This window comes from Condylostylus longicornis, unplaced genomic scaffold (genome assembly GCF_029603195.1).
Source record: "Condylostylus longicornis isolate FDR11 unplaced genomic scaffold, ASM2960319v2 ptg000028l, whole genome shotgun sequence".
In the NCBI taxonomy this organism is placed as follows: Eukaryota; Metazoa; Arthropoda; class Insecta; order Diptera; family Dolichopodidae; genus Condylostylus; species Condylostylus longicornis.
In genome coordinates this window covers 5822641-5894729 of record NW_026577997.1, presented here as the reverse complement: position 1 = coordinate 5894729, position 72089 = coordinate 5822641, and the positions used below count along the sequence as shown (strand labels likewise).

The 72089-nt window shown below is 22.7% G+C and overlaps 4 protein-coding genes across 4 annotated transcripts; 3 read left to right on the top strand and 1 right to left on the bottom strand.

Moving 5' to 3' along the window:
• Positions 1-10764: 10764 nt before the first annotated feature.
• On the bottom strand, positions 10765-15027 carry LOC129607787 (poly [ADP-ribose] polymerase-like). Its single transcript, XM_055518963.1, has 4 exons — positions 14581-15027; positions 11803-12259; positions 11446-11730; positions 10765-11327 (listed from the first exon to the last, which is right to left on the bottom strand). The coding sequence occupies exons 1-4, from the start codon at positions 15025-15027 to the stop codon at positions 10918-10920; spliced, it is 1599 nt and encodes a 532-aa protein (XP_055374938.1). The 3' UTR covers positions 10765-10917.
• A 2180-nt stretch (positions 15028-17207) lies between these two features.
• LOC129607786 (poly [ADP-ribose] polymerase 1-like) lies at positions 17208-19911 on the top strand. Its single transcript, XM_055518962.1, has 5 exons — positions 17208-17222; positions 17614-18025; positions 18092-18370; positions 19090-19438; positions 19902-19911. Exons 1-5 carry the CDS (start codon positions 17208-17210, stop codon positions 19909-19911), a joined length of 1065 nt encoding a protein of 354 aa, XP_055374937.1.
• A 677-nt stretch (positions 19912-20588) lies between these two features.
• Positions 20589-23322, top strand: LOC129607692 (tRNA (cytosine(34)-C(5))-methyltransferase). Its single transcript, XM_055518851.1, has 7 exons — positions 20589-20729; positions 20788-21208; positions 21283-21548; positions 21610-21752; positions 21830-22806; positions 22869-23018; positions 23092-23322. Exons 1-7 carry the CDS (start codon positions 20673-20675, stop codon positions 23211-23213), a joined length of 2136 nt encoding a protein of 711 aa, XP_055374826.1. The 5' UTR covers positions 20589-20672; the 3' UTR covers positions 23214-23322.
• Positions 23323-24821: 1499 nt separating this feature from the next.
• LOC129607707 (phospholipase A2 phaiodactylipin) lies at positions 24822-54260 on the top strand. The gene is made up of 6 exons (XM_055518868.1): positions 24822-24923; positions 43516-43685; positions 43768-43946; positions 50361-50555; positions 50621-50708; positions 53871-54260. The coding sequence occupies exons 2-6, from the start codon at positions 43516-43518 to the stop codon at positions 53980-53982; spliced, it is 744 nt and encodes a 247-aa protein (XP_055374843.1). The 5' UTR covers positions 24822-24923; the 3' UTR covers positions 53983-54260.
• The last annotated feature ends 17829 nt before the right edge of the window (positions 54261-72089 follow it).

The window sequence follows — 72089 nt, the reverse complement described above, 5'->3', positions numbered from 1 at the left end:
ATTAATTCAGACATAGGGCAGTATGGCACAGCTGATCAAGAATAAAATATGTAAACAGAGAATTATTTATTTATTTATTTAATACTTACATTTTTTTTTTAATAAAGTGTATTTGAGTATGTTATGTATTTGTAAGGTCTGCAATTTATGAGAGGTGCTACCACATATCATGCCATCGCATATTCGCACTAAGTAATTTATATTTAAAAAATTTCATATATGTACATAAGTAATGTAAATGTGTACTATATCACAAAAATCGAATTATTAACGTTAAAAAAAAAATAAAGGGAAAATCCCATTTTACAAACTTCATTCTACAATGACTTTTCAAATATATGTATGTATGTATATACATACATACATTGCAAATAAGTAAAAATAAATGGTCTTGCTTTTATTCATTATTTTGATACAATGGTTTGTAAAACCATTCCATCAAAATAATCCAATAAAAAGATTCCGCAAAAAATGAATTGGCAAAATGTTGTTTTCAAAAAAAATTAATTTCGTAAATAACGTGTTTTCGCTTATTTTTCGTTCTATATTAAGTGTCTAGTTTTTAAAGTTTATTCGAAATTTAAGGATAAAAAATAAAGCATATAAACTTGAAACTGTTATACTTTCTATAATAAATATGAAATTAGTAGGAAATCATTTAAAAAGGATATAATATCGTAAGCATAGAGGAATTAAAAGGATAAAAAAATATCGTAAATTTAAACTAAATTTGCTTTTGGTTGTTACCCAAAATATAAACACACAAATGTGTGCATGTATTCAAGATATGTTTTTGATAGCAATGAATATTTCGATATTTAAAAAACAGGGAAATTTAAGGAAATTCTTCAGTCAAAGAACTTATTTAGCTTCTTTTACCGTAATTGAAAAATGCCCAAAATAAAAACAAAATGCAAGCAATTATTTTTACAGTTTTACCGTTTTATGTTCTATCCGGTTATTATTTTCTTGTTTACGATATTGTGAAATTATATTTTACGGGAAACAAATTACTATGGAAATTTTAATCTTTTCCAAATAAGGAATCAATAATGGATTAAGATAAAAATGAAAAATGTTGTTGAAAAATGGTACTAAATTTATAACAAGCAAAAATGCTTACATACATACGAGTAATATATAAAATTAATTTATATGATTCTAGGATATCTTTACAAATATTTGTAATATATTCGAAGAGGACAAGTTTTTTATTAAGCTGAAATTCGATTTTAGGTCATTCAATTCGAAATTGATGAACACAGAAAAAAAACACAAAATTATAAGGTTTTTGAAATTTTCAAATTTTTATATAATTTTTATTACATAGTTATATTTATTATAATTATTTAAAAAATAAAAAATGAATATTTATAATTATTAGTTCGTTGTAATTAAAATAATAATAAATATTTAATGTATTATACACATTTTATTAATATTATCAAAATAATAAGCACAATAATTCTTTGCATAAACATTCATAAAATGATAGTCTTTAAGAAACCTAGGGATAGCCTGCCCCTCCAGACTCAAACGAAAAATTGCACATTTTACGTTATTAATTGCATACATATGTATATAAGACTTAAATAATCGAGCGAAATACTTAACATTAAACCTAATATTTTAATAGTTCATTTTTATGATTTGAGGTTTGAAAGAGTTGATTAATGAAATCCAAAGTAATAAAAAATATGTTCTTATCTAATTTTAATTAAATTTTTTAGAATTAATTATGTTACTCTATAAAATATAATGTTCAATGAGTTAGGAATTTCGTTTAGGACTTTATATTTATATTTTTTCAAGTTTATACACCTTATAGCATTATTTTATATTATTGAAATATACAAGATTATATACTGCAACAAGACTTGCTATATATATTATTAGATATTATAGTAGATGTGTTGCATTATAATTACATACTTTTATTGAAAATGCTACCAAGTATCAAATTTTTTATACATATTCTAAAATTATAATCCAACTGAGTCTCAGTAAATACATTAAAATAGTTAACTTGATATAAATTTATAACATATACTTAATATTTTATGTATTAATGCATATATTAAGCAGTCTACTTTTGTATTACATACATATATAGAACATATTTGTGGGTATATATATTTATTAATACAATTTTTTTTTTTTTTGTTTTAATCATAAATGAATTTTAGTTGAACTAAATATTGTAATAAAATTTGATCAGCATTATAAACAATATATTCATTATATTGAAGGCAGCTATTATTATCAACTGTTATTGGATGACCAATTGGTATTTGAACACCATTATGTGAATATATATGATATTTTGGATCTGGTTGTAATTTACCATATGCTTTAACACTATTTTTACCTTTTGGTAATTCTGTTACATTTTTATCTTTTGTTAATTTATATGTATTACCGATAGCAACTTCAGCTAATAATACAAGACCAATTGGATTATTTTTATCGGTACCACAATAATTAGCTGATTTTGTTACACAATCAGCAAAATAAATTCCTTCACCAAACATACTACCAGTTTTTTCAGCTTGATGTGGTGAAATTTGTAATCCTATATATTTAAAATGAAAGATAATTAATTTTCATCTAATTAATAATAATGTCTGTATTTTATGGTCAAAAAAAAATATAAAATTTTTATCAATTTAATTTATTCAACAATATGTTGATTATAGTTATTTAACAATAATTTAAAATTTCTGACCATATGAAGTAAATATAATTGAGAATTAATAAAAATTAAATTACCTTTTGATAATATTGAAGCAAAATTTACTAATTTTGAACCATGCCATAATAATTTTTTAAAACGAATTTTATCTTTAAATTCTTTATATTTTGAAAATTCACCATATCTTGATATTTTAAAAACTTCCATAACTTCTAAACGATATTTTGAATGTGTTGGACCATGTGAATTTCTAACATATTCTACAATTTTCTTATATTCATTGCAATCTTTTTCAAGTGGACGAATTTTTGTTTTAAGTTTTACATAATATTGAAAAATTTTATTTGGATCATTTTCACATTCTATTTACACAGAAAGAAAAAAATATATACATATAATTAAAATTTTTAAAAATATCAATTATAATTAAATATTAATAAATTAAAGGTATTGGTTGTGTGTGTACCATAATAACTGATAAAAGCAAACTATTGAGAAATTAAGCAACCCGAATGATAATTTACTACCAAAATTGTTGGCCGTTAAAACCCGTTATCCGACTTGTTAAAAAATAAGTTGTTTGAAAATGTAGAAAGAAAAAAAGAAATACTTATTTGGCCTGATTGATTTCAAGCTCAAATTATTAAGAAGTCGACGGAATAATTTATACAAAAAATATCAAATTTGAAAGTTTTGCTCTTAAAGTTTTTTTGTTTCATAAATATACGCACTCAGGCTTGCGTTTACAGGTTGACTCAAAAGTAATACAATCCGAATTATGTTTAAGAATTAATTTTAGCGCGAAATAACAAGCCCTAAACGGAAAATACAGAAAGGTAGGAAATTGCTCTTAACACAATTTTGTTTACTGTTATACTGTTACTGTTTTGTTTTGTTATACTGTTATACTGTTACTTATTGATTATTTGGCAGTCCAATAACTTATGGGTTATTAAATGAATTAAAACTACAAAAAAATATTAAATTACACATATTTTACAGAAAATAAGTTTTTAAAAAACACAAAATTGAATTTAATTCAAAATATTACCTTTCATTATTGTTTGAGCATCTTTCATAAGTATTATATCATTTAATATTTTAACTGTTGCAGCAATTGGTAAAGTTATTGCAGCTGCTATATATCCAAGTGGATTCAAAATTGATAACTGTTGTGTTGAATTCCTAACATTTTCAAAAATACTTGTTGCTATATTATTTTCACGCAAAAAACGATCAATATAAGTTTTATCAAAAATTAATTCTAATAATTCGACAACAGTTTTTGGTAAAATTTTTGTATCACCATCAATATCAAAGGTAACGTTTTCATCGTTGTATCCATGATTTCTTGAGTATTTGGTACCATCAAACTGTTATGAAAAAAAATATATATATATATAAGTTTATTGATTTACATCTGTTTTTTAATTAAAAATTTTTCTTGACTTCCAAATTGCTAGTATTAATACATTATTTAGCAGTTGACACTTATAAACTGAATTGAGTATTAATATTGCATTACTAAATTTTGGAAATCAAAGTTTATTTTTTTGCATGTGTTTTATGTTGCAAATCATATTGATCTGAAAACTGTTACAAAGATGTTGCGTTAAAAATTATCGAAATCTTAAAAATAATCTATTATGTATATTATGTACATATGTATTCTATTATATCTATTATGTATGTATATTGTTTTATTAATTAATTTTATAAAATTTTGCAAATGGGTTGCTTTTAAAAACACATTGTATCGAATAAAGCCCAATTGGTTGAATATATTTATTTTTAGTCAATTCTAGAACAGCCTGTGTTCATACATAACTTTATTCGCAAATAACTGTTCTTTTCTTTTTCATTTGCATATTAATAAAGCGTTATTTAATTTATAAATCAATTTTTAAACGATTATTGTATAACACTCTAAATACAAAAAAGCGCAAATAAATTAATTTCAATTCTGTAATAAACATAACAATATTATAATTTATAATTATTGCTTATTTGGCTATATAATATGAAGCTTAATAATATACCGTGTACCTATATGAGGCTACATAATATACCGTGCTTAGATTTCTTGTTAAATTTTAAACAATAATAAAATGCTGATTCAGTTGAAAAATACTTTCACATACTGTACTTATGAATGTATGTATTGAAAGTAAATTTTAATTTAAAAATATTTTTTTATTTTTTATAAAAGCTTTCTTTAAGTATATTATACGTGTATATGTGAGTACGTATATGTGTATACTATATACTAACGCATATAAAACGAAATTAATTATTTAAATAAATTGCTACAGTATTATAAAAGTACACCCGTAAATTTAAAAATTTGCTGTTTTTGTTAAAATATAAACAAATTTTTTTACTGTACACAAATATAAATTTTTAATTTTATTTATTCTATATCACACACATATACATACATACGAGTACATATACATATGTCAATTGTGAAAATATATGAACATACACATAAAGTACGCAATCCCTATGTGACTACATCATGTTTATAATGAATGCTGGTAAAAAAAAATTTATTACGTACACAAACAATTGTAAAAGAAATTCGGGATGTTCCCTTTTTCAAATTTTGTTTGAAATAAGATTAGATCTGATTAGGGTCTGTCCAAGAAACGTAATTAAATTCAAGATATTATCAAGCGACATCATAAAAATTAAATCAAGAAATTAAAAAATTATTTGTTAAAAAGTGGCACAAAGAAGTCATTCATATGACTATGTTAAGCTCCTAATGGCTGGTAAAAACCGATTAAGTAATTGTTAAAAATGCCTCTTTTTGATGTAGAAAAGGGAAACCATTAAGAAAAATTTATTTTTAATTATAAATTATAAAATATGACAAGGTTCGTTATTTGCATATGACTTGTTATTTGTTAATAAAATTATTTGACGTGATTGACATGACCGTCAGATAAATGATGTTCTACGAAAGTACCTTACTCTTAATTTTTCAAATATTTTGTAAATAAATAGCTATACATAATTACATATTATAATATTACTAGTACACATGTACTCAGTATGTATAACGTTATCTCGAAAAATATCTATGAATATCATACTGTAAATAACTCATTTTTTAAAATAAAATAAGCATGTATTTTAAGTTAAATTAATTTCATAACCAATTTCGCAATTTAATAAAACAAAATGCATTTGTATATACGAGTAGTAAGTAATTATGTTGTATGTCAGTATTATAATTAGAATTTATACTTTATTCATAAATATGTACTATGTACATACATATAATGTTAATCTACTTACGAAACTATAAAGTGTAGCATCATATTTTACCGTTTAAATTACTAGCCATTTATTATATAAAATTCACATAAATTTTTAAATAATTTATAAATAAAAAATAAAATAATAAAATTTTATTTAAAATTTGAATATTATTTTTTAATTATAACCGGAGTTTCCCGTTTATTATATATACATACGTGAAAAAATTATGATTATTTATCTAGTATAAGATTAGAACTAATGAACTAAATAGAAAATATTTGAAAAATTTAAAAAATAAAAAGTATGAGGATAAACATGATATATTTATATATATAATTTCAATGATATATATATATATAAATGATATATAAATGATATATAAATGATATATATATATTTTGTATATATAAATATCATTTCAATATATATATATATAAATATATAAATATAAATATATATATATAAATATATATATATAAATATATATATATACATATATATTTGTATACATATATATATATATATATATGTATACATATATATTTGTATACATATATACTATATATACGAATAAATATATATATATATATATATATATATATATATATAATTTCAATGATATATAAATAATATATATATATATTTTGTATATATATATATCATTTCAATATATATATATATATATATATATATATATATATATAAATATATATATATACATATACATATATATATATATATATATATATATATATATATATATATATATGTATATATATATATTTGTATACATATATACTATATATACGAATAAATATTTATATATATATATATATATATATATATATTCATTTGAATGTACATATGCATAGGGGTGTATTTCTTACACATTTATTTTTACAATTTTACCTCATTTACAATATTAATTAGGTATAATTTACAGCTGGATTCATTGGTTCGTCGTTTTTTAGCTGAATTATTTGCAGTCAAACTATTTTTTCTCTTGATTGTTCATTGGTTCGTATGAGAAAAACTGATCGTTTTTTTTTATTATGATGCATTTATTACTCTTTTGACGAGAATTATATGTAATTGTAATAGTTAAGTATACGTAAATTTAACAATTTGAAAAACCTCCGCGCTAAATTTGAAGTTGATTGAACTTTTTGAAAGAAAGAAAAAAAGCTGTACTAAAAATAAAGAGAATGTCAAAAATTCAAATTTTCATACAAAATAAATCAGCTCGTAGCGAAAGCGACGAACCAATGAATTCAGTTTAAGTATGATATATGATAGTTATGTGCATACATACATCTATGTATGTAAAATATTTAAATATTTTTGTTGCTTTAAACGCATACTTTATCAAATACATAATAGAATATCGTTCATTATATTTTATTTATATGTGTGAATGTATGTAATGGAACTGAATTAAAAATTCAGTGACGTGACCTTTTGAAAATATTGCGAAAATATTAAATTTCATAAATAATTAAATTTTTTTTTTTTTTTTGAAAATTTTATATATTTGATATATATATACATACATTTATATATATTATCGATAATGTAAAACGCGAATTGAATTCTTTTGCATCTTAATCGATGTGATTAACAAAACTTTTGTAACTTTTAATATTATCAATAGATGTCTACATTTTCAGTGTAACAGATAATGCCAAAAAAAAAAGCAAATGTCACGTAGGTAATTAAAAATGACACTTGCTGTTTTCAATCGATTGCATGCAAAATTAAATTTATATGCAAAAGTTGATAAGTAAAAGTTTTTTTTTAGCATAAATTGTTTGATTACCGGTTTGTTGGCCGTCAGATGTGATAACGTTGTCGAACGACACTTGACATTAGCGATTATACACATCTGAAGGCAGAAATTGTTCATATTTTTCATATTTTGTTAATTTATATGTATTGTCAAGTGAAATTTCAGCTAATAATACAAGACCAATTGGATCAGCAAAATAAATTCGTTCACCAAACATACTTCCACTTTTTTTTCGCTTAATCAGGTGCTATTCTTAAACCCAAATTTTTTTTTTTTAAATATTTAAAATTAAAAATAAAATTGTGACTTCGAAATTGCAGTATTACTGTATTAATAACAAATATTCAGGAAATTAAAACTCACAAGCTGAATTATGTATACAACGATACATAGTTACCTTTATTAAATTAACATATACATGTAATGAATTTTCTGAATTTGAAGATATAAGATGAGTTTCTATTGGTTCAAAATTTTTTTGATTTTAATATTACAATGGCTTATAAAAAAATTTATAATCAACGAACCGTGAAATTATTTGTAATCAACCAACCATAAAATTAATATACTTATGTATATATGTATGTACGTTTATATTAATATTATCTTATGGATTGGTCTGAGGCAACCATACTTAAAGGATGGGCTAAAAAAAAGCAATATGTAATCAATATGTCTTTATATGTATAGTTGTACTGTACATTTGGGAAATTTCTAAAACTATGTACAACCATGGACTTATATATTGGGACTAGGATTATATATTGAAGTATAACAGTAATAAAAGTAAGTTTGCGACTCTGCATTTTGACTTATGTCATTGTTCTTACAAACGTACGATATTTTAATCCATATCACAATAGTTTAAATAATCTTCCCTCTATTATCGTAAGTACTAGTTTACTTTAAATTTAGGGAAATTCCCTTTTTAATACAAAGTTATTTTTATTTTTTCTTTCATCAGAATATTTTATTACACATTTCTTTTTCCATATGCTTTACTCTCACACACACTTATAAAAGGAAAAAATTTACTCATAATTTTTATTTTTCAAAGTGGATTAAATTTGAGAATTCAAATAATTCATACTTAATATTTTCACAATAATTTAAAAATTTTATAATTTTTCAAGATTATAATTATCGATATATGTAAGTAAGTATGTAGTAGGACAAATTTTAAAATATTTTAAAATTTAAAAACTTAACTTGTATTATAAAATATTTTTGCTTATTACTTACAAAATTGTAGCGTGTTGCATCATATCGTACTACAGCTGTTTTACTACAATGAGCCATTATAATTTTTATAATAATTATTTAAATGATATTAATTAATGTACAATATTGAAAAAAAAAAAACACAAAATATTAAAAAAAATTAATATAATTTTGCACTTTTTATTTTTTAACAAAATAAAATAATGTTTTATATTTTACAAATGATCAACTTTTTTATATACATAGAAGACCGTTGTTCATTTGTCTGATCATCAAAGTTTACTGTACACCGTATAGTCGTTATTTGCTAAGTTAACGGCTAAACTAAAATTTTAATAAAAGTATATTATTATATGGATGATTGTGTGTGTATGCACACATTCATGTAAAAATCATTTTTTTTATATATATTACCACTTACTAACACGATATCAAATATGTCTATACGTACTATATACTCGTGAGTACTCATACTCGTATGTAGCATACATAATGAGAATATTTTAATAATTTTAAACAAAAAAGTTCTCTGTTTCGCATTCACAAAAAATTCTCTTCTAGTATACTACTCCACGTGTATATATATAAAATAATACTAAATATATAAAAATTCTCTTGGCACTTGATATATATTACAGGCATCTTTATATATTATAGGAGGCTATGCATATATCAGGACTTCAGCAGTATTCTGTTAACTTTTCTGGATACATATATGAATTTTCATATGAAATCTATTTTTTAATCAAACTAAACAAGCTCAATCACATTAAACATCCAGCCGAAAACGTACAATTGTAGCAAGAATATTAATGACAGAATGTCAAAATTAAAAGTGCTAAAAAGTCTATTTAAAAAAGTCGCGCGTTTACACAAGTTTAATGATTCTGGATTGGATAACTGCGACTTTTATTTGTTCGAATGAAACGTCATGAAAAAAGTAAAAAGTTGCCTAGTATTTCAAATGCGTGCAATTGATTTTAGTCATAAATTTCAACGCAATAAGACTTACGTGTCAACAATTCTAATACTTTGCCAACTCCACTGATTTATTTTGTTTATTGCATTTCTTCAAAGGCTGAGGCATAAGTGATTTTTAATTGCAGGTGATTGTTATTTGCAAAATTAACCGAAAGACATTATTAACATGATTGTCAAGTTTTTGACATACTGGGAAACATCTGAGAAATGACAAGTTTGAGAAGCACAGACTGGCACATAAAACATGTTTTGTTGAATTTTTTTGGTATGAAAGAAAGGAGAAACTGCTTATTGTCAAATAACACAGCAGATAAACTTACATATTATGCTTGTCTGAAACAACCATTACATATTTTATTTTTTATGAAAAAAGAAAAGTAAAAAAGGGGAAAAATAGTAAAATCTGTTTAAACAGAAATAGAAGTAGGTATAACAGGCCTTTCCATAAACGCAGTAAATCGCGATATATAGAGATAATTGGGCTATACATATTTGTGTTCATAAACAAATATTGCTATTCAAGTTTGTTCATAAACATTGCTAACAAATCATAAAAATATTTACATTATCATGGTTAGCGCAGTTAAATCAACTGTACTTTTTTTTTGCAGTTTTTTTAGGAATTTTCTCTGACATTCAAACTGTAAATGAAGGTAACCGAAATTTAATAGAATTTTAATTTATAATTTTTTAATTTTGCTACTAAACCAAAATTTTAAACAATTAGGAAAAATTATTTATACATGATTTTTAAATTTATTTTATTAATATCGACATATTATAAAAATAACAATAGATGTATGTATGTATGTAGATATTGTAGATAATTAAACATTTGTATGTATGTAACATTTAATAATGATAATTTGATTTTGAATTATTTTACTTCATTTAATATATATGTATATATATATATATATGTACGTCAGAATGTTTTATGTCCTGAAGAATATTATAGATGAACATAAATTTATTTAAAATTAAATTTAACTCGAACCAAATACTGTAGAAGTATTTGATGAGGATTATATACAACATATTCATTGTAATTTAAATCAGTTGTTAAAGATGAATTATATTTCAAATTTCCAAGAGGAACTTGTACACCATTATGTGTTAAGAAATGTTGATCTTTATCTGGTTCATATTTACCAAGACCTTTTACGCTATTTTTACCATTTCGTATAAAAGTAATATCCTCTGCTTTTGTTAATTTTAAAGTTTTACCCAAAGCAACTTCGGCCAATAATAATATTCCTTCAGGATTAGTTGTAGTGGCGCGACAATTTTTAGCTGCTTTTGAAACACAATCAGTAAAATATATTCCTTTACCAAACATATTACCAATACTTGGTGATTGTTGTGGTGCTATTTGTAATCCTATTTATACATAAATTGAGATAAACGATAAAGAAAAATATTGAAAAGAATTATTCTTTTAATTTTTAATTTATTCAATTAATTTTAAAATTATCTAATAAATAATAATAAAACTTACCATTTAATAAAATTGATGGATAATTTGTACGTCTTGTACCAAACCATAATAATTTTGGGAAACCAAAATTTTTCTTAAAATGATCATATTTTCTAAATTCAGCACGACGTGATATTTTAAATATATCAACAATATCTAAACTAAAATTATCATGTGTGGGACCATGAGACTTTTCAAGATATTCTAAAATTTTTTTATATTCATCATCATCTTGAACAACTGGTCGAATTTTTGTTTGTAATGCTTTATAATATCTATAAAACAAATTTGGATCACCTCGATGTTCTAAATTTCGAAATAAAATAAAAAATAAATTAATTTCTAATTAAATTAATATTAAAAAAAAATAAAAATTACCATTTATAATATCAAGAGCATCTTTTATTAATAATATATCATTTAATCCATGACTATAATGTTGAATTTGTTGTGTTGTTGTTATAACTGGTTGTTGAATGAATTGCATTAATTTCAAAAAATCCGAAAGTGGATCTTTTTTTTTCTTAAAAACTGCAAATGCACCACCACTACTACTACTACCATTTCCATTCATATGATTTGCAAATGACATTGCTAATGATGATAATTTTTTTAATGCTTCCAATATCATATCAGCAGTTAATTTATTCGCAATAATTAATGATGGATTTATAGAATATTCTGATATTATTCCTAACATTTCATCTTCTTTAAATATCATACCAATTATATCGATAACTGATTTTGAAATTTTTTTCGATTGTCCATTTGGTAATGTATATGTAATTACTTGATCGCTATATCCATAATCTGGCAAATGTTTTGTTCCATCGAACTGTAAAATAATACAATATTATTTAATATGTTAGTTATAATATGAAAGGTATCAATTAGAAAATAAGCATATGGCAAAAAATTTGCACTAATACTTAATTGCGCACGGTAACTAATAGCACAGTGTAATTTATTATCGAATCACTAAGTTATATTGATATTTATCGTAACAATAATAATATCGAACTTTTCATATGGCAATTATCATTAATCACTTAGTGATTCGATACACAGAATAAATTCTAGTATTACTGTAACATTATAAAATAATCAAAGAAAATTTAAAAATATTAAATAAAAATTTATAAAATATTTTATTAAAATTAGAAATTTTTGACCTACATACTTAAATGAGTAAGAGAATATGTCAAAAGTTTAATAAACTTTTCCTTTCATAAAATATTGTTGAATACAAACTCAATCTAGAATTAATATTTTAATATACATAATAGCATAAATAATAACCTCAATACATTTACTCACCACATCATTGATACAAAAGTATATTAATAGCCTATGTACATATATATTTATTAATACATTAAGTATTTACGGTATAACTATAATATCAAAACTTCAAATGTTGCCAAGAATATCTAAATATTGCTTCTAGCATTATCAACAATAATTTTTTGCTTTAATTTAATCAATTGCTTTAATTTAATCAATTGCTTTAATTTAATCAATCGAAATCGAAAAATTAATATTATAGAAGGCAAACAATTTTATTTATTTTGTTATAAATTCGAGTTTTATAGATTAAAAATTGGTTTTGTTGTTAAATAAAATTCAATTGGCATATTAAAATCAATACAAATAATTTCTTTTTTAACATATTTTGTTTGCAAATTAAAGATAAGATAAGATTGATTTCGAAGTGAAATTTTAGTTATTAAAAATTGCTACGGTTACTGATAAAATTGAATTCAATATAAAAATGTTCCCGTAAATGAAAAATTTTATAGTACTTAACTAGAAAAATTTATTTGAATTAATTTAACAATGCATGTGTGTATGTATGTACAGGTTTGATAGTTAGGACTTGGGTTACATATGTGCTCACAAAAATACGCTTAAATAATTTAAAATAAAAATATTGTCACTATGTCAATTTTAATATTACCAAACGTATACTGGTAATACTTTTTGAAAATTACTATTCAGAATCTTACATAAAGCATACGGAATTATGTATTTGAACGCAGGCATACATAATGTATTTGCTATTCTTTTTGTTTCAAAAACGCATTTTATACAATTCAGAACGTGTAGTAACTCAAATAATTTTTTAAGATTCATTAATGGAACGTAATATGTACGCAAAATTTGCATTTTTTTTTTGCAATATGGAATATTATTCTTTATATAATTTTTAATTATAATTTAATTAGAATAGATCAAGTTCAAGATCACATAAAACTGGTAACACTTAAAGGGGTAAATGCTCTTTTTTTTTTCAATTATTAAATTTTTTTTCTCCAAGGTTATTTTTGTTTACTTTATATTTAATTTAGATGGACACATACATACATATGTATGTATGCATATGTATAAATATAGCTCTAGCATATGTATTAATATATTTTAGTTTTTATAAATTTTAAGTTTTATAGGAAATTTTTGCAAATTTTTACAAATTATTTTATTTAAAAGCTATTTTTATATTTCCATAATATTGTGTTTACAAATGTATAAAAAAACTTATCAATAATTTAATACATATGAATACATACGTACATACATGTGTATTGTATATGAAAAACATACTTAAGTATGATGATTATTAGTAAAACTTGAAGAGAAAAATATTTATTTTTAGAATATAATGTACATATTTTAAAAAAATATACGTTAGTGGTGGACATCGACCGTATACGTACACATATATATATATATATGAAAATAAAATATAAATTGTTGCCATCAAATTGAATGCCTGGATGCGAATAACGGATTATGTATGTATGTATGTACATCATATATTATATTGTAGGTATAAGAACAAAAAAACAAGTTTATTTGCACTTGTTTAAAAAAAAATGTTTGCTATAAAACGGGAAAAACCCGAAAATTTAATATGTAAGGTACCTACTCATTTTATTTTACAAGCAAGTGTGTAGCAAGTGTCTTGCTTTTATACATACATATGAACATTTGCAATCAATTCGAAAAGAATTAGAATTGAAATTAATCCTCACATAACACGTCCCTTCTTCTAAATTTAATAACATTAATTAATTATGAATTATTATAGTAGAAAGCTAATGAAAATTCTTTACTTTTATAATTTTATAGAAAAATAATATATATATATATACTTACAAAATTATAAAGTGTTGCATCGTAAAGTGAAGCAGACGAATTACCATTAGATGTATTAAATCCTCTTCTATTATTAGAATTCCTTTGATATGAACCAGAGTTTTGATTATTACGGAAACCATTTTGATTTGGTCGATTCGAACCGCGATATGAACTTGAATTTTGATTATTACGATCACCACTTTGACTTCTTTGATTCGAAGAATTAAAATTATTGCTACCACCACGACCACCTTGATTATGTCGATTTTGACCGCGATATGAACCTGAATTATGATTATTACGATCACCACTTTGACTTCTTTGATTCAAATTAGAATTATTATGTTGTGAATAGCCTGTGTTTTGATTATTGTTGCTACCATTCTGGTTTTGTGGATTCGAATCACCATTATTATTGCGATCGTTATCATTATTTGGATTATAAAATCCAAATTTTTGAGCCATTTTGTGCAATAATTATTAAAAAAATTAACAAATAAATATTTATAAATTTCCTTAGTACTTTTTTGCTTCTTTTTTTCTATTTTAGCTTTTCGACTTTAATGTATTCACTGAGAAAATTCGACAAATACTAAAAAATATTTGCTGAGATCATTTGCTTTTATTTCATTAGTAATATTTTTTTCATTATCATTATTTTAATTTATTGTTAATATTTATTATTATTTTTTTTTTATGTTTGTGTGAATTACTCTATGAAGCCTACCAGAATAAAGTAAGAGAAAGGTAGAAATTATTTAAGCAATTCAACAGTTCTACTGAGTATTGAGTACTACTACTTCTACAGTTCCACCATTGCTCTTTTTTATCAGATCAGAGAATTCATATTTTACTATTGTAGGTATATCACTAAAAAATCTGCAAATTTTTATTTTTCGCTTTTACTTAAGTATAATTTTAATTTCTGACAACATTGATCTGTTGTGTTAAGAAGAGAGAAAAAATTGATAAACAGTATTTTTATTGAAATTTGTTTCTTACTACACTACGTTCTCTTAATTTTAGTTTTTCGTATGGATGCAGAAAAGTAATAAATTATAAATTTATAAAAACTCTTGGTAGAGGTTAGTATATAATAAATGCGTAAACATATACATATGTATAAATTTACCTTTTATGAATTTGTAAATGCGTGCACACATGAGCAGTCGCTCTCAAATAGGAACAATGTTGATAAAACTATCATTATTGTGTTGTTATTGTATTTCAAATTTTATATAACATAACATAATGTAGGGCGATTAATAATATTTTATATCATACTAAGGACTAAGCCAAGTTTGCAACAGAAAACTGAGACAAGGTCACTCAGAAGATCATAAGACAACAATTGTGCAAACTTATCTACATTTAATTGGTATACATAGTTTTTTTGTCCAAAATAATAGAATATCAACGCGTATTGTGAAAATATTAATTTGTCATTTAACATATTTGCTTATATGTATATAAATATGTACATATGTGTGTATGTATATTGTTGCACAATTATTTCAACAGAAGAAAAATAGCTACATACATATGTGTTCATTCCAATTTATATCTTCTCCGCAAAAATATTAATTGGTCAATTTAAGTACCTTATAAATTTCTCTTTGTCTGACGGCCTTAGTAATCTTTATGCAATGCCTGTGATAACATTATAGAATAAGCTTTTTTATTTTCATGTTTATAAACATTGAAATTTATAAAATTTTCAACAGTATAAAAAAAGATTTGTAAGTGTTTAGATCGTAAAAAGAAATTTTTTAATATTATTAATATTTGTTGAATTGAAAAAATAAAATAAAAAAAAATAAAAAAAATGGGAAATTTGTTCTCGAATGTGAGTAAGAATAAATAAAAATAAAATAAAAAATAACAATAAATAAGTGTGTGTGTGTGTGTTGTTAAAGCTCTAAATATACAAACATACTCAAATGCACACATCAAATATTTTTGGTAAATTGACATACATACATATGTATATATTATAAAATTATTAATACATCAACTCCAAATTACAAATACATTAAGTAAATTCGAGTACTCGTCAATTCGTGTGCAGTGTTCCCACTCAGTAAAAAAAAAAATATAAGCAGAAAGTTATTATACTAAGTCGTCTTATTTCTTACAAATTAACTCGTAGTTAATATTAATTTTCTTTATTCCGCAATGTGAAATTTATTATTTATAGTAAATTCTTTAAGAAATCACATACAATTTCTGTTGCATTTTAATTGTCAAATTTAAATACAAAAAATATATGTATGTATGTGCAGATAATGCATTTTCTATTATACCTAGTTTACACCAATATGTTTCTGGTATGTTGTGGTTGAATACAAGGAGGGTTGCACCAACTTAATATAGCATCTTATAGCTAAATATAAATTTAGCTAGTTATAACTTACTCTAAGCTATAACTAGCTAAATTTCAAGCCAATAAATGTATCCAAATGGATAAAATAATATCCAAGTGGAACGCTCTTCGTGTGCATTATCACCATACACTCCTATCAATCTGATTATCCAGACATCTTTATATATATACATAATCAATTTTACAATAAATTAATATATGCATGCATGTATATACATACATACGTGTGTGTTATATACATACATATCTATGCAATGTAAGAATGAGATCAAATAAAGTAAATAAATATTGTGCTAAATATTTATTTAACCCCAAACTTAAAGAATATCAATTTCCGTATACATGCATACATATGTACATATGTATATTCATCAAAAATAAAACGAAATGCATTAAAATATAGGGCTTAAATGTTCCTTTCATTTTATCTTTGGGTGTATGTACTTACATATGTATGCGTGTATATGTATGCATGCATGCATATTCATACATGAATGTTTTTATTATGAAACAAAATTGATTACAGATTTTATTTTGAATGATTTATACATATACATATGTACATACATATGCATATGTATAGTATATATAATTATTATTATATACATACATATATATAATTCGGATTTAAAAGTGAACTTAATTAATGTAAACATTTGTTTTTACAGGACACCACAAAAACAGCTGATGTTAAACCACAAAATTTCTATAATCCATATTCTTCTTCTTATACTTCCTCATATCCTTCAACAAGAAATATAAGTAATACTTCTTCCAACATATTTAATGATTATTCTCCCCCTCCGGCACGTTCATATTTGTCAACTAGGAATGTAAATAATTCTTCTAACGGTTATGCTTCCCCTCCGGCACGTTCATATTCTTCAACAAAAAATGAATCTTATTCTTCTTATAATAAACCAAATCAGAATTTATCAAGAAATAATGGATCATATAATATTTCATTGAATTCTTCATCATACCGTAATGATTGTACACAAAACAATGATTCATCAAATCGAAATAGGAAACAACTTTCTAAACCTATGATGCGTATATTAAAATTGGTTTTTCAAAATGGTTAATATTTTATAATATAGTACACAAACGTATTTAATTTGTATATTATATTATTTTTAATTATAGATTTTGGTAACGATAAACAACTTGCATACTTACATTTAAAAAATCTTCAATCCCATATTAGATTATTACCAAAAACAGAATTGGACTATTCAAGAATTCTTACTTATGTTGAAAATACTCATGGTCCAACACATAACTTTAAACTTTCAGTTGAACATATATATAAAGCATGTAGAAAGGGAGCTCTTAAAGATTTTAAACCAAACAAAAAGCTTGGAAATCGTAAATTATTGTGGCATGGTACGCCTTTATCAAATTATGCTTCAATTTTATCAAGAGGTAAATCCTAAAAAAAAAATTATTTTGCAAATATACATACCTTGACTTCCAAAACGCAGTGAAAAGGTAAAATCGTATCGAATACTCATTCGAAGCATTAAACAAAAGCCTAGCGTGTAGCGAAGAGTTAGAGGCTGCTTTTTTTAGACACGTCATAAAAAGACTTGCCAGAATTATTATTTCCTAAATTATTACATTTTTTAGTAAAATATATTCTAGTAAAAATATATCTTATGATTAGTAAAATATTTTATAATATTTTATAAAACAAAGAAATGCGGGGAAACACAAAGGCAAAAACAACATATTATTTGAAATTCAATTACTTTATTCAATTAGAAAACCTTTGTATTTTTTTTTATTTTAATTATTTATTTACATAGATATATGGATACTTATTTCAAAAATTTTAAATACAAAAATGATATCTTTTGGAACAAAGATTTATTATCAGCAAAGATTTATTATTGTCAATGTAAAGTGCAAACAGCTTTTCATTATGTACATATGGTGTGTAATGTTTTTTTTATTGTCACATTGATATTTCAAAATGTAGCGAAAGATTACATACAACGCAGCTGTTTCAAAAGCTTTTCGTTATTGCAAAACTGTATTTCGACGGTATTTAAACTGTATTAAAAGTTTTTATACTACGTTTTGGAAGTCCCGGATTTTTAAGTAATGTATTAAATTTAGTTTAATATACAAATTATATTTAGGTTTATCAATTAAACCACCACCTAATGTTCAGGTAACAGGTAAAATGTTCGGTGATGGAATTTATTTTGCTGATGTTGTTACTAAAGCAGCACAATATTGTAAAGCAGATACATCAAATCCATATGGAATATTAATTTTAGCGCAAGTTGCTTTAGGAAAAGAATATGTTCGTACTAGAAGTGAACATGTTGATAATAATAGTTTACCATTTGGTAAAAATAGTGTTAAAGGTATTGGCCGATATCAGCATAATGAAAATGAAAATATTAAAACAGAATATAATGTTGAAATTCCATTAGGAAAACTTGAGTTAAATTATAATACAGATACAAGATTAGATTATAATGAGTATATTGTTTATAATAACGATCAAATTTTTGTTGAATACTTAGTTTTAGTTAAATTTAATTTTCAAAATCAATTCATATATTAATTACAATATTTATATAGTTATCTTAATCTTTCTAATTTATTAATTTATAAAAAATAACATTTTTTTTTTAATATTCATTAATAAATCTTTTTAATGTTCATTAATTAATCATGTACCTTAAAATAAATATTAGGATATTAGGATAATTTTTATAAGAAATATTTTTTTTTTTTATTAAATAAGTAAACTTTTAATAAATAAAATTTATACAATAAATATTTTTTAAATTTCAAATTTAAATTGAAACAATAGAAAACTTTCTCATCTCTTTTTGTTACTGGAACATCTATAAATTACAAAACGGTTTGTGTCTACAGCACATTTTTCTGAATTAATTTGGATACAAATCGTTTTGTAGTTTTTTTTTTTTAAATATAGATGTCAGTAATGTAAGGCAGGTAGAATTTAAAGATTGCGACTGTAATCATTCAAACAAAATTTTCATTTATAAAATTGTATAATAAATAATATTTTATTTTTGAATTCATTATTGGCTACTGTCATTATTGTCACAAAAGAGTGAATGAAAGAAAAATGAATGAAAAAGAAAAAAGCCTTTCTACAAATGAAAAAATAAAATAATGACACGAAATTTTCCATTAAAAAATTACTATGTTAACCATTTTTGACAGTTCAATTTTTAATAACATGAATAAACCTATCGTACATTTCACTAAGATGTGTGTGTTTAAAATAATTTTATTCATAATTTTACAACTACGACGAAAAAATTTAAAAAATTGACAACTTACGAATGAGCAAAACAGCTACCTGTATTGTTGCTATGATCTAATTTTATTTGAACGTTTTTAAAAGGTCATAAAAAAATCAATTTTTGTTTACTGATTGTCTGAAATCCAGGAAATCTAGATAATATTATATAAAGTACATACATACTTCCATTTATGTATTTTCAAATAATAAAATCGATTTGTCAACAAATCTTTTACATTTGACATTTCACTGAACAGATTATTTATACATTTAACTTGACTGGTAACTCTCAACTTGACACGTGTTTCTTATTTTTTTTTTTCAATTATTTTTATTTACAATATCATTACTAAAAAACAGAAGTGCGGTTAAAAAGTTGGATTCGGCAAAATTAGGTTAAAATATAACATTAAGTTTATAAGGTTTTTATTCCAAATGGGTCGTGATAAAAAAGTTAATCCTTTTGCGAAAAAGAAAAGAGATAAAAGATTTGTAAGTATCTATTAGCCTAGTAATTTTTAATTTTTCGTTAAGCAATTGTATATTTTAGGGTCAACCGAAACCAGATCGACGATCAGAGCCATATGAAGAAATTGTTCGTGAAAATGAATCATTTTACAAATATTACAAAGCACAAAATATTTGCCCTGATAATGAATGGGAAATTTTTCTTAATAAAATTAAGGATAATTTACCTACAACATTTCGTATCACTGCATCTAAAGATGAAGCTATGGCTCTATTAGATATTATTAAAACAGAATTTTTTGAAGAGTATACAAAATCTGTATCAGAACTTCATCAAGTTGATAATGAAGAAGTATTAAAACCCTTTTGTTTGCCATGGTATCCTGATGGATTAGGATGGCAATTACATTTATCACGGAAAGATATCCGTAGATCTGAACCATTGTATAAATTACACAATTTTTTAATTGCTGAAACAAATGCTGGTGCAATCAGTAGACAAGGTAAAATTAATGAAACCAATTTTGAATTTTGATTTTTTTTTATACTGAACAATATTTTCATATTGGTATTTTAGAAGCTGTTTCTATGATTCCACCTATTGTATTAGATGTTAAACCAACTGATAAAGTATTAGATATGTGTGCAGCTCCCGGTTCTAAAACAACTCAATTAATAGAAGGATTACACTCTGGTAACCAAGAGGCTATACCTTCAGGTTTTGTAGTTGCAAATGATATTGATAATAATCGTTGCTACATGTTGGTACATCAAGCAAAACGTTTAAATTCACCATGCATTGTTGTTACAAATCACGATAGTGCATTTTTACCCAATATGATCGTAAGAATTTTCTTCTTGTATAATGTACCTAATTGAATTTAAATTTGATTGTAATTTTTAGCAAACTAACCCCAATGGAAAAAAACAAATTTTAAAATTTGATAAGGTTTTATGTGACGTACCGTGTTCTGGTGATGGAACATTAAGAAAAAATCCAGATATTTGGTTAAAGTGGAATGCTGGACAAGCTTTAAATTTGCATGGGTAGGCAGAAATCTTATAAGCAGTATTGCTTAAAAAATATTTTTTATATCATTAAAATCTTTTTTATGTTTTATTAGAATTCAATATCGTATTGCACGTCGTGGTGCTGAGCAATTAGCTGTTGGTGGTCGTCTTGTTTACTCTACATGCTCATTGAATCCAATTGAAAACGAAGCTGTTTTACAGCGTCTTGTTAAAGATTCAAATGGGGCTTTAGAAATTGTTGACGCATCTCATTTAGTACCAGGTCTTAAATATAAGCCTGGTTTGACGGATTGGAAATTGATTTCTAGAGACATTGAAATTTATACGAAATGGGATGAAGTACCACAAAAATATCATACAGTCATAAGACCTAATATGTTTCCACTTCCTCCTGACGAAATTAAAGAAATTGGACTAGAAAAATGTATGCGTGTTCTTCCCCATTTACAAGATACTGGAGCATTTTTTGTCGCAGCTTTGATAAAAAAAAAACCTCTAGAGTGGGAGAAAAATGATAATGTAGAAAAAACAATAAATGAAATGAAATCGAATAAAAATGATTCTGATATGAGCAAAGAAGATGATGAGGAAAAAAAATCTGTACCATGGGGACCACAACGTAAAAAACGTCGTCTAGATGGTTATAAAGAAGATCCTTACGTATTTTTTACTGAAAATGAACCAGTTTGGGAAGATATCAAATCATTTTACGAATTAAATGATTCTTTTAATAAAGATTGCCTTTTAACTAGATCTTTAATTGGTAAAAAGAAAAATATATATTTTTGTTCCCCTGAAATACGGGATTTAGTAATAAATAATGAAGATTCTGTAAAAATAATAAATACTGGAGTTAAAATGTTTGTGCGATGTGATAACAGAAATATGAAATGTGCATTTCGTTTAGCACAAGAAGGATTAAATACTTCAAATCCATTTATCGGAAAGAGTAGAAGATTAGATTTATGTCGTGAAGATTTATTGAAATTATTGTATTGTACGGATCCCACAAAACCTCCACATATTACAAGTATGACTGAAGATACTCAAAATAAAGTTGAAGATATAAGTATGATTTTTTTTTTCTTTTTTCAAAATAAACAAATACATTTTGGTTTTGTTAATTTTTAGAACCGGGTAGTTGTATTTTAAAATACATTGATGATAAATTTGCAATTTCTCTTGTTGGTTGGAGAGGTACAACAAGTTTAAGAGCTTATATTGAACAAAACGAAACTATACATATATTAAGATTATTAAAAGCAGATATATCTCAATTTGGTAAATCAACAAATAAATAGTTGATTATAAAATTATATTTTTAATAATTTAAATATTTATATTTTTATTTTAGTTGTTAATAAATTCAAGAAATCTGAGGAAAATAGTCCTGAAATAACAGAAATCGAAAATGATGAGAAATCTGAATCTATTGATGACGATTCTAATAATGCATTGAATAAAGAAATCGAGTAACATGTTATGAAAAATAATAATTATACACAATTTATATTAAAATATACAATTAAATTTTAATGTTTCTTATTTAAATTAAAAAAAAAAAATTTTATTATTTTTTATAATAAACCAGAACATTTTAAAAATTTTGAGTGTTACTTTCTCTTTTTCAATTTAAACAAAGATGAAATGTTCCAATTACTTAGTAAAACCGGTAAGTTTCTTATTGAAATTAATATAACCTTGGACCAACAATTTTTCGTTGAATATCTTGTAAATAATCTGGAATTGTAGTGTTATACTAGAATGACATATATATTGAATGCGTATTAATTGAAAAAGCTTTGCAGCTAAAAAAATTATGAATGAAATATTTTAAAAGCTCTCAATAAAAATGTATAATAAAATTTTATTTATATTCAAATAGAAATGAACTGTAAGATATCTAGATAATCGATATAATTATTGTTACTAATGATAATATATTTCTAGTTTGTTCAAAAATTTATGTTTACAGATTTAAAGAAGTGTTCATTAAGATTTGAATATTCTTAAAGTTTGGAACAATTCGATCAACATACAATGTTAAAATGAAAAACAAATTAAAACTTAAACTAGAAAAAAAATTTTAATATTATAAACGTAAAATCTAAAACTTTAAATCATTCACAAAGTATTTCGTACTCTTAATACTGCATTTATTGTAGTTCTTGATGCAGGCTACGCATTTCATCCGTAGTATTTTCTGTATAATATTGTAATTAATTGAATTGTTAGTACATATTACAATTGGTACACATAACTACATATCGTCCGTTAAAAGGCAGAAAGCACTAAGTACATTTTTTGAGAATTCGGATTTCATAGATGAATTAAATCAGAATAATATAATCTTTGTTGTGGCAAAAAATCATGCAAATCCAGAATATAGTTTATAAATCCAGAAATTAAAGAGACCAATCCCATTGCACTAATTGATTAGTTTTACAATTTTACGATTTTTTCAAATTGAATTTTACTCAAAACACAGTTTCCTGACTTAATGCTTTCTTCTTTTTAACAGACGATATTTAAGTACATTATAACTATAGCAGCTAATCATAGTATGGACAAATTTTTAATGCAGTTTTTTATGTATTTCTTATTCAATCAACATTAATCTGTTATACTTCATAGAAAATCTAATAAAATATTTGTACTTTAGAGAAAATCTATTAACAAAAGTCAAAACTTGGAAATTACGCCTAGTAAAGCTTAAATATGACATAAGAGGCTAAGAATATCTTAAAAAATTATTCTTATGGAAAATTATAGGAAATAAGAAGCCGGTTATAGAAATTTCAATATATACACGTAAGTACATAACGTAACGTAATAATATTTTTCAAAATGATTTTTTGAGATTAATTTTAAAATTAAATTCATATTTTATAGCAAGTCGCTTGAACAAAAATAAAACTATCTCAACATAGCTATTATTTATTATTATAAAAAGTGAGAGTATAAAAAAATTAATGTTAATGTTTGTCATTTAGTATTTACTCAATTGATTTTATTGTATCAGTACAGTATTATGCATTGCATATACTCACGGCTGTAATAATCTCGTATTTAACATAGAAAGCTAGTCGGCGGCTTTATCATGAACAAAAAAATGAAAAACTAAAGTACAAATTAAGTCGACTTATAAGTCGAATTATTATAATATTAGCAGTCTTAATAATGTAGGTATGAAAATTTTTTATATATTATGACAGTTTTTTCTTTTCTGTTTTTAATTTTTATGTTGACTTTGAGTGCATTTTCTTCTTAAGACCAATTTAATATTATTTTACAGTATTAAAGTTTAGTTGATGTTTAGTTATCGTATGTGAAAGGTCAAAATATCGGTATAAGAGAAAATAATAAAATTAAGAAAAAGAAATAAGTAAATGCGTTAAAAAAAAGTACCAATTTTTTGTTTATCGTAAATCAGTTATTTTGCATACTTCATACTTAAAATTTATTTTGTCATGATAATTAGAATGAATGTTAAGAGAAAAATTATGTATTATTTTAAATAAAATCGAAAAAAAAAATTTATATTAAATATGAATTGAAATTATAATTATTAAAAAAAAAATTAATATTGAAAAGAGTTTGTGAATATTTTCATATTGTGAAAATTTAATTAAATCATAATAATAAAAAAAAAATAAAAGGTTTTAAGCGGTTTATTTTATAGTATTGAAAAAAGGATTATCATAAGGTGAGAATATTATATTAAATAATAGTAAATCGACAAAGCCTTGCAGATTTTGTGGAAAATCGAAGGAGACGCCCGATGAATCTTTTATACGATAGTGTTGAGCGTTGATTCATTGGGCAAGGAACAATGCTTTAATTCATTAGAAATGTGAACCTCGAAGGAGGTGCTATAGGCAAGACAATGAGCACTCGTGGGTGGGGTGACACAGGGGGATTAGAGACACAATAGATCTTTTAGTTCGTATTGCATCTTCACCCCAATCTACAAATAAAATTAATTATTTAAATTTTATATAGTTTTTTTTTTTTATTTACAATTTGGAATATTTATTTTTATATAATTTTTAACTGTAAACAAACTATATTTCTAATGAATTAAATAATAATATAAATATTACAATAAACTACGATAAACAATGATAATATAATAAAAACATAGGTCAATTTTATTTTACATTATTAATTAAAAATAAATTAAATTTTTATTTAATTAAATATAATTACGAAATCGAAATTATATACCCAACTACATATACATATTTTATAAATATTTTTGTGTTATCAATTTTTTTTAATTTAATTAAATTGATTTTCTAATTTAATTTATTGAATTGATTTTTATTAAATTTTTTTATTTTATTTTATACACGTCCAATAATAGCTATTCTTATTGAAATTTTTAATAATTAATAAAATTCAAAAAATTTTATATTTTTTAATTTATATAAGAATTTTTTTGTTAAATTTCTACTAAAATTCAATGATACTTATTAAGTGCCAAAGTAATTAGTGACCACAAAATGGATATTTTATAAAATTTAAGGGAAAAAAAGTTCCGAAGAAGAGGAAGATGGGAAAAATCTAATGGTATCTAAAATTATATAAAGTGTTAAAATATTGGGGATCTCTTTCAAATAACCATGCTGTTAACAGAAGTGATTGCTAATTAAAAATAATAAAATAAATTATGAGAAAATGGGTAATTTTAAGATCTAATCAATATGCTTACTTTTGTACTAAAAATTTTTTTTGAACAAAAAAAAATAAAGGGGGCCATTAGAAAATGTTTTATTTTAGGAAAATGATTTTGTTGTAGTAAGTTCTCTTTATTTTAGAAAATTGTAATTTCAAAATGAAGAAATTTTTCAGAATGAAAGACACACGGATAGACAAAATGAAACTAATAAGCACATATATGATAAATTTAAAATTTTTCGGGGAAAATTGCTTAAAAAAAGGATAGAAATCTATTAAAAAAATCAGTCAGTCGGATCTCTGTTATAACTGTTAGTAATATGAGTGAATGATAAGGCACTTACATAAGATGAATAAAATTTTTATCCTGAACTACAGCTCCTGAACTCCTGAAGTATAGCAACTTCAGTAAAATTTAGTGAAATTTTTAATTTTCAAAACTTTTTCAGATAACTATAGTCTTACTAGCAGGGGTGAAAGAAAATTTGACGATTTGAAAATCTCTGTATACTAATCGAAAATAACTACTACTATGATAACTTAAAAATTTTTAACTTTTTTGAAAACTTATTTTAAATTGTTCCTTTTTTTTTCCATTTAAATTTTTTCACACCATCATTATTGCTACTGAAATATGAATCACATTTAAAAAAAAAAAGGATAATATTATTACAGATATACAATATACACCTTAACGGTTTAATAAAAAAACGAGAAAGAATAGAGTTGACCTTGTCAACTCTGTGGTACCCGCACGAATTTGTTATCCTATATGCGAATAAAGATGCCATAACTGACTTTGGGACAGACTATGACTTTAAGTTGTCGTATATTAATTTATGCAAAATTTCATTACAATGTGTTTTTCAAAATACTGTGTGTGCCAAACTACTGTTGAAATTGTCTGGAAGCTACCAGAAAGAGCAAAGAAATTTTAACGAATTTTATCAAGCATATCGGCCCTACTAATATATTTGCTTGTGTTGAATTTCAATACCATCGTTTTTATAGTTTCTGCGATATAGCCAAATAAATTTTGAAGTTGTATGGCAGCTACCCGAACCGGTACCCCGATCATGTCCAATTTAAATAGGGTTCTGGCACTTACTACAATAAATCAACAATTAGTTGTTGACTTACCGTTGGGACGGGGGGACGGACGGGCGGACGGACAGACAAAGCTAAATCAACTCAGAATTTGACGCTTTTCAAAAACATACACTTGAATCTATATCTAAGACCGTTATTTCTTAGCGTTACAAATGGTAAGGCAAATTTAGTATACCCTTCGAAAATACGTTCGTACGGGTATAAAAAAAGAAAAATTCATTTATTATTTAAAAAAACAGGATCAAAATTTGTTCGTTTTTTTGTTTTGGTTTTGTTTCGCCACACGAATAATATGTAGTTAACCTTCAAATGCATTGCATTTATACAAAAACTAAAAAGGACGATAAACGTTATTCGTTAACAATATTATATTCAAGTATTATTCTTCAAACCATCTACAAAAAAAAAAACATATACTTGAATGGTGTACTTTATCCAAGTATAAAATATACAAAATCCACATTAGTACACTTAGTATATGAATATCATTAGTAGAGTTTTTATTTTCTCCTTTCTTTTTCAATTATAAATAAAATATGCATGGTTTAAATACATGTATATAATGTACTTAACCTAGATGTCAGCCAGCATACCAATTGTATCCACTCAAATCTAATGTAATGCATATAGCAAAAGTATATTCTTTTTTATGTATGAAGCTCCTAAAACCAAAGGATGTTTATGTGAAAAGAAATTAGAATTAGTTTTCTAATTCTAATATTATATTATGAAAGTATATGAGTTTATTTAAAAATATTCTATTTAATTAATTAAAATATTATTAGATTTATTTCTATATTTACATGGATTTTATAGAAATATAATAATATGTAAGTAATGAATTATTTTCAAATATAATATTTATTTTCGTACATAATATTGATAAATATAAAAGAATTTAAGTATATACTTTAGAATTTGGTTATGTCGAATTGCTTTTGAAATTATTATTATTATTCCGGTATATATGATTTTTTAATATTGGAATAAAAAACGCTATAGGACGCCAACTTGTATATACAATAGGAATCCAGTATAGATTTTCGTAAAATAAATAAATTAGTCTGTTATATATATAACACAAGTAACATATATAACACAATTGTATAAATTTTACATATAACGAATTAATTGATATATTAATAGAAAATTCGAAATAATTACAAAGTATAATAATATTGATTTGACATTCATCTTCCGATATATATGCATTCTTTATATATATGTATACGCATAAATTCTTCTTATATACGCATAAATTCATTTCACATTTTAATATTTCGAAAAAGCAAAGTAAATTTTTATTCGTATTTAAAATAAATTAAAATTTTTCGTTTAAATACATACTGGTTAATTGCGTTTTCTCACTTTATTGTGTCAGTAGTGGCCTTAAGTGTAATTTTCTATTGAAAACGCACTTGTAATTTTAAGAAAAATTTTAAAAACCAGGCGTTATTTAAACTACAATATACAATATGTCCGATACTCGTTAGAATTTACTGTTAAAATTCCTGAAACGGGTTGATAGAATACCTTTTGATATACTAAAAAACATTTGGTAACATTTTGAGCCCTCCTTTTCGTATTATGAGGCCTTTAAAGTTGATATTTCTAAAAATAACATTTTGATTGATAATCCAAGAAATATAGCAAATAAAGCCATTTCATATTTCCCTGAATCTCTTTGAAAGTCTCTATATTTATATTAAATTTTGAAATTCATGAAGTTGCCCTTCTTAAGCTGTATCAGTTTAAGCTTTTGCTTTCAGAAATATTCAAATGCAATGTCATAATTTTTAAATTATTCTATTGAGTCTCGGGCATCCCATATATATTTTTGTAGTTTTTTTTATATTTTATTGTGAATATAATTATATTAAAATTATTATAAAATTGATTATTTTTTAATATAAACTGGCATATAGCCCATATTTTATTTATAAATTTTCAAAATTAAAATACATAATGTGTTATAATTGTAGGATAGATAGAGAAAGAAATATTTAAATAATTTTTCATTTTGTATAAAAATTGAATGGAGCCAAAATTATATGAAAGTCAAGAATATAAATTTTATATTCTTATATATTCTAAAAAAAAATTTTATATTTTAAATATATTTTAAAAAAATATAAGTGATTTTTAATGATCGATTTAGAATAAGTGATTTTATATTTAATATAACAGTTTCAATATAAGAATTGATGAAGATTTTTGTATTTAAATTACTTATGTATATATAAATATAATATTCTTGTATGTGATTAACATTAATTTAAAATAACTATATATAGTAAATATGTAAGGGTATCGAAATATTTATTATGACGTCATCATTTAAAATTATTATTATTATTATTATGGGAAACGGTTTAATGCTACTAAAATTCTAGCATAAAATTCAAATATCAGATATGAAATAAGTTTACTCTAGACTGAAAATCGAAAAGAAAGCGATTCTTATGTGTGTTTAATATGGTGATGTTTTGAACAGTTTAAAATACAAGTATTGGAAGCAAGTTGTCTTGTATTGGAAGCAAACTTTTAAATTCATTTTATCTCTTATACATTTTTTTTTTCAAAAAATTTTAGTTGCAATTGCAATTTAAAGGACCTTTTCAGTCATACATTTTATTAATTTCAATATTGAATCTTATTTTAAATTTTTTATAGGTTTCTTTTTACAAGTCAAAGTCTCATTCATTCATCTTTAAAAAAAAAAAAAGAAACACTTGGCTGGAAAAAATTCAAAGGATAAAACGAAAAAAAAAAAATTTTTATAATAAGAAAAACTTAAATTGAGTTTTTTTGTGTATTGTGTGTGTGTCTCTGTTTGCATGTTATTTTAAAAATTTAAGTTTTATTTTTTTTTCGGAAGGGTTCGGAAAATTTTCAGGATATTTATTTTAAGGATATCTAAATACATGTATGTATGTATGTATTGTAATTTTTTTTTTTTGAAATAATTTTTTGTAACCCTTTTGTTTACTTTCTTGTCATTTATTTTTGTAATTTATTTTGCTACATTTTTGTCGTTTAAAAACGATACTGCAATGCATGATTTTTTCTTTTTTTTTTTTTTTTGGAAAATTCGAGAGAAAATTTGGAAAATAGAAAATTTATTTTATACATAATGTTTGTATGTACGTATAGTTTTTGTGTGCTCGATTTTTATTACACCGATAATTTTTATAGAATGCTTAAAGTGAAAATGATGCCAAAATAAATTTGAAATATGTAGTTTTTAAAAAAATGTACAAAGAAAAGAAAAAAAGGACATTTTTAAAAAAAAAAAGGAAAAATGAAAATCTTTTATTCTAGTGTTTAAACTTGTGTGTAATATAAGAGAGAAATATGTAAGGTTTTATTTTTTATGGTTATTCGAAAATAAAAATGCATACATAAATTCTTTTTCTAAAATTTGTTTTTAAAAAATAAAGTGATTTAATTTATTTTAAATATGTGACAAAGAGAATTGAAGTAGAATATTTTTAATTTTTTCAATTTAAAAAATTTTATAATAAAAAATTTGTGCAATTCTTAGTTTTTAAAAAATTATAGCAATATTCTTATTATCTATTTTAATTTCGGCCACAATTTATATAGCAATTTTCAATCGAACTCTAAAATAGGTGAAGGTTTTGCACGAATATAATCGTATATACGAATACATGCAATACTTGTTTGCTTATTTACTTTTTAACGTTAATTATAATAAATTATCATTTGTAATTGGTTTGCAAAAATCAGTTTTGTTGTTTTATTTTGAGAACATTTTAAGAGTAAACCTAGCAGATCAGTTTCAATAAACAAATCGAATTTTCAAAGCAAAGCATTAAGCATCAGTTTACAAGAAATCAGAAACATTTTAGATTGTATGCAATATTTTTAAAAATGTTGTATACAAAAATTTAAGAGATTCAATTCAGAAAAAAAAGAATGCTAAGAACTTTCTAGGCTATTAAACTGGGATCATTTCAATACTCAATTTCATTCAATCCAATTGTTTATCAAATAGTGGAAGATGAAGAAGGTTTTTTGCTCATAAAAAAATTGATGAGATCCAGGTATAAAAAAAAAAAAATTTTACTATATTTGATTGAAAATTTGATTTTTTTTATAAAACGGATTAAATGGTTGAGAATTTTCTTTAATTATATTTTGTGCCCTAAAATTTAAAATGCTTACTGAATTCAGATGCCATGATCAAAATTGTGTGCGTAGCAGAATTTTTACTTTCATTCTTTCATTTTTCAAAATATATTAATGGTTTTTTAAAATTATTAATCAAAATTATATTCTTTAATATCTTTTAATTCTACAATTTTTTTGATATCTTTTTTTTTTACAATTTTTATCGAAATTCTAGCTTTAAATGTGATAACAATTTTGTTCGTTTTCTGTACCGACAACAAAAGGTAAACCTGAGGTATAACTTTTGCCGTTCCAGCATTATCTTTTATTGTTTACGCAAATTACATTCATGTATCAAAATATTTCAAATGATTGCATAAATTTAATATGAAAAAAAAATTAAAGAGACATTAACATGATTGGTGAATTCAAGGGTTAATTACGTGATTTAAGATAAAGAACTATATTCTTTGATTTCATAGCATTTACTGTTAGTATTCTGAATCTACAGAAATTTGGATAGCTTGTAGTTTCGGAAATGTCGAAAATCTAAATTTTACAAACTCCAAAAGGCTAAAACTAAAGATGTTTTTATGTGTAAAATTTCAGCTGTCTAACATAAAAGATGGAGAAATTTTGTAAATAACTCCACGGACGGACAGAGAGAGTGAAATTAATAAGCTTTTTACATTTTTTTTTTCAAACATTTTTTGGAAAACTGCTAAAAAGGGTTAATTGTTATCATGTAATATGATACTTAATTCAAAATTATTTAACATTTCTGATTAAAGTGGTTCCCAAGTAACCTCTAAAATCGTGAGGACATCAAATCTTTATCAGATCATCACTACTAGCGTTAAATTTCATTAATTTTTAATTTTTTACATCTTTGATTTTTACTAATTTGCCTTTACTTTTTATCACACCGTAATATATATACATACATACCTACATATTAAATGTATATAAAAATTTTTATTTCAATTTTAAAAATCGAATTTAACATTTCATAAAAAAAATGAATTAAGATCGAAATTTTTTAATATATAAATTATATTGCAAGTTAATTGTCATTGGATAAATTCAAAATTTAATAAAAAAAAAAAAAGATTTATAATCTGAATTTATTGTTAAGGACAAGGTAATATGAACAAGTTTTAAAGTCTCTGCGCCAATTACAAACTATAAAAATATCTCAATTTTCTTATTCAAAATATTTTGTTTAAAATCAGGTTTTTATAATTAACTTTAAAGTATACTTTTAATTGTACATATGAGTTAACATAAGAGTGAATAATAAAAAAACTTTAACCTTTAATGGCATTGAAAAAGTTCATCTTTAAAAAAAAAAACAAAAACAAAATTCTTAAAGGACATTTGCCCATTTTCACAAAGAAAAATCTCTTTTTTTTATATGCTTGAAAATTGTTATTAAATTATGAATGAAATTGAATAAAATTCCATTTATTATTAAATAAGGTCATCAGAATATTAAATGACTTAAAATTTCAATTTTTAACTTATTAAATATTAAATTATTTTACTTAATCATGGTGAAAAATTCTTTAAGTATACTTTGTAATTTTGAATAGAATTTCTTTTTATAGAAAAATATCGAAATTGTTATTAAGATTGTAAAGAAAAGTTGATCTTACAAATTTATTTATTTGCTATGTGACGTTGTAGACCTTTATAAAAATGGTACAAGGAACTTTTAAAAAGTTCTATACTATTTCTTTTGAAACTATCCAAAAGGTGAAAAATCTTAAAAAATAAATTTTTGTACAATATTTTTAAAGCTCATAGTTTCTTAATAATTGAAGCTTTCAAGGTTAACCAAAAATAATAATCTTTATTGTCAAATTAGTTCGAAATATACGGAATTTAGAAAAATTTAAATTAATTTTTGACAATTCGAATAATCACCACTGTAATATTCAATTCTTTTTCTGTGTGGACCTCATATTTAATGAATAAAAATTTCTTCAACATACATACACGTTATATAAACAAACTTTTTTAAAAACTCATCCCAGTATTTTTGGTGGTAATAAATATCATGTAATTCTGTACTCGAATCGTGCAATTTATTTGTACTTTATAGCTTTATTTTAGAAATTTCACAAACTTCATTCCTAATGCTACAACTATGCATATATACCTATAGAATAAAAAAATTTTTTTCCTCATAAAAAACCAAAATGAACAAAACCTTGAATTAAAAATTTTGAATATTTTAATTAATCCATGCAATTACGATTTGAAATTCAACCATTTTGTAGAATCATCCATTCATTAAATGAATTTTTTTTTTTTTGTTTTGCTGTTCTCTTTTGAATTCGAACTCTTGCCATAGAAAAATTAAAATTAAAAATATTTCAATGAAGAAAATATTTTTCTTTTGATGCACTAAGTATTAAAAGAAAAATTGGAAACATGAAGCATTCCCTTTAAATACAAAATTACTCGCCGTGATTTAATTTATAAATTAATTTCTAAAATTTATTAAAAAATAGAAGTTTAATAAAGAAAAAGAATCTTATATTGAATGATTTTTTTGTTTAAATCAGAAAAAATTAGGTCAAATATTTTTCGACCACAAAACTATGAAAATTAAAATTAAAGAAATAGAAAAACATAAAAATGGCAACAGAAAAATTGGTCATTAAAAGTGTACAAAAGTATGAGTACACTTACCTTTTGAAATTTACTTTAATTACATTAAAATTTCATGAGAATTATTAATGTTATTATTGTTGGTTTGTTTATACACGTATAGTTGACATTGAATTTAGGTAGCGAAAAAATTTAATAATAATGAAGAAGAACGAGAAGGTGAAAAAAAATAAAGGTGTACGTTGTAAAAAAATTTTTTTAATTTTTCTTAGTTTACCTTTAAAGCTTCATTAAATTATTAGTTTCACGCAATTACATATGTACATATGTATGAATGGATTTTAATATATAAATATACAAAATATTATTATATAATTTTAGTAGGGCGTTTTATATAATGATTTTAAGGTTTGGCAATCCTTATACTTAAATTAAGGAAAATTTTTTATTTACCTTTAAATAAAATTAAGTAAATTTTTGATCTTGAATTGAATTAAGTGTAATATATAAGAAAATTTAATGTTATTATAACTTAATTTTGTATAGAAGAACAAATATTTAATTACTTATAGATTTACTTTTTTTTTTTTTTATAAAAAAAAGCCTTAGTGCTTTGTTAACATCTACTATAAATTTATTAATTTTTTATTAATCTACTAAAATAATCAACACATATTCTGTTCATCATTTATTCAGTCGCATCACTTAAGGTTATGAGATATTATTGAAAAGTGTTTTGTTTTTCAGAAGAGAATTTTAAAATTTAGAAACTGATTTTAGAAAATTTTGAAATATTTTGAATAACAATCCAGTACGACAAGTGACGCGACTAAAAGAATATGAATATATGTATTGTATATGTATGTATGTATAAATTTGAATAGTTGATTTAATTTAAATATAAACAAAATTTTAAAAATTAAAGTTATTACTTTTAGAATATAGAAAATAGCGTATTTTTTAGCGTGATCTAAGATGAAATATAAATTGATTGACATCATAAGATTTAATATGATTTTAGTTTTATAAAAGTTTAGAATAAGCACTTTACCATATAGTCTAGATAAATCGAATGAAATTCAAACGGTAGCGATATTTAATACTTTATCATGAATTAAATAACAAATATAAGAGAATGAATTAAAAAAAAATATTTGTATAGTGAACGAATATCTATATATCTACTGATTCTATTCAATTGAAAATATTTCATTTACAAAGAACAATTCTTACAATAGCTTACATATTAAAATTTTACATGATTACAAAATCGAAAGAATTTTATAATAAAAAATTATACAATATAGAATCATATGTAGAACTTAAACCATACCATGAAATTCTTCGAAAATATTTAAAATAATTTATTAGAATTATTTTAAATATCTTTCAAGAATTTAATAGCTTAAAATTTTATTGTAATACATACGATCATATAAATATGTGTATTTAATGTATTATTTTATATAAATTATTAAATGTATGCAATAAATATTCTTATACAATACAATTTTTAAGTATACAAGTAATTGTCGCATATTTTGAACTTAAAATTTCTATTAAAAATTTAAGTGTACTTAACACATTTTGATGGCTCTTACAATTTCAATACAATTTTTTTTTTAATCGGATTAATATTATAGGTAAAGTACTTAAAAGTACTCTTCATATTTTGTCAATAAGTATTAAAATCGTGTACAATATAATAGCAATCATTCATTCATCTAAATAAAGAGAGCTTTATGACATTGTGCGATATGTTTGAAATACACAAAAATTATAAATATACAAGGTGCGGTTAAAAAATAATAGGTATTTTTTAAAGTTAAAAATAGGTACATAAAATCATTCTTATAATTATTGTTAAAAAATTGCAATTAAATTATTTAAAAGCCTAAAAATTATTATTAATTAAGAGTCTAATTAATTTTTAACCTTTTATACTAAATTATGATACAGTTTTTATTAAATAAATCTAACTTTATTAAATTTTATTTTTCATATTGCTAATTTACATTATCCTCCTCAAACATGTTGAAAGTTTTAATAACTTCAATCCATAATTTCATTTATATAGAGATTTCTTCTTTCTCTTTGAACCTTTTCGGTTTTGTTTTAACCATGAATATTTCAAATTCAAATCTCACAGTTTATATTATTTTTGCAATCCTAATAAATCTGCGTCTAATATTCTTTAAAATTTTTTCCCTCATGAGCATGATGGTAAACTTGTTCGTCTTTCTTATTCTGCGTGGTAATGCTTCGTTTCTTGAAAATTTGATTTTTAAATAAGGTTTTTAATTTATGATTCTCTTAACATTTTCTATTTTCCCTTGATTAGCCTTTATTTTCTTCACAAAGTCACTAAAATAAATAAAAAATGTATATAGAAAATTAATAAACAACAATCACAAAATATATTTCAAATATACGAGTAAGAGCACTCAAAAATTTTCTAGTCTAAAATTTTTTGACCATATCATTCATTCAATGCAATTTTTTTTTAATGAATCTTAAAATATAAAACTGCTATATTTTTTGAGTGTACTTTTTTATACTTAACACAATATAAATTTTCTCATACAAAGTGCTACATATTTATAATCTGATAAATAAATATTTCAGTCAATATTCTTTTATACATCTACTTTATAAATCTATCTCTTCGTTTACCTCTTCTTTACTTCAAATTTTCATTTATTCGAATGTAATATACGGAAGTTGTTGCATATTACCTTATGGGCACAACAAAGAGTTACAAAATGACATTTTTTTTTTCATTTTCTTGCAATAATTTTACAAAAATTTATGCTGGTTTTTGAATGACAGTATACCCATATTATATTATATTAGGTGCACATATTTTTATGTGTTAAAAGATGATGATGTCACATGAGAAATTATGATGCTATACATTATAAATTTGGAATTTTCATTTAGAATTACCTAAAATAAATTAAATATTCTATTAATAAGGAAACTTATCAATTTTCAGTAAGTAATATTTTATAATCGTTTTTCAAGTTGCATACGACTCACGCAATATTCGAATATGTATCCGAACGTAGTGTGTTCTTGAAATTTAAAAAATTTCGGAGTAGACTTCCTTTCGATTAAATTTAGACAGTTGGTCCTAGTCTGCTCACAATAGTAATTATCACTCCGACCCCAATTTCCCATTTATTCCTAATAATTCTATTTTGAATTCGAATTCAACTTGTTTTCTGTACACAATTTTTCAAAATCGTTTCCGACTCCAAATTTTTGAATGCAGCTGTGATTCGTAATTGTTATTAATAAAATTTTAATACGCCGAAACCAGTATAGCTAATCACATTGAAGAGTGTTAATTTATTTCTTCCGTACGTTTTATATTTCCAATATAATTGATCCTAAAATTAGAATTAGTAAACTTTACATTTATAAAAAAAAACTCTAATTAATTTCTTAATAACTACTAGTTTTCCTATATTTAACAACCACTACAGTTCGCATATTGCATATTTCGGGCATTTATTTAATTTTGCCTCCGTCATGTCTTTCGTACAAATAACTTTGTTTATCGAACAATCATACTATGAATGTTTTTTAAAAAAATATAAATTTTAATTGTTATTGTAATTAATATTGGTCACTTTAAATGACTTCCCCTTGGTTTCATACTCATATTTTGAAAACAAAGGAAAAGAAGAAATAAAAAAAAAAAAAAAAACTATCAAAACATATGAAAGGTATTTGGTTTATTTTGATTACAATTCATTCACCTATAGACCTACTTAAATATAAAAATAAAGTTAGATCAAACTAATGGTTTGTAAAGTAGCATTTTTCCCTTAAACAAGTGAAAATATTATATTGCTTTTAAAGCCAATCTATTACATTATTTAAATTATTTTAATTCAAGTACCAAAACTCTTCAAATAATTATCCTAAATTACATTTAGGATGGGACACAAAAAAAAATAAAAATTTAAATGGTCGTTAACATATAATAGTCGAGTTCAAGAGTTAATTGCCTGAGTAAGGACAAATAATTATACTTTTGTATGGCATAGTATTTACCGTTATCTTTCAGCATTTATAGCAATTTGGAAATACTTGCATTCTCGGGAATATAAGTTGGTGAAAATTTAAATTTTCGAACTTCCAGAGGCAAGATAACTTGGGAGAAGATCGGAGTGGAAAAAGATTTTTTTCTAAAAAAATAAAATTTTTGTTAGTATCTAAAAGCAATCAAAATTTCAGACTACTGCATTATTAAACGGATTTTAAATAACAGTTAGTTTTAATGGCTATTTTGTTTCTTTTTATAGTTCAACTATGCTTTGCCGTGGTAGACTATCTTAAATGGTGGTGAAACGCGTCCACGGACACGGAACGGACGTACACAGCGAACTAATAAGCACTTTTTTTTAATTTTGTTTTTCGAAAAATGCTAACAAAAGTGTACAAGTTTTGCGTGCATACACATTTTTCTTTCTGTACTTAAATTTATTCAATCAAAATATTAATGACAATGTGGTGGAAAATTAATGTATGGTGTGGTGTTGAACGGTATGAAATTCACATTTTATTTTGATTTTTTTTTAATTATTCTTCAGCAAAATGCGAGAAGAAGGTAAATCAGAAAAGATGGAAAACAAAAAAAAAAAAAAAAAACGTAAACAAAAATTCGAGCATTTTTATGATTTGATTTTTGGTAAGGTCAAGGTGAACAACTTTACGTTATATAAAAAGTTGCAAGCGACTGCAAATTATTCGTGTGTAATAAAAATTTGGCTAATAATAAAATATTTTAATGATATTTCTGTTTTCATTTTTTTTGCTATATAAAAAATATGCAGTTAAATTAAGTTTTTTTTTTTTTTTTGGTCTCTCTGATGTCATATAAATTAAAATAAAGTATTGATGAATAAAAAAAATTTACAATGACTTCCGGTTAAGAAATCATCACACCTTTGATTTTAATTCGATGCAAGAGAAAATGTTTGAACTCGTTTATAAAAAATTGAAATGAAATTAATAAGTTAGTGAAAATTATTTGATTTGTACGTATATAATTAAATCAAGTTGTAACAATTTGATGAGTTCGAATTTTTTAGTGTAAAAATACGATATAAATTTGACAGTTTGGCGGAATTTAACAGTTTAACGAAATTTGAAATACAATAATAACGGGTTTTGAAATTTCTTTGTTTACACTTCGTTTCGATTATTAATTAAAATTGGTTAAAGAAAGAACGGATAAAAGTTTGTTATGTCAGCTTTGAATACATGGTTATAGCAGAATGTATAACAAGTGTAAACATTATATTTAAAAATATAATTTTTGATCTTATTACTATTTTTTTGTATATAAGTAACCTTAAAATTTAAATATATTTTAGGGGAAAGGAACAATGTCTGTAGATCTAATCGACGTTCATACGGCTAGAATGTATTTAAAGATAACACATTCTTCTAGAATTGCAATCCATTAAGAAAAAAGAAAACTTTAAAGCGCTCGTTGCGTTACTGCCCAGTATGTATACTGTTAAAGGAGGACACGTTTCTCTTAGAATCAAAACAAGAACATGTAAATATTATGAACAAGATTTTTAACTGGGGCTCCGATAAAATACCATTTAATAGGCCACACTTTTTCGAGTGCTTCATAATAATTATTGTAAAATATTTTAAATTTTTAAAGTTCTCTATGCCCAACAACTTTAAAAATAATATTGAATTATAATTTGCTTAAGCAAATATTTTGCATGAGTGCTTACTTTTATTTTTTTTTAAAGAATTTCTGCCTCAAAACAAATAATCTAAATTTTGATGCAGTGAAATAGCCTCATTTAATTGCATGAATAAGTGCAGGCAAAATCATTAAATGTATACATTTTCTAACTACCTTATACATAAATATTAAAATTTTTTTCCTAAAGCATTTAAAATATTCAGGAGTTCAAGCTTCTTTTACAAAATTAAATTAAGTTTCTTTTCTTTCTTATAGTACCATATTTAAAATTTTATTCCTACCTTTATATCCAAAATCTACACTAAAATAAATTGGTCTAATATTAATATTGAAAATAATTCTCTTGAGCGCAAATAATTTCAGTATAAACGTAAATGCAGCTACATCTATAACTAGAGGCTTAGATATAAAACAAGAATGAAAGCGAGAATTTAAAACCACTCTTAAATTAATGTACTGGTACCTTATATATCTATTTAGGTAACATGTAAACAATGCAATTTTTAAGTAACAAAAGCTTTAGTACTTATATAAAAAACGCTTTCTGGCGATTTTTTTTCTTTATCAAATTACTTATTTCACTCCCATCTTCTATATACCGATCATGTTTTGAAAAATTTTTTAACAAAAAGAAAATTTCCATTTAAAAAATTGAAGATTTTAGTATTGATAAAAGTTTAGTTTTTTTTGTATTTTGAAACCGAACCAAGAAATCAAAGAGATTAAAAAGGTAAGACAGAAAAAAAACAAAAATTTAAGGTATTTTCTTATGTGTCTACGTGGTTTTTCATTTCAAATTATAATGATGATGAAATTTTCTTGTAATTACAATATTCCTCTACAAAAAAAAAAACAAAAATTACAATAGATTGAAGGTACAAAAATTTTATTTGTAAATATTTTCATTTTCAGTATACAAGAAAACTAAGCCAACAAAATTGTTTAATAAAGAAATAATTTGTTCAGAGGAATCAAAAAGAAACTTAGTTTTTTTTTTTATTTAAATTACCCTCAAATTAATTCAATTATTATTAATTATTTATAAAAAAAGATACTAAAATTAGTGTTGTTTAATCAAATTATTTAAGAAGTTATGAGGTATAAGATTTAATACAAAGACCCTTTTAATTAATATTAGTGCACTACTTTTAATTAGGAATTTAATTCTTCAGTAAATTCTGGAGTACTTGGCTATAGATTATAAATAGATTGCAGTCTTGTATATGAAAATAATGTTATACACGATTTAAAACTAAATTAGTAAATTTTAACTTAACAAATTTTAAAATTAAGGTGATTGACATTAATTTCCAAATTAAATAATAAAATTTAATCATCTTATGGAATAATATTGTGCGTAATTGGATTCGTTTCTACTCCCCCCTTCCTATATATAAATCGGCGTAATTGAATATGTTATACACCTGGATACAATTATTTGTTTACTAGACTGTTATTTGTCCATAATCAGAATATGGAAAATATCAAGGCATTATTTTTGAAAATATTCAATAATTTTAAAAATATCGTGTTTATTAGATTTAAGATATGAATATTTGGGATTTTAGAAAATTTTTGACAATTAAACGATAGTGCCATTAAAATAGAGAATAAATTCAAATATGTACAGAAATATTTTATAAAATTAATTAGTTAATTTAAAACGTTAAATAAGTAATTGTACAATAATTGTAAAATAATTTTAATAATTTTCTATTCAATTCTTATAATTTTAATAATTTCTATTAAATTATTTAAATAATTTTAGTTACTCTGTACAATATTAAGCTAGTAGAATACTTGAAACTTAATTATTTGAAAAAAAATTAAAAAATTGTCCCATTATTTTCCCATAATTCCGAAATTAATCGAACTTCGTTAACCAATTAATTATTTAATTATAGAAAATTAGAATTTTTAATTAAATCAAAATAGGTTCTTGTTGTTTGTAACAAGAGCATATAAATCATATATATGTACAAATTTTTCAAGTCTACTAAAGTTTGCAAAATTTTGCGTCTTTTCAAAATTTAAATCCAATGAGGGTTGTTAATTGTTAACCAAACCACCCATGGGAATATTTAATAATTAACCTAATTTTTAAGAAAATTACGGAAATATTATAAATAGTTTACAATAAATATTTTACTATAAATTGGTAACGTGCCATGATATTGTCACTAACAAATTAATTATGTGTAAAAATATCACAAACAAATACCCATTTATAATCAACTAAAAATTCTCATCGTATATATAAAGTGAATATGCTAAAATTTAAACAATATTAAAATTAAATTTTAACCCACATTTTTACATTCTATTTTTATGCATTTTTTACATATGTATATCTTAAAAATAAATGATACTAAATAAATTTTTACAAAGTTTTAAAATTAATTATAGTCTTTTCGCAAAAAAAAAATATTCAAAATAAAATTTGTTATTATTTTTACATTTAATTTTCTCATATTGTGTATGCATTCATTTACCATGTATAAGAAGATTAAAAGTGCTCATAGATAAAGTGCCAGCAACCTAAAACAATAAAAAAACAAAACTTTTATAAAATATTTTATTTTCTAAATTTATCACTAAATTAAATTCACTTTTTCAATCACCAGTATAATAAAAAAAAAATATAAATTATACAGACACACGTTATAAATTACAATCTCACTTACATTTTCGCAAGATAATAAGGTACGTGTGCTCCAATTTAGTGAATTGTGGGAAATTTTTTGTTTTTTTTTTTAATATAGAAGAAAATTTTTTGAAAATAAATTTTAATTTATTTAAATTTTAAAGAAACGATTTTATACAAAAACAGATTAAACAATAAAAATGAAAGCTCGTCTAAATTAAATTCATCTTATATTTTATACAACCATTGCATGTTAGGTTTTTAATATGAAATTGAAATAAAATTGTATTGTAAAATGGTTCTCATAAGATATTGTCCATAAAACAATGAATAACAATTGTGATTTACTGATTGAATACAAGATTTTTATGTCAAGTTTTCTGTTTTGATGCAAAACACTTCCATACAGGTACACAATAAAACAGGCAGATATGATTTCTTTTTTTTGCCCTTGGTATTCTATATTCCAATGTTACTAAGACAGAACGGAATTCAGGATCATTTTGCTTTATTTTGTAAAAATTTATTTCTTTATATTTAATTTCCTTCTCAAAAATAACTCAAAATTTCTTAACTTCCAAGTATATTGTTCGAAAATTTGAATTTTTACAAAATTTTAAGTGATTTTAATTATTCCCGCCAAAATCAACCTTATCCCAAACAGATTAACTTTATCATCTCTTTTCTCTTTCTTATATTACACAGCAATATTGAATTATATACGTGCGTTATATCACAACAGAATCAATAATTTTTCTTAACACTTTTTCAAAAAAAAAAAAAAAAATTGATCTGCTTCTTTATAACTTTATTAATTCATAATTTTATTCATTTATTTCTTATTTTATTTTCAGATGACCACAAAATCATCTTTAACAATGACCATAACCTTAGCATTAATATTAATTTTATTTACAACACCAGACGATGTAAATTCATCAGCAGTTTTAATTGCTGATTTTACAATGTCACGTATGATTGAATTATCATCGAGGCCTCCATTTTGTAAAGTTCATCATGATAGGTAAACAAAAAAAATTTTTTTATATTAAAATTTCTAAAATTTTTTTTGTGAATTTCTTTTACTATTAATTATATTTTTAAAGAGGTGATATACAACGTATGCTTTTATCAGCTGATCCAACAAAAGTACGTCAAATACCACAAGAATCAGTGATTGCATTAGAAAATGTTTGTCAAGATACATCAAGTAATGGTATTAGATCAGAATCATTTCAAGGTGGTCTTGGTTTTATATATCCGGGAACAAAATGGTGTGGACCGGGTTAGTTACAATTTTTAAAATAAATTATTTTATAAGAATAATATTTTTGGTGCCCGTGAAATCGAATATATTATTTTTCAGGATTAAATTGTTATTTTAACTAAAAATATTCATCCGTTTATCGGTTATTATCATTGTAAAAGATATACGCATTTGATTATAAATCCACCCTAATTCATATTGATAAAGTGCTTGTTGATACAGATGACTACAAATGTACGCGAAACTCTATTGCAATTGAGCATCAGCTAAGTTGAAGGGACACTTCCTATAAACTAAATATAACAAACTAACTGAACCCAAGAAATGTTTATGGTAGTTCAATTAAGGATCTTAAAAACATTAAATAATAGCGATCGTGTTGCATATTGTTGAAAACGTTTCGAAAAGTTCTACAAACTCTGGTTCTGTTTGAAACATATTTGAAAATAGCTTTAATTTCACCCCAAATTCCGGAAATTGTAACATAGCACAAGTTTTAAGTATTTTCTTATAAGAAATAGAGCTTTTTTTCATTCCGAATCAGCTACATGAACCCCCTTTTTTGCAAGTTATTTCTAAAATTTAAAAAATGATGTTATTTAATAAATTATTAATGTTTTTTTTTAATCTAATTTAATTGAATAAATTCTCAATCACTACCATATTAGTTCCTATTCAATAAAAAATACTCAATTTCTTTAGATAAAATAAAAATAAATTAAAAATTATCAATGCTAAACAATTATACCCAATGAAAATTTAATTGGCTTATCACTATTTATGGTTTAATTAAAGCCACAATGGTTTTTTGTTTTAAATTATTTGATTAGAACATCTTGATTAGTTGTACAACAATTTTATGCTAAAACAAACTTTAGATCTTTATTAAATTTTGAATGAAAAAATTTCATACATGAAAAATTAAAATCTTAAGATAAGTGTAAAACTTCAAGAATTTTTTAACATTTCAATTAATATGTTTGAATATTCTGCATCTATGTATGTATATGCACTATTATGTATAATAATGGTAAGACAACTCTATGACTTTTTAACATTTTTAATAATTTTGTGTATGGACGTAGGTTGACTGTTTATTAAATAAATTTTTAATATTATTGCAATATTTTTTTGGTTAAATTGCAATTTAATTCATCATTTTTTATACAGTAAAATCTCAAACTAAAGACCATTTTTAATATAACAACATAATATCAATAGTTACAGTAGATTTTGTATTCCTATACTATAAAGTTTTGAGGGATTCCATATATTGGATTGGCGTCGAGAAATTTCTGTCATAATATATACATATTTCTATTTCGTGTTTACTTTAATTAACAACATACACAATAACACATTAGGAGCGATTTATTAATATTTTTGCTCAATTAATTACAAAGTATATGTAGAAATGGACAAAATTACATTAGATTTATGAAGCATTTAAGATATTGCAATTTGCATTTTATGATATGAATTTGTTAAAGTTGCAGCCAATTTGAAGTATCAGTTTTAAATATGATCATGTATCATGGACAGTTAAATATCCACTTATTTCAATTTCATCTAGTGCAATTGCAAAGTAATTTGGCATAGAACCAGATTAAATAAGTAATATTTTATTTAAAATGAGACACAAAATTTTGTTGTCAACCTAACAGTTTTAAAATTTGTCTATTTCTCTATTTAATACCACAATATTAATATGATGGATCAAAACTATTAGGTTTTACTGTAAACAGTTTATTGTATATTGAACTAAGTAAATTTTCTTATGTTAGCTATTATTTTCAATATTAGGTGGGTGCAGTCAATTTTGATATTTTGTTAACCTATTATAGTTGACCTCGATTCTTAAATTATTATAGATACCTAAACATTTATTGTTCATGAAATACAATATGTAAAATGATGCTTAAACACAACATTATGGTATAAAAATTAAATATAAATTTTTTTGTTTAATTTTCGATAATAAAATTCTATATGATAGTGAAATTTTGCAAAAACAAATCGCTCCAAAAAAAAAAATTTGTATTTTCTTTTGTATTTCTTAAGGTAAACATAAAATATCAAAAAAAAAAAAGTTTATAATTTATTATTAAAGAGATTTATATTGTGATTTCTGATCCATTTACTTGATTAATCAGTAGGTAATTTATTAGAGATTATAACGGTATTTTAAGTGTTAAAATCAAGATCAAAAATTGATTTATTATAGTAAATAAATATAAATAAGTAATAAATTTACAATAATTGCAATAAATTAAATTCAAGGTGAACTATTGAATAAATTATATAAAATAAAATTAATATAATCTAATGGCCGTATAGCTGGAGATAATTATAAAATAATAATATTATACATTTTTGATTGATGGTGTCTATATCTGGACATACTATGGGAGTACTTACAAAAGTGATCGTAACAGCTTCTGTTAACATATTGGTAGAATATGGTTATCCCGGAATTTTGTTTCTTCATACAAAATTTGAGCACAATAGATTTTACACTTCCCACGGTGTAAAGAAAACCTAAAAATTTATAAAATTTTTATTAATTCTTAATTTTGAAATATTATTGAATTTAAATATATTAATTAAATTTAAAATTATTCTAATGCTTTATGAAACTGATGACTATTTCAAATTCCAAATATTTCACATAAATCATTTCTATTCAATAATAATAATTTAACAATATTGTTGCAAATTAAGTTTTTTTTTTCATTCTTCACTCCTAGGAGGAGCATGAGGCTAGTGCATGATATCATACCCTAGTTTCATATAGTCATAGAGGGTTATCTAGGTAGGTGATTAGCCTACCGTAGTTTTTATTTGTATTAAATATTTCAGTTTATTAATATTTACTGCTTATTTTTCTTAGCTTTTTTAAATCGAATATTATGAATATTTGAAAATTACTTGTATAATATTTATTAGTATTGTATATTAAGTTATAATAATATTGAATATAATTTTTTATAGTGACCTGACCGGGGTTTGAACCTGTTTGAGACGTTTCGGTTAAAGGGCCGCTGCCATAACCACTGCCAGGTTGCAAATTAATATTACTCTTAAATTTTTACTTGCCAATTTATTACATTTATTCGTTACCCTTGATATTGCACCCCATTTTCCAATTATTAACAACATTTTTCTTTAAATATATTTTTAGATTTAATTTTGTACACTTTCAACATTTTTCAAACAATCAAATTTTTATTTAATTTACAATTATGTATAACAAATTAATTCAAGGTTCTTTAAAATTTTATAAGTAAAAATTTACAAATTTACAATATTTTGGCATTACACAAAAAATTTAAAATTCAATTCTTCTTCTTATATACAATTTGAATATTTTTACCCTTTTTTTTTTTTTAATTCTAATTAATGAATTTTTTGTGTATATGAGTTTGTGTATATGAGTGTGGGGATTTTAAAAATTAAGAAATGAACAAACAAATAAGAAAAATTATGAATTGAATTTTTTTACAACCATATAATAATTAATCTTTGAATATCTAATGTAGGTATTCTTTCAAATTTTTGTCAATTGAAAGTAGATCTTTTGTTGTTTCTTAAAAATTTTATATCTAGAGTATTTTGTTATATAAAAATTTAATAATAATCTGTTTACAAAATAACAATAATAACCATTGAATTTATTATTTTTTGTACAACCTTTAACCAAATTAGGATTAATGTAAAAACAAAAGCAAAAATAAAATTCATTTTATAAATTTGAATTTCTCAATTATTTTGTGGTAAATATTTTGTAGTAATCATATCAGTAATATCTTTAAAGCATTATCATCATCGTCGTCTTGGGTTTATCAATAAACATCAACAATTAAAACACACCAAAACATCAATCATTTTGTATCCTCAAATAACACAATAGAAAATTAACAATAAAGGGCGTGCGTACAAATAAAATTAAAAGTAAAAATAAGTAATTTAAAAAAAAAAATCGCGGAAAATTTTTTTTCATTTTCTTTTTCATTTTCGTAACTTATTGCAAAATTTTCAATTGACAAATAAACAGAAAAAAAAACATGAAAAATATTCGTGTAAATTTCAAATTATCATCTTTAAAATTTTCATTAACTTTTTGGAAACTTTGTACAAATTTGAGATTTTTCTTTGTTGTAAGAAAATAATTTTGGATTTCATTTTTACCTTAACTTTAAAATGTGGTGGTGTAGGAATTTAGAAATTAAATTAAAATTTATTCATTTTTAAAAATTAATTTTGTAGGCGAGAAGTTGAACATTTTTATTTTAAAAATTTATTTTTGCAATACAAAACTAATGACCTACAAATGTTATTCTGAATTTAATAACTTGGATTTCATAAGAATGTTATATATTTATAATTGAGTAAATTCAGTGTATCACAATTCCTAGATACAGTGATCCTAAATCCTAAATCCTAAATACAGTGATATTTTATTGCTTTGTAAATTTTAGGAATGAGAATTTACAATTGAAACTGATGTACACATTATGCATACATAAAACAAAAATATTAATAAAATTTAAATTAAAGAACTATACAAAAAAACTGAATTAATATTATTTAAATTTATGTAGAATTTATTTAAATATTTAATTATATAATGTATTAAAAACAATTGAACAAATTAGATTTAGATTGCAAGTCATGGACATACAAAATAAAAATTTCGAATAATAAAAAGGTTTTCTACCAAAAGACAAATTTTACGTCAATTTGATTTAGTCAGTAATTGAAATTGTATTGAATTGTTCTAATGTTAATTGAATTAATTAAATTGAATAAATCAAAATGAATTTAAATCTACATTTTAGATCTGCTGAATTCCTCAATCAATACCTAATTAAAAAATTTGTTCGAAATAGCTTGGACCACACTAAATTTAAATAGTAATTTTTAATTATAAAGATCACTAATTTTTAATTATGAATTTCTGTAATTTAAATATTCTTAAAAGTAATGACTATATAATGCAATGCTCTGAATTCTAGTGAAAAAGAATTAAAAATCAAAATGCTTCCTCTTTGAAAAATCCTTCTTATTCTTCCTCCTAAATACAGTAACCCCAAATAATTAAGTTCTCCGGTAATTGTAATGTTAATATCAAATAACTTTAAAATTTTATAAATACAATAAGTAATCTATGAATTTTATAATTCCAAGTACCATAAGTCAAACTCCTGGTCTACATGTTCGTATATTTGTACTTCAGATGACCCTATTGAAATTATAATCACTTTTAGTTCTATAATTTTCAATTATAGTTAAAAAAGAAATAAATTACAAAATACCAAAAAAGAAAAAAAATTAAAAATCTTCTATATTTTTTTGAAAATTTGCTGATTTTTTAATTTTATTTAATTATTTACTTATATATAATTTTTGAGAAGATGCAAAAGTTTACACATCAAATGAAAGGAAAATGAATGCTTGAATGATGATTTGTTATGTTTAAAAAGTAAAGGTCATTGGTATTTGCGTAAAATTTTTTTCTTTTTGTATTTAATGTTGTTTTAATCCCAAATTCTATTTACTTGTATACATTATGTTTCAACAATAAAAAAATCATAGATATTTTCAATTTGGAAAAGATGAGTAAATGAAAAAAGAAAATCAACAAAATATTCAAAAAATCAAATAAATTTTTAACTTATGTTTACTCAATTTACATGCGGTTAACATTGTATTTTGTAGTTAAACTAATAATTTTTGGGGCCAACTTCTTCTAATACCTAAAATGGTATAAGATATTGTAAAAATTTTTTTTTTTTTTTAATTTAATTTTCACTAATTTTTAAAATAAACATTTGAATTTGTTCTTTTCATTAATACTTTAATTTTAGTTATGTAATATTGAAAATATTAAAATTATGTGCTTACTTCAAAAAAAAAGGCAGACTTATTGTACGTATATAAGCATTTATGTATTTAGTTACTAATTGAGCCTAACATATAGTTAGGTATAAGATATTTTATGTTGATTTATAAAATTATCAAAGATATGAGGTTACAATTTACTAACTAGTTAATTTAACTATTTTTGGCCAATACAATATCTTGAAGGTGTTAAAAATAAATAAAAAAGTTTGCAATAAAATTTAATTGTTTGCTATATTGAATAGAGTTTTTTAATAATTTAAAGAAAATTTTACTAATTTTGTATTTTTAAGGAAGGTTAATTTTTTATTTCCTGAAAAAGAAAATATTGTTTTTATATGAAACAAAAGTTTCGATAGTATTTTTGGGGTTCATTAATAAAATTTCGAAAATTTTAAATAAAACATTGAAAATTTCAATGTTCCGTATGACCGACATCAGATTATTATCGAAATTTCTCAATTTTGTCCATTGAAATAATTGCATTCCATTTATAAATTCACTCATTTCTTTCTTTTTATATTCATTTAGGAAATATGGCAAATGATTATAATGATCTTGGACGATATACTGAAGAGGATAAATGTTGTCGTGAACATGATTTATGCCCAGAAACTTTAACACCTGGTGAATGTCGTCGTGGTTTATGTAATACTGGTACATTTACAAGATCACATTGTGATTGTGATGCTAAATTTCGACGTTGTTTACAAGCAGTTAATACAGGTACGTACTCATATTTTTAAAAATCCAAATTAGTTATAATATTTGTTTTTTTTTTTTTTTTGTAGAAGTTGCAAATACATTGGGTGCTGTTTTCTTTAATGTTGTACAAATAACATGTTTTCGTGAACGTAATCCATGTACAATATATCAAAGGTTAGATACACAAAATGATATTAGATATCAAATAAATTCAATTTTATCATCATCACCAACATTAACAACATCATCATTGCCAACAACAACATTATCTTTACCAATAAATATTGATGATAATAATTTATTATGTCCGATGGTATTTAAAAGAGCAAAATTTTATATACCTAAAAAAATCAAATTTTTAACAAGATTATTAAATTTAAATAAACATTTTTATTATAAAAATAAAATTTTTAATTCACGTATTGATAATATTAATAATGATAATATAAAATCATTATCAATTAATGAAATAAAACCTACTATATTACCATCAACAGTAACAAATATAAATTTAATATCAAATGGTCAAATAAATCCATCAGGATCATCAATAAATCCAATTAAAATAATTCAAGCAAGATCAATTGATAATACACCAGCAATTGAAAATTCATTTTATTATGATAATAGACAATGGAGTGAAGAAAATTCAATATTTGATGCAATACCATCAAGAATTGGTATAAGATTAGCATCAATTGGTTTTGTTGTTGGTAGTTTTTTTCGTGAAATGAGAAATTTATCATTAAAAGATATTTTAAAATTTTTTGATAATAAACAAAAAAGAAATTATGAAAATTATTTTAATTATGAACAACAGCAAGAACAAAAAAATAATCAAAATTATTATACATATAATCAACTTAGTTAGCTACTCGTATAAATAGATTAACCAGTTTAAATCGACATAATTTTTAGCTTTATTAAATATTACATAAAATGTAAGACAAAATAATTTCAATATAAAATTAACAGGAACTAAAATAATTTGATAAGAAAATCTCGAAATGATAATTGAATAGTTTATTTTAAAAATTAATTCCTTAAAATCACTTGAATAATAATGTAAGAAATTTAGTTAAAGACGATGACTTTCGTCTAATCTTTACTCTATAAATGGCTTTAAATTTATAAATTTTTACTTATTTAACCCTATTCATGTTCCAATTATTTTTAATTAAATTAAATAATTCGTGTATTATCATAAAGTATTGTGAGTAAATCTTGAGCGGGGTCCTGTAGGGCCACGCCTCGCACTCGAGAGACGGGGGGTGAAATAAATCCTTTACGTGGTCGCAGTGCATTGTTACCCCGCGTTTACAATCTACAATCACAAAGTATTACAATAAAAAATAAATTATATATGTAATAACATAAATTTCGATTTTAAGTAAAATTTTACCATTTTACTTAAATTTATAATTTAATAAATTCCAAATAGTTTAGGAATAATTTTAAATAATATTTTTAATTACTAATATGTATAATTAATATTACGAGCTAAACACATTTTTTTACAAATATTTCAGATTTCTATTCATAATCTACACTGTTTCTAATAATAATTAAAATTCCAAGGCTTTGTAGAATTTTAAATCTAGTAAATATTGAATTTTATATACAAAATTTGTTATTTAATTCAAATTTGCTGCAAAAAATATAAAACAAAATTATTTTTCAAAAATAATAAATTAAAGAGGGTTAGGGGAGAATCAGAGCACCCAGTATTTTCCGTATTTACTTTTTACCAGACTAAAATACCAGAACTTTGGGCAAAAACAGTTCATAACAATAAAATTAACCATAAAATTAGTTCTTAACTTCTTTATTTTTTTTGAGCTCACTTAAAATATTTTTGCAAAAAGCTTAAAATGGCAATGCTAAGGTTAATTTTTTCATTCTCCCCCCATTTAATATTCCTAGTGATTTTTTATGGTTTTGTAGATATTTATTTAATTTCTTTTATTCTTACATTATATTTGCTTTTATAAAATAATTTTTAAAATTAAATAAACTTAAGTATTAATAATTGTGATTAAATTGTAATTTTATTAAATTATTTTTAAGTTTAAATTTAATTAAATTGTAATTAGCTATGTTTTTTTCCTCAAAATTTTTAGTTTTAATTTTTTTTTGCAGTATATTATTGCAGTTTTGTTTAAAAATTTATAATTAAAAAAAAAAAAAAATAAAAATTTTGTTTAAAAATATTATTTTATAGTTTGTTTTTATTTATTTATTTGTTTACTTTTTTTTTTAAATAATTCTTAATTTCTTATAAATTTTTAAAATCAAAAATGCCTTCTTATAAAGTTTGTAAATGTTTTCTTGTCAAAAGTAGCCTTAAACTAGTAGTTTGAAGACTACGAGTAAAAAGGACACCCTAGAACCAATGAAAACGATCTTTTTTTTAAAAACGAATATTTTTATTATGGGATTTTCATTTTCGTTTCGCACACTGCCCTGAAAGTTCTACATTAGAAGTAAAATTTATAAGTCGGAGCATTAAACAGTATGCAAAAACTGTTTTGCTAAGTTTTTTTTTTGTTTACGCAGCCTAAAAATTCTGAAACTTCTAAATAATCAGTCGTTCAAAAATAACAGAAATGACATTGTTTATGAAATTCTACCCCAATATTTTTCGCCTTCCAATCCAATTTACTGCAAAATAAAGAAATTTTAAAAAGATTTGAAAACTTAAAGAAAACTTTAATAAAACTTCAATATCTGAATCTGCCGTTCTGAAATTTAAAATATTTTTTGAATTTTGAATTTAAAAACAAAAAAGAGATTTCATGAGGCAGTGGCAAAATTTATATTAGAGGTCTACGCTACATTTCTAACATTTCTTTTTTTGCAGATTGAATTACCGAACGCATTTTATTGCAGGCAGTAATTTCCGAACGATCTATATTTTTTAGTGTATTATTTAGTGTAGTGTAGCATGAATTTTCCAATGTACTAAAAGTTAGAACTATTCTAGAACTGAATAAACGAAAACCCCCTTATTTTATTAGCAGCTACCCATTATAATTTTTCATTATTCCTAGAATATTTTTGAATACTTGCCAATAGTATTTTGCCAATAGTATTTTTGCGAGTTGTACAAATTAATTAGAACACTACTGACTAGAAATTTTATTGCGCTAAGTTGGCCAAAAGAAATCAATTATTCGCAGTGCGTTAGATTAAAAATTTTATATCAAAATGTCTCAATAGCCTGTCCCCTGTATTCCTTCCATTTTAAAATCAAATATTTCTTTCAACAAACTACAAAGATAATTAAATAATTAACAAAAATAAAATAATATTTTATTTTTTTAAATTAATATTTAGAATGGGATACAATAAATCAATGTCAGATGAATTATGTTCACAATGGAAATATAGACCATCAGATAAATATTTTCCGAATGCACCAGCACCTGGATGGAGAAGAAAGAAGTAAGATGTTGATACCTATTACTACACAAATTTTCAACTGAATAATCATCAAAATTTGACAAAAGAAATATTATATTTTAAATAAATATCTTAAAATAATTAATTTATTATTAAAAATAAAATTAATTAGTGTAAGAACCTATAATTATTATTCATAATACAAAGTTATTTTATTGTTACCTTCATTATTTTACAATAAAATTATTGAAATCATGTAAATATTTTACATTTTAAAAATTTTTATTATTAAAATTTAATATACATATTTGCTATTGTATAAAACAAAAAATGCAATTAATAAAATTATTTTAATTAACTATTTAGGTGCCTACCTACAAATATTAAAAAAAAAGCAAGAATATAGGAGTACAAATTATAACTTTTGTTTTATTTTATGTAATACCCATCCGTTGGTTTCCTCACATTCACAAAGGATAGAATTTCCAGTTACCTACTTACGAAGCTAGTTTTATTCTAAAATCTAAAGAGTACCAATTCTGGACTATCCCATTACGTCATAGGACCAAGAATACGAGTGTACATATTTAAATATTTCATTAACATAACTATGCCAAAAACACATAAAAAAATACTTACCATTTCCTAAGCTTAGTAATTTACACCATTCTATATTCCACACCGATACTTTTAAGTCCTTCTCCATGCATTGATCTATAAATTATATGAAAGTATCAGAGTTGAAATGGAATGTAAAACCATGAGAGGTTTTTTAAAATCATCGTGTAACTTCCTGATTATATAACAACAGCTCCAGGATGGTACTTTCTTGTTTTATGTGTGGTATTTTTATATAAAACCCAACTGTTCCATAATATGTAATAGTTATATATATAACAGTACTTTTTAACAGTACTTGTTTAGAAGACAAGATAAGATGTTCAATTTGACTTCATTACCCTTACTGAATTTATAAAATTTCGTTACATTGATAGCTGCACAAATTGAATCCTGGTAACTTATAGAAATATTTAATAATTTCCTTCACACGTACTACATTTCTTATTTCTAAATTTTCATCACATTTTCTACACCATCAAAATCTTGAAGCAATTTTAACTTTCATTCATTGTATGAATTGTTGTAGTTTTCTTCTTGCAATTCTTTTTGTTCCAATTCCAAAATTTTAATCCAATAATTTTTTTCTTTCGAAAATTTTTGTGCAGTATTCAAAAATTACAAATTTTTAATTTAAAATTTTAAAAGCCACCACCATTTCAAAAATATTTGTTAGCTATGAATTGAAGAATGCAAAAAATTAGCGGTTTAATTTTTAAAAATTTTTGTGAACTTTTTTTTTATTATTCTTTTTTTTTCTAATGTCAAATTGAACGTCAATTAAAAAAAACATAGTAGAAATTTTCATATATTTTTAGTTAAGACAAAAACCATTCAAAAAATTTGTATTAGGAAAGATATGATTGTTTTATAAAAAGATAAACATTAGCGTGACTGTAGGTAAGTATATTTATATAGTGAATATGAAATTATGTATGTATGTAGTAAAGCGACATCTTCAATTAAATATGCAATTTACTGTATAAAATTATTGTTATACTGAAACCTTTGAAATACTTTTGAAAAATTTATGTTGAAATATTATAGAGCAAATGCAAGTGCCATCTGTTAGTCAATATCCAATGTACACCAATTAACATATTTTTAATTTAATAAATCAAATTAACCAATTATGAGTTCGTTTAAATCTTCTTTTAGAAAACAAAATTATGAAAACAGTTAAGAGTTCTTTTGATTTCTTTCAGAATAATATTTCGAATGTCAAAATTAATAAAGAATAAAATTATTTTAAAATAACCGCCGTAAATTTAGTCGCCGATGTTAAAATAGCCTAAAATTTAAATTTTACTGTTGGCAATATTTTTTAACATCATCTGTTTCCGTATGTATTTGACATTATATACAAAATACTTTAAAAACAGTTTATGTTCCATTTTGTGACTTAACAACGGAAATCGTCCGCTGTTACCGTTAACCAATTGCAGTTCTATTTTTATAATTAATTTAAAACCGAAACATATGAGCATTTACAAAACAGAATCAATTTACTTATATCTTTATGTCAAATTTTTGACAGTAATGTTGCCCAAATTTTTTAAAAAAGTTTAGTTTACGCCATTATTACTTTAAAAATTCTGACAAAAAATCTGATATCAATCAGATAGTTTTCTATTTTTTTCGTTAGATGTAATAGCAGCCACCTTAATTCAAAATTTCAAGACACAACACACATCAACATTTTATAATTTTATATTGTTTTTATTGTAATCACAAATTGCCTATAGCAAATTTATCTAAATTTTAGTTCCTAACTGTAATATGTTTATGGCATCACTATTTATTTTCTCCAAAAATTTTCTGTAAGAGAGAAACTGAAGGGAATTTTTATTTTGTTATACAATTTATTATTGTTCGTGTTCCACATTATTGTTGTTCTTATAATTTGTAGTTTAATTCCCATTTCTCATTCTATAATTTACTTCAATAATAACACTACTATTTTGTAGCGTAATTGTAGCTATGAGGAATAAGAAAGAAAAGAACAAAAATATAATAAAATTCAATCCACACTCAAAACAAACACACATATTTTTTTTTTTTCTAAATTTGACATTTTAGTTTCCATTTTTTTATTTTCTGGTTTTATTTTATTATTATTATTTATTTGGTGGAATTGAATTTTATATATGTATTGTGGAATCCAGCCGCAGTCAGCCGTCATATTTTTTTTTTCTCCAGACAAATATTTTTAGTTGATTGTTGAAAAGAGTTCAGTCACTTTTGGAACTTCGAGCGAAGAATATGTGTACTAAAAAAGTATACCCGTGTTTTGTTATCGCCGTCGCGGCATAAAATAAAAAGAAAAATTATAAGAATAAGAAGAGAGAGAAAAAAAAATGATGTTTTCTTAAAATTTTTGTTGAAAACATAAAAATAAAGAAAAGAAAAAAAAAAAGGTTATTTTCCATTAAAAAAAAAAAGTCGTTTTCATTTTTTCTGTTTATTGTTTTGTTTCGAAAAACAAGTTTTATAAAATTGAATTGAAAAGAAGGTGGCGATAAAATTAAAAAAAAATATTTTTTGAAAAATTCAATTTAAGAAATTAAAAATTTCATTAAAATATTAAAGAATTTTTTTATTAATTTTTTTTTTTAGAAATTAACCAAGATTTCTCTTACAAAAAAAAAAAATCATCAACAGTTTTGTGGTGGAGAAAAGTAACAAAAAAAAAAAAAACTCAACATTACTAAAATTTTTGTAAAATAAAATTTATGTTTGTTGTGTTGTGTTTGTGCAGTGGAATTTTTCTTTTCAAAATTTTATATGCAACAAATAAAAGTAATTTTTTGAAAAAAAAAAACACACAATTATTGTAAGGAGAAAAAATATACATACCTGCATACCAATATAAATAAAATTACATACATACTTACACTACATTATTCTGTTGTTACCACTAAAATTATATTATTATTATTATTCTTTAATTGTTTTTGTAATTTTTTATTTGTACTCTTTAAACTTTTTGGTATTTCTCGTACCTAAGTACTTTGCTTGCTTACTTCTACAATAATGCATTGGAGGAATTTCGATATACCATAAAAATTATTTCATGTTTTAATAATATTAATTTTTTTTATTATTTACAACACAATATTGATTGTTTATTTGTTATTTTTGTATTGAAAAATTTGAAAACAATTCTAAAATTGCGAATGTAATTGGTGTGGATTTTGGTGTTTAAAAAGGGCAAGAAGAAACAAATGCGAAATTTTTAAAATCTGAAATGTGAAATGAGCAAAAGATCATTATTTCTAGGAATATTAATATTTTATTTAAAATAATACTATTAAAACAATAATCAATTGAAATTTCAAAACACGAAAAAAAACCAAAATTAAATTTTGACAATTTTATCAATTGTAGAAAATAATAATATTGAATGAGATTTAAAACTATTGTGAATGAATGGAAATTTTTATTTTATAATTTTTCTCTCTTAATTTTTTTTTTTTTTTTGTAAAATCTATTGTGATTTTTTTTTTTTTTTTAGAATGTAAAACTACTTACAATTACAACAATGATACACAACCACAAAATCTTTAATACAATCATAATTTTTTAATATGAAAATTTAATCATGATCACAATTCACAATAAACAAAAAAATAATAAAAAATTTAAAAAACCTGATTTTTCGATCGAAATGAAAATATAATTATTTTTTTTTTCTGTTTTTTTTTTTTTTTTAGCTAGTAGAAACTAATCAGTCGCCGGCTTAAATAATAAAAACAAGAATAAAAAACACAAAGCTTAACACGAACGACAAAAAAATAATAAAAAAAAAAAATTTAAATAACTTGTCAACAAAAAAAAAAAAACCAAAAACAACAATAATAAAACGATCTTGTCAAAAATAAGAAAAAAAACAAAAAAAAGAATAAAAAAAAAAGTGCACAACTACATTTACAGAAACAAAACAAACCCAAACACACATATACTTTTCAGATTCACATTCAAAAATCAGAACTTCAAAACAATATAATATTATCAACTACAATTGGTGATATTATCAACTACAAAACTACAATATAATATTACATTTAACTATAAATTTGTGGTAGTTGATGACGGCTATAAAATAACTTTGATCATTTGGAAATATTTTTGTTTATTGGGTTTATGTTTTGAAGTTTATTTTGCATTTTCTGGAGAAAAAAAATTTCACGAAGAAAGAAAACAAGTAAAATAAAAAATAATATGTAATTCACAATATTAAAATGTTGTGAATGTGAGTGTGTGTTAGTGTTGCAATTTCTTCAATGAAAAATTTCTTTTTTTTTTTTTTTTTGCTCAAAAATAATATTTTTGCAGTAAAATTGAGATTTTTTCTGTGTTGTTTTTCTTTTGGATATAAAAGTGTTATTTTGATTTAAAAATTAAAAAAATTATACATAATAATTATGTTTGTACAAATATGTGAATACATATACCTATTATAAAATATTACCTGGAATTAATATCGTAAATTTAAAAATTAATAATAATATTGCTTGTAAATATAAAAAGAAAAATAAATTTTTGAAAAATTCGAATTGCTGCAACAAGAAGTAAAAAAAATTGTATTTTCTTTAAGATCTCCTCTTGTTTTCATTAAAAAAAAAAAATTAATTTAAAATTCAATTTATTAAAAATAAGGTGTTGTTATTTTTCGATTCCAAATTTCTCTTAAAAAATTTCTTACTATTTAAATATTTTCTAATTATTCATAAATAATTGTAAATAAATTACAAAAATATAATTAAAAATAATATTGTAAAATAAATTTAAATTAAAAATATCAAGAGTGCAAATTAAAAAATAATTAATTTAAAAAAAAAAAAAACATTTTTTTTGTGGTTTCTAAATGATGAAGAACGGGAAAATGGGTGGTAATGCACGTAAAGGTTTAGAACCTTTAGAATTTGAAGAATGTATGGTTGATACACCAGAATTTCGTGAAAATTTAAATCGTCATGAAAAAGAATTAGATCATACTAGTCAACAAATAAAACGGATTATTAAAGAAGTTAAAGATTTATTGAGTGCTGCTAAAGGTATGTTAAACTTTAAAAGGAAATTTCTTAATACATACTTAAGTGACCACTTTTATAAATTTATAGTATAATTAATTAGCTTAAAACTTTTGCTTTTAAATGAGTAAGTAGGTACTGAAGAAAGTTTCTAATTCTGATATTGGGCATATTTTACAAAAATCAGACAACAATAATGTTGTAATTTTTTTTTTTTTGAATTATAGTAAGTTCTCGCATAGCTAAACCTTTATATATAAAAATTTTTGACATAAATCTCTAAAATTTTGAATGAAAATTCCTCATTTAGACAATTAGTGTGACAAGAAAAAATATTTAATAGAAATTACTATTCTAATCTAAATTGTCGCAGAGATTTTAAAAGTAAAAAGCCGATAATATTAATATTTTTGCGAGAAATTTTTGAACAATGAATTTTTTAATAATTTTGACGTAAAGTTTTGAGTTCCGTCTGATAATTTCTTTCTGATATGTTAAAATTTATCAGACTTTGTTGTAAATATTTTCTTAAATTTTGTCATTTATGTAAACGGCACCACAAAATACAAAATGTAATAGGAGATAACAAAGGAATTTATTAAAAAATTAACTGTTGAATATTAACTGAGTCAGGAAATCTTATAATTTCGATTTCAGAATTTTTAGAAGAAAAATTCAGTATCATTTGTAGCACAATATGACATGCTGACATAAGCAAATATAGCATCTAGTCAATTACTCGGTTTCGGAATCATACAATAGTCATTAAGTACTTTCTTGCATTTAATTAATTATTAATATTTAATTTTATCGATATTTTAATTAATTTACAATAATTAGGATTTAAAATACATAAGTAATTAATTTTGCAAAATAAATTTATATATTAATTATCTTTAATATTTTTTAATTTATTAAAATTATTAATGGTAGGTAATTGATAATTATTGATAAATATGTATTTGATTAAATTTGCAATTGATATTATTTTATATATTCTTATCTTTGGTAAGATTAAATTTATATAAAAAAAATTTCATCATAATTATTTTTATATTCTTCCTTATCAAAATAATTATACAATCCATTATCATAATCAAGTGTATATGTACGAGTATGTATACATAGGTGGTAGTAGTAGTTAGTTAGTTGTTCTACAATAAAAATTTATTCTAAATTATAAATGTACATTGAGCTCTTGCTACTCGCACTTGTATAAAAGTCTACATGCATGTATGTGTACTAATTATAATTATCTGTTTAATACTTTAATTATTAATATAATAATATTAATTTTATATTTTATTTCAATGGAAATTAAAAAAAAAAAAAAAAACACATAATACGATCAAATGTGTGCTTATTCTTGCATTTATGCTAGTAACTGTGTTCACATAATAACAAGATATACATATATACACACTTGCAAACCATATGTATTATAAAATTTTTATATTTTATTTAGGTACATAGCTAATTTTATAACATAAAAAAAAATCGTGAACTTTAAATTATTTTCTATTGTGAATTCAATGCACACACTTATACATATATTTTCATTTTAATAACAAAATGTATGTATATAAGCATAGTGAAAGGTAAAAAATAAAAAAAAAATCTGAGATCACATGTGTAGCTTTAAGAAAAATTAAATTATTTAAAATTGACAATTTGATAATGACGTGTAGAATTTACTTACTTACTTTTCTAAAAAATGAAGTTGATCGCGTGTAGAATTGTAATTAGTGAAATGCAATATCGTACGTACACATTTATGTGTGAATGTGAAATATATTGTTATTTTGTATATAAAATTTAACAGTTTTATGTTGTGTGAGTTGAAGTTGAATGAGAAAATGAATATTAATACTTATTAACTGCAATGCTACATAATGGAGAGATTTTGTAGTTAATATTGTTATTTCGTAGTTAAATTGAAGGTATGAAAATACAAATTAATTCTAGTTTTTTGTACGATATTTTAAAATTTTTGAATTTAATTACATACTATGCATTAAAAAAAATATACTTTCTGTCAACATAATATTAGGATGATATTATTATACTTTAATATTTTAATTTAAAAGTAGTATTTACAATTCAAGTTAAAAATAAGAGCAGATTAACTAGGTAAATAAAAAAAAACACAATGTTCTATTTACGATATTGCGCAAAAATTTGTGCCGAAAAAATTTTTGAGTGACTAATTGCGTGCGTACGTACGTGAATATATTGTTGTAAATTTAATGTGCAATAAGTAATTCAAATGCAAATACTAGTGAAAAATCTACTAAATCAGTACATACGTAAATGTACTTACTCTCATGTTTATGTGTACTTATGCATGTACTTATTTAATTAATTACGTACATTTTTTATAAATATGTATGTATGTTAGAATAGTTATGTGTTAATTAAATATTCTAATAAATTTTAAAATATACTTACATATGTATTTGTTGTTCTATTTTAATTAATTTTTTTTTTTTTAAAACGAGTTTATAATAACGAACTTTTTTACTAATAAGTACATGCATAAGTAAGTGTAATCATGTATCTTTTTACTTGTGTGTAAGGTATTTATATTATTACTTATATATTTTATTTGCACATATTTATATATACATAATAATAACATGTGGTTAAGTAGTTATACTTTATTATTTCAATTAATTAATATAAATAGTTATACACATATTATATACTTCTGTACATATTTTGTAGCACGAAATGGATTCTATACACAAGTACTTATTTTATCACAAGTACTATAATTCTAAAAAAAGGTACAAGTAACTATAATGTAGTATGTAGGTACTTTTTTTATGTATTCGATTGCTATCGCGTTTTAAGATCGAATTTTTTATTTTATTAAAATGAGATTTGTGTACCTACTATCTAGCAAAAATTCAATACTTATAACAGAAAATTCGCAAACAAAATTTTTAGAAAAAATAGAAAATATTTTCAGTTACCTACCTTTTATTATATGGCAGGCATTTATGACGTTTTATTTTGTGATATTTTGTATATGTGTGTTAGTAAAGGTATGGTTATAGATTTTTTTTGTTATATTTTTTTATTTACTTTTATATTTTCGTTTTTTTTTTCTTTCTTTAAAACTTTTATTTACATATAAAATCAGTCAACATTGAATGATTTTTTAATATATTTTTTTTTTTTTTACATTTTCTTAACTTTTATGACCTTCACATTCCACTAGGATGTTAAAAAATAAATGATAATAAACAGTAACTATTATGTGAGTACAAAATGTAAAAAAAAATTTTTATATTAAATATGTAGTCTACACTCAGTTAATAAGTAGATACATTGATAATATTTGCAATATTTACATAAAAATACCTACAAATTATTCAATAAGTACATTCATAATACTTGCATTATTCAAGTTGAAAATTACCATGCAAGTAAATTTAAGTACATAAGAGAGTTTTTCTTGTTAAAAATCAATTTACTTGCACTTAAACTATAAATTAATAATAATTGAAATAAATCTCAGATTTTATATAATTTTTTAGATTTGATTCCATTTAATTGAAAAGTAGGTATTAAAATAAGTTTAATAATAGTCATTTAGATTTGATTTAATTTATAAAATAAAATATTTATTAATAAAATTAATGAAATTAAAATTCATTTCAAAGCGGGCAGAAAACTTTTACTTAATTTAAATTATTTATGTAATATAAATTAATATTAATAATTAAAATCTTCGAAGCATGAAAGTTGAATTCAGAATTTATTAAATTATACATAAGCATTTTTTCTCTTTTGATTCTTTCAAATCAAATAAATAAATTTATGACTCGGGTACTTCCAGAATTTCAAAAAAATATCGCATTTTCTATTTATAATTAATTTTAAATAATTAAGTAGTTATAAGAGTGCTATAAAAAAAATTTAAAACATATTTTTTCTATACAATAATTTTATGAACACGAAATATTGTGATTCACTAAACCGCATTTATATATCTTTGATGGGCGGTAGTAGGAGTATAAGTCAAAAATATCAACTTTTCACTAGAGCAAAAAAACTTAATAAAACTGTTCCCTTTTGCTTTGAACAATATATTTAAATGCATTTGTTTCAAAGGTTTGTAAGTGTCGTAGCGCTATGAATTTTTGATAGAAGATGTATTTGGAGCTCTAGATTACATTGGTGTACTTATCAGGTTTTTGCAAAAAATTGACTTATACTCCTACTACCGCCCATCAAAGATATATTATATACTATTATAATTTACAATTTTAAAGTATGCATTCGTATTATATATGTATTTAATGGAAAATTTTTAACTTTCCATTGCAACTATATAAATAATTTCAAATACATTTATTATTGAAGAATAAATTTTAGTATGATTTAACCTCAAACCACATTTCAATTAAATGAAAACCTAACATAACAACAAAACCAACTTAAATTATATATCTTTTCATTTCTTTACAATTCATCATTTCTAATTCAATATTTTAAGCCTGTACTTATATAGGTTTAATTTAATTGTTGAGCCTTTAAAAAAAAAATATGTGTTGTTTTAAAATTTACTTTTCTTATTTTTATATTTAAGAATAGTTGAAATGAAGAATGGTATTAAAATTAATGCTAAAAAGACAAAGGTTAAATTTCAAAGGAGAGCAATTTGAAATTTTGTCGAAAGTTGGATATATTTCTTATGATATTAGAAAAGTTATTAAGGTATTATTATGAAATTTTGTATTTTGATGGTTTTTGATTCATTGATACCAAGAAATATTAAAAATTTTGGACATTTTATGTAAGTAATGTGATTTCAGAAAAAATTTTTTAAAATGTAGACTTTTTAAATATATTTACGTAGCTCGAATTTTCGAAAATTAATTATTAAGTAAAATTTTCTTAAATAATATTTAATTTATAATTTAATACCTCCATAAATTCCTTGTTAATTTATTCTACTTACTTATAATTAACGTACATATAATATTATTAATTATCCAATAAAATTTTTCATTTTAAAATTCATTTTGATTACAAAATTATAAAAAACATCTAAAAAAATAAGTAAAGTCCAAAATATTTAATTAATTTTCAAAGAATTGTTTACAATTAAATAAAAAATTAAATTCTCTTATACGTACTTACGTAATTCTATAAGTACTTACATAAATAAATTCAAAATTATTATAAAAAAAAAATTTGTAATCAAATAAATTCTAATATAAATATTAAGTATTTTATTTAATTATAAATACTTAATAAATAAATCGTTCAACATGAATGAATCTCATGGCTATTGAAATGTGATTTAGTTTTAGAAAAAAAATTCTTATTCTGATATTTTAAAATGTTAGAGTTACAAATTAAATTTTGATTACATAAGTAAAAAATAACTAATTACTCGTATAAAGTATTTATTTTTAAGTAATTATGTACTTGAAAAAACTTTAAGTATTTATTTTAATGTCACAACAATTCGGAACGGATAATCTAAAAAGTGATGCAAGAGATCTAATAAAATATGAATTAATTATTTAATGTTAACAATAGTTGAATCTTGAATTTGAATAAAATCAAAGAAATCATCTCTTTTTTAGAAATAAAATAGGAGAGGAGAGAAATTAGAAAACACAAAATTTGAAATTTTCTCATTTTTCTGCTTTTTCAACGTTTACTACTTGTAAGTTGTTTGAAGAGGCAAATGCAACACAAATATGTAGTATCTACTAGTATTAAAATATTAGTTTTTACAAAAATTCATAAATTTAAACAATTAAAAAGTGCTATTATTTTAAAAAATATTAAAACAATCAATTCGGAAAAGTGATTTTTTTAAGGAAATAATCACATGAACTTCTACGTTTCTAAAGAATTATATTGCTTACTTACTTTAATAATTAATTTGATGATTTTAGCAAAAATTATTGTTGATTGTTTAACAAAAAACCAGAATACCAGAAATTTAACCAAAAAAAAAGAAAAAATTGCATATCTCTTTTGGGGCGGATTTTATTTTTAACACTTAAAAATTTTCCTTTCTAGCTTTTTTTTAATTTTTTTTTTTCGAGTTTTAAGCGATGAAAAACAATTAATTTTTTCTTTTTTTTTGTTGTTAGCCCACAATAGAAGTATGAAGGTCAAAAATAATTTTAATTTCAATTTTTTGTATATGTACAATTTAATTTAAGTCTTAGTCATTTTTGATTCGGTTTTTAATAAAAATTTAGTCATTTAGTGTCATAAAAGTAATAAGTAATAGAGAAGTAAGTGAGTATAACAATAACAATAAAATCAAAGTATAATATTAATAATAAAAAAAAAGAGTAAAAATTTTATTCTTATATTCTCATTGTTCTCATTTTATTGTTTTAAAATTTAATGCTGTTGCTGGTGTTGCGTAATTATTTTAAATTAAATATTTTTCCTCTTTTTAAAATACGTACATATGTATGTATGTATATGTAAAAAAATTAAAATTTATTCGTTATGATCGCTTACAATTTTTATAAAAAAATTTTTTATTCTAATTTTATCTTTCACTACATATTTGGAAAAAGTCAGTTAAATTATTAATGTACGTGTACAAATTTATGTAAGTAACATATATTGTATATGTATGCATGAATTTGCTTTGTTTCTATCTACATACTACCTACTTACCTATTTAATAAGCAAATTAAAATCGCATAATGCTATTAAAATTAAAAAAGCAATTTTTTTTATAACTCCAATTGTAATAATCATCATTGTTTTCCTACACACACACATATTGTTTTTTATTCATTATATGAAAATGACGTGAAAATTATCAAATATTAAAGAGACAAAACAGTATTATTTCACTCTCAAGTATTAAAAAAATCTCCCACTTGTTTTTAATGCTGTCATAATTTTTGAAATTTAATTTTTTAAATTTTTATTGAAATTATGAAATGATTTAATATTAAGAGTACGAATTGCAATTTTTACTATTACTTAACAATTAATTTACTTATTAAAATTTTTATTAAGGAAAAAGCTGTTTAAGAAAAGCTGTTTGTTAGATAATTGTGAAACTGACATACCTACATATTTTATAAATAATAAAACTTTTGATTTAAGTTCTTTTTCGATTAATATTGACTAATTTACATGTGTGTTTGCATACGTATACGCACATACTTATATGGTTCAAAATACCCTATTCTCGTTTTCAGAACATCAATAATTTTGAAATCTAAATTTGGAATCTATAATTAAGACGAATTTAATGTCATCAAAATGTAAGCTTGTTTTGTTTTAACTAATTGAAAAGATTTCTTAAACTATAAAATGAAAGAAAAATTCTAAAACTATAAAAAAATTTACAATTTGGTTGCGTGATATTTTCAATTAAATTAGATTTTCAGAAATTAAATTTATCTTAAAATTAAATAAAAATTTAAAATTCATTTTATATACTTAAGTATTTTTTTATGTAATAATTACCTAAAACGATTGTAACTAATCAAAAAAGTAACAAATTTAAACTGTATACAGTTAAAATTTACGGATATTGAATTTTATTTAATAATTACTTAAGCATTATGAATTTTTTAATTTAAGTATTTAATGAATACTTACTAATTTTTTGAATATACTTATTTAAAAAACGCATTAAAAATTTTGGTAACTCTACTTACATAAGTAAGTACTTACTGTAAGAAACTTAAAGTAAAAAGTAAAAACATAAAGTATAGATCAAAGTGTAATTCATTGTGTAATGAGTAGTTACATATAATGAGTACTTTCATAAAGCAAAAGAATCACAGGATAATATTATTGAAATTAGTTCACATATAAGTACGTAGTGTCTACATGCAGACGTAAGATGTAAATTTAAAACTCACAACTAATCATTATACATTTTCATATAGAGCAATATAATTAGGGTTTTTATATGATCATTAATAATTAAATAAATAAAGAAATAAGTAATTATTAAAAAAATTGAACAAAAAATTGATTATATAATGGTTTTCATACATGTAATTATTATGTGTAACTTTACTGTAATCAAATGAAGAATCTTCATAAAAAATTCAAAGGAGATTTACGTGTTTTTTTTTATTCTTATAAGCTACGTTTAAGCTTCATATAAATTTAGAATTTTAAAAAATTTTTAAGATAAATTTATGTAAATTTCTTTCTGACCAATCAATTTTGTTGATTAAATTCAATTTTAATTTTTAGTTTTTTTTCTTAGTAAGGCAAGAAAAGAAACATAATTTATTCTTGCAAAATTGAAGCTTTTGAATTAAAGATATTCTTATTTAATAAGTATGTATACAGAATGATTTTCGGTAGATTTGAGTTACTTATACTTATTGAAAATTTATAAACAGTTTTTAGTATATTTTTAAAATAAAATTTAATTTATGAAAGGCCAAAATATACTTAAATACAACGTAAAAATTAAATATTTTGCAATTAAAATAATTAGAAAATTTCTGAAATCTTTCGTCAATTTAAAATTGGTACGTAAATTGGCAAGTAGAATGAAATACAATATCATGTGTGTGGTAACGTTTATCACCATTATTTATAAAGTTTATACTTAAGTATTAAATTAAAATTATATATTTGAAATTTTTGTGTTAAGGTCTAATTTCGAAACGAAACTTTCCTGTAAAATTCACAAAAATCACAGGAAATTCCCATTAAGACTGGAATAAAATTATTTAAAAATTTAAAAAAAGCCAAAAATCATTCCAATTACTTATTTCTAAAAAAAAAATACAATTTTTCAAAATTTCATTAAAATTATAAATTACTTATTCTAATCACTTAAATATCCAATTTAATTAATAAACTATACTTAAAATATTTACATAATATTTAAATATTAAATTGTCAGTTTCTTCTTTTGTAATATTAACTGCCATATAACTATATGTACTTAAGGTACTCAAACTATTACAATGAAATTTATTTAAGGTATAACCAAGTACTGAAAATGATTTTCATTACTTTTTTTTAAGTCTTCATTACAAAATTAAATTTATTGTTTTAAAAATGTAATATTAAAGTTACTATCAATCATTAATTTTGCAATTGCATTTAAATAATTTCAATAAATTTTGAATAAATATTAAAACAATTGGTATTTACTTACTAATATATACCCAAAATATAAAATCAAATAAATTTATAATTTATACGTGAAAATATTTTTATTTATTTCAGCCCTAATTTGCTTATTATATAGTTATTTTGTCATATTTATGTTTAAAATTGAATGCCTTATTGCCTAAACAATATTTGTAAATAGTAAAATTGTATTAGGAATAAATTAAGGAGGTTAAGGTACAATATTACAAATAAATAATATTTGAATTGAAAAACAAAAGTAATTAAAAATCTGGATGAGTTTAAAATAATATATTGAAACCTCCAAGCACTTATTATGAAATTTTTTTCAAGTAATATCAAATATAGTAACCTATAATTGGGCCTATATTACATATTTCCATTTTTTTTTTAAATTTATAACATTAATAACAATGTGATTAAAACTACTTAAATAACTTGTAAAACAAAATTTAAAAAAAAATTTTTTTTTGCTCTTTATCTTCGTTATTCTTAACTGAATACCTATAATTGCTGCTGTTATTTAATCGATAAATATTTATGAGTATATAATCGATAAATCTGTGTATTAAAAAAGAAAGAGTGGGGATGAAAAACTTACTAAGTCGAAAAAAATTGTTTTGAATAAATTTCATTCAGAAATTTAAATATTTTGGGGAAAAAATTGTGATTTTTTATACTCCTATCTTTTAGTCCCATTACTAATGTACTATAAAAAATTTAAATGAATTTAATAATTAGGTATATTTTCCCCAGAATATCATAAATCTGAAGATCATCTAAATCACGTCAATTACTTTAATTTGAAAATTTACAAAACTATTCAGATTATGAGTGACAAATAGTTTACGTGTTTAATTTTATCTATTTTTTAATTTTGAAATTAATGACAATTTTGAAATGCAAACAAATAAACAACTAATCTACTTATAATATTAATGTTTCCTTAATTTAACAATTACCTTAACAATTATAAATCTTTTTATTCAGTTACATACTTACAAGCACAATAAAGTAACTAACTTTTATATTTCTTACATAAATAACATCATACACGTGTACATTAACATATGACACGCAATAATTTATAATTTATAACAATTACAGGTCCTATATTAAATTTAATATTATTTAAGGATATGCTAAAATAAATCCTTGTTTACATGTTTACATTTTCGACGTAAATATTTCAATATTTTATTTGTGATCTTTGCTAAAAATATTAAAAAAAAAAAATAGATTTTATGTATGTGGGAGTTTTTCTACATTTATTTTTTTTTCCAAATTTCTTAACAAAATAATCATTTGACATTTTGATTATTTCTATACAAGATTACCTCAAATTGTGTTAAATATAAGCATTTAAATATGTGTATATATATAAAAAGAATATAGAAATGGTAATTTTTTTTTAAAATTTCACGTACGTTCTTACAAGAACTGTCCTTTTTCAGTCACACTTATTGTCAATTTTAATTTATTCTAAAAAACAAAATATATATATATATAGATATAAAGCAAATAGGTCTTATTTTTATACGCCTGTACATAATAGGAGGCGTTCATAAGTCAATTATCATTTTGTATTTTGCAAAAATATTGTACACATTTGATATATTGTTATATACATACATATATAAAACATGAAAGTATTTTAATGTTTAATAAAAAAATGTACATAATTCGAAGAATTTTTTTTTCTAATATACTTAATATATAAACGTAAGCCAGGTATTTTTATGTTAGTTATAAAAAATCTATATTCTTATATTATGCACCTAACTATATAGGATGATTCTGAATACTTATAGTTAATATTGTAAAAAAATATCGTTTAAAGGAATCAAAAATGAATAAAATTTTTATTCAAAAGTAATTTTCAACGCTCAATAGTTTCTAAGACACAAGAATTTTCAGTTTTCAGTATCTAACTATTATTTTATCTGCAATTTTCATTCTAAAAGAAATATAAATTTTAAATAGAAATTGAATCTGTAATAGTACGCTTCTAATTAAGTCTCCACAGTCTTAGAAAGAATTGCTTAACTTTAAATTTTCTTGGCATTAATTTAAACCATAGTTTAAAATGGCCATGTAAATATTAAATGACTCAAGAGCAACTTCATTTTTAATTGCCTACGTAAGCGATATATAATAACATAATATATATATAATAATATAATAACGTATATATAATATATTTTGTACAATTAAAGAATCATCCTGTACATTTAAATTTCTATGATCATAATAAATAATTTTTACGCCTACATAAAATATTATTTAAAATATAAAATTTGATTTTAATTAAAAAGGACGCGTTTCATTGGAATTATTATAAAAACTTATAATTTATTCAATATTCTTAATTCTGAATTTAAAATTATACTTAATTTTATGATTATAATTACAAAATATATGAAATTCTATTAACACTGTTATTATTCATAACGGTATAATTACTTACAGGTATATAATATTATACTACTTATATACATATATAAAATATTTAATTGTTACTATTATTTTTGTTACAATAAACAATTAAAAATTGAGCATTTAAAATTAAATTTTAACTTATTTTTAAGCATTCATTATCAGAAAATTTGACTCTTCCCAATCTTTAATATAGATTAAGCTTTCCTTTCAGTAGTTAGTTCATGATCCTGGTTACAATAAAAAACGTAACGTAAACAATAAGTAACAGTAGCCGATTCAAATACTCTAAAATAAAAAAAATATATGTTTATTAATTACATAATTGTAAATATTGCCTTTATCTATTGAAAAAGTAGGTAGTTAACTAATTTTGAGAAATACTTAAGAATTTAAAATTTAATATTTTCCATATTATCAGAGAAATTTTCATTGAATTCCTGTTATCGTTTATTCCTTCTTTGATAGTTGATAGATAGGCACCTAATATTATCTTTCATTTCATACTTGTTATCTTCTATTATTGTCTATTATCTAAAATTTGATAAAAAAAAACATGGTAAATAAGAAAGTAAATAAATAATTATTAGTGACCAAATCCCATGTTTGTATACAAAATGTCGTCTTTTTGTCGTCTGAGCTACTTAAATGTTTTGCTTTTTATTTCTAACTAGAATAAATTTCTTGAATATGTTGTATGGCATGCAATATAACTATAGAAGACACAGCATAGGTACAAATATATAAGTAAATAATATGTGCAAGTATGCACAAACGTTTATTTATTAAAAATGCATTGTATTTTCTCAACATATTCAAAAAAAAATAAGGCTTAAGTACTTTGTCAATATCGAAAATCTTATTCAAACCCTTGGCTAATACTCAAACCTAGACATAAAGATAAATGAAAAAAATTGGGTATTGATTTCATTGATAAATATTTTTTTTTTTA

Bases quoted from the DNA above. Each gene is read 5' to 3' on its own strand.
- LOC129607787 (XM_055518963.1), bottom strand. From the start codon at position 15,027: ATGGCTCAAAAATTTGGATTTTATAATCCAAATAATGATAACGATCGC. The intron at 12,260-14,580 runs GTAAGTATATAT...ATTATTTTACAG, and splicing joins ATGCAACACTTTATAATTTT to TTCGATGGAACAAAACATTT. The intron at 11,328-11,445 runs GTAAGTTTTATT...ATGTATAAATAG, and splicing joins TCCATCAATTTTATTAAATG to GATTACAAATAGCACCACAA.
- LOC129607786 (XM_055518962.1), top strand. The intron at 18,026-18,091 runs GTTAATATTTTA...TTTTAATTATAG, and splicing joins AAAATTGGTTTTTCAAAATG to ATTTTGGTAACGATAAACAA. The intron at 18,371-19,089 runs GTAAATCCTAAA...AATTATATTTAG, and splicing joins TGCTTCAATTTTATCAAGAG to GTTTATCAATTAAACCACCA.
- LOC129607692 (XM_055518851.1), top strand. From the start codon at position 20,673: ATGGGTCGTGATAAAAAAGTTAATCCTTTTGCGAAAAAGAAAAGAGAT. The intron at 21,549-21,609 runs GTAAGAATTTTC...TGTAATTTTTAG, and splicing joins CATTTTTACCCAATATGATC to CAAACTAACCCCAATGGAAA. The intron at 21,753-21,829 runs GTAGGCAGAAAT...ATGTTTTATTAG, and splicing joins CAAGCTTTAAATTTGCATGG to AATTCAATATCGTATTGCAC.
- LOC129607707 (XM_055518868.1), top strand. From the start codon at position 43,516: ATGACCACAAAATCATCTTTAACAATGACCATAACCTTAGCATTAATA. The intron at 43,947-50,360 runs GTTAGTTACAAT...ATATTCATTTAG, and splicing joins AACAAAATGGTGTGGACCGG to GAAATATGGCAAATGATTAT. The intron at 50,709-53,870 runs GTTAGATACACA...ATTAATATTTAG, and splicing joins CCATGTACAATATATCAAAG to AATGGGATACAATAAATCAA.